This window comes from Rhipicephalus sanguineus, unplaced genomic scaffold (assembly GCF_013339695.2).
Source record: "Rhipicephalus sanguineus isolate Rsan-2018 unplaced genomic scaffold, BIME_Rsan_1.4 Seq440, whole genome shotgun sequence".
Lineage (NCBI taxonomy): Eukaryota > Metazoa > Arthropoda > Arachnida > Ixodida > Ixodidae > Rhipicephalus > Rhipicephalus sanguineus.
Window position 1 is genome coordinate 3,709 of NW_023615260.1, and position 72,089 is coordinate 75,797.

The following is a 72,089-nucleotide window of genomic DNA, read 5'->3' on the forward strand; positions in this document are numbered from 1 at the left end:
AGGGTGGTTCGTCGTAGGTGGGGCCCATCTTCAAAGCCACAACCGGCCCAGGGTTGCCAGTTAGCTTCCCAGTAGTCATTCAAATAGTTGTGCCTCCCCACAAACTACCTCTAATTTGTGTGCATATAATGGACGACAATGAAGGCACGGCTAAGCTTGTTTTAAACATACGAGGGCTATGTTTGTTTTCAAGTTCTAATTCGTTCAAGGTCAAAAGCACAGTGAAAGACGCTTATGTTTGGAACAGTGTATATACACTTTCCAGCTGCCCCTCTACATAGTCGCAACTGCCTGAGGCATTTATTGTGGCATATTGTGCCAGCGTTCTTTATGGCCCCCACATTGAAGCAAATTCTGTATGCCGCTCACTGTTGGCTCACATCTGCTTCAATGTTCCTGCACTGTTGCTACACTTTGCTGTCACTCATGAAAGCTTTACCATACACAATACTCATTCAACGTAAATTTCGGCTGTATTGCGGCATGCAGAGAAATTCAAATGACACCACGCACTTCACACACAGTGGGAGACTTAATTGTTCGAGGCATGTTTATGTGCCCAGTGGTGCTCGGAATTCACAACTGCTACCTCGCAAGATCGGAGACATACGAGAGGTGCTGTGCACACATCTGCACACAACGTCAGACTTTCACTATGGCTTTAATTGATTAGATACGTGATAGGACCTCAAAAAAAGAAAGCAAAAGAAAAAAAAGAGCGCCGCTTTCACATGCAAGGCCAGTGGGTCACTGCAGAGTTGGTGAGCGTTTTATTCTCTAAGATCCTCTTTCAACCCTTTCGTTGTTTCTCTTTTATATCTTTTTTCTTTGGACTGTACGCTTGCTCTCTCTGTTTATTTCTTCTTTGTATTCTATCGTTTTCTCTCTTTTTGCTCGCTCTCTGTAGTCATCCTCTCACCTCTACCTTTTTTTAATCGTACCTTTCGCTACAATCTCTTTCTCTTCTTTTTATAGTTCTTCTATTTCCATCACTCTCTGTCCTCGTTCTCCCCACCTCCTTTCCTTTCTCCTTACACTCACATCTCTGCACCTCATCCTCAGTTCCCTTTCCACCCCCTTGCTATACTATATACTATACAAGGCTATGTTATGCTCTGCTAACGTGACTGGATAGCCGAGTGGTGACAACGCTTGCCTTCTATTCGTTGGTCCGCGGGTTTGAGTCTCGCCTCGCCAAGAAATATTTTTGCCGAGAATTTCTCTCTTTTTCTTTCTTTCTCTCTGTTTGTCTCTTTTTTCTCTCTATACTCGTTCTCTCGCCCATCCAAGTTATGGCACCCTGTGCTGGAGAAATCAGCGCCCCTGTTCTGGGAGCGAAGCAGAAGAGGGAGAAGACGACGAAGAGAGCGTGTGCTGGTTCATGATGATAATTTTCTATCTACGACATGTGGTAAACCTCAAGCATAACAGCTCTATTGTAACTCTACTCTGCTGTAAAAGAAAAATAGCTTTCAAGCAGATACTTTACTGCGCCCTAGCCAAAGGCGAGCGCATAGTAAAGTATTTGCTTGACCTATTTGCATAGTAACGTACCTAAAGTAACATGGCTATCTGCGTAGTAAAGTATCTGCACAGCGTGGCATAAACTTTACTGTGAGCAAAGTTTATGCCACGCTGTGATAAATGTCTCAGTTGGAGTGAGGACAGTTTAGAGGTACCTGGAAAATATGTCTAAGTGTTCCAAATAAAACAGTATTGAATTTCATTTTGGTTGAAATTTTGCGACCAAGTGGGCTTTGAAAAAAAAAGGTCGCCCTCATACTTAAAAAGCACATATAGTTGTGATGAATTAGCAGTGCAGTCTACACTGAGCCATAGGGGTATGTTATATGTTGTGCTTACTGGTTTGCGTGTACCGCTAGCTATCTCCTTAATACTGGCATAAAGGGAAAGTAAAAATATGCACGTTCACCTGCTTTTTTAAGGTGCAAGCCTTTATGTCTCATGCGGAGGCTGCACCGACAAAATGGTGGCGGAAAACACGGTACAAAAATATGGCACAGATACAGAAAATAATGGTACTAAAAAAAACAAAAACTGGCAAACGCAAAATGTCCTGAAGTAGCACTGCTGCAACCAAAGCCATGTCTGAGAACACAAGGTACCCAACCAAATGGGGAGAGTCGGGGTGGCTGGCGACGTGGCGTATGATGCGCCGTCACTCCTAACTCATTTCTTGTTCACTTGGTATGAACAAAAATTGGCATAGAAAGGTAAGAATGTATGACTGATTGAATGTTAACTTTTACAGCCTATGCCAAATTACATTCGCTATGATTTTGGAATCCCTAGGTAAAACACATGCACACGAATTCTTTGCTTATTACACAGTAAAAGGGATTGATGCTGAGAAGTGGTGCATGCACCACGTTTAAAAGGCATTTCGCACATGCACTCTGTCATGGCAGAACTTGGCGCAAATAACACCTAAAAGCTGTCAGCCACTGTTTGCAACATGTGTTGTGTATAAGACTCCATCGGCAACAAATATGATAAAAATATTTCATCGCCTTTTCCCTGTTGCCATTGCATGATTAGACACTCTGAATTGTAAGCTGAGTTGTAAGCTTTCCATTGCAATAAAAAAATAAGTACGTTACAATTTGGTGCCTGTCCATTTAAGGTATTGATAAGAACTCCTAGAAATTTTAAAAGCAGAAATACAGCATCTCTAGGAAATAATCAGGCCCTTCGAATCCACAGAAATTTTAAGAAAGGGTAAGTGGCCATTGTATAGCTGGTAAAATCACTTTCCTAGAGCGAAGTAGCCAGCGGCACTACATAAGCTCTCATGTTGAGTGCTTATAATCTACCAGCAGGGATGAAATTTGTCATACTTTTACACAAGTTTTCTGTTTATTTTGGTGTATTTAACATTTTGAAGCATTCGTAAGCTATTAACAAAATATTCAGTTTACACATAATGCTTATTGAACCGAATACGACAGTATTCAATTTGATGTGTTATCATAGAATATTTGCACACCCATAAAATATTTGCAGTGTCGGAATTTTCCTGGTGCGTATAATTCTCCATGTTGGCTTTACGTGTTTCCTAGAGAAAGCTTTTGTTCCATGTTTTGGAATAGAAGAGCGAAAACTCGTCGATGTGCTACATCGACAAGTTTTCACTCTTTTATTTCAAAACATGTTTCACCAACTAGCCCAACAGTTCACGCTTCTGTGCCATGATCGTAAACTATTTAACCAAGCCTTCATAGAGAGTGTTGTACTTGTACTACATTTGCTTATTGCAAAGCAACTGTATGGTTCACATATATTCATGTTCGACAAGCACAGTTGTGTAGCTAGGTGAATAATATAATGACCCATCTGGACTATGACCACTGGGAGGGTGGAGGGTGGAGGAGGGGGGGGGGGAGTTCTTAGGAGTGTACTTACAGGCTGTTAAGAGTGGACAGGCAAATCTGTCTTATTGTTGCATGAGTGGCAGAGCATGTCAGTTGAGAATAAATATGAGGAAGGATTCGAGGCAGGGGTGGTGATAGAATGGCATGTGAACTGTTGGAAGCATTTCATTATGGGGAAGGAGTGATGTGTGTATTAGTGACCCATCTGTTGAAACTCGGAAAGGCAGAAAAGTTTCTTGAGCATTCTCTTGTGATGGTTGTTAATGTTAAATGGCAGTGACGTTGCACCTTGCCCTACTGCGCTTGTGTTTGTTCCCTTACATATTTGCTGGCAAAGCCACAAATAAAGATAGATGGAAGTTAACACATATCCTGTGTTCTTGTCGTGAGTGTCACTTCTGCATTTTATTACCTCCCTGAAGATATGCACGTACATCTTGTCGAGTTATAAGCTTTGTTGAACTATTTATTGTATGTGGCATCGTTGACACAAGATGACAACAGGGCATATGCTAAAGCTCCTGTAAGATCACAGGCCGAAGGTAACAAGCAGCTTACCTTTGTTAGGACAAAAAGCGCTGACATTTAGGATATCACTGTTCGCATATGTTGTAAGTGCTTCAGTGCAGTCTTGTGAGATTAAAATGTGGTGCCCACAAAGATTTTTTCTTTTTGTACTGTCACCAACCTGGAAAACTATGTAGACAATAAGTAAAAGAGATCAGGGTTAGGCAGAATGATGTGATGCCTGACACTGCAAATGAATGCAAGAGTACTTAATTACCATTGTATTGCAAGTGGAATATTGTATTCAATATGAACCTCAGTTTGCTTTGATATGGTGTTCCTGTGGTTGTACACCTTCTTACCACCGTGGCAGGATTGCGAGAACTAAAGTCTCTGTCAAAATCTTGTGCAGGTGTGTGACACAAGCAGTCACTCTTTACAACTTCAAGGTACCTTTACCACCTGTGGCAGTATTCCCAGAACTAACATCTTTGTCAAAATCTTGTGCAAGAGTGCAAGGGACAAAACAGTGGTCACTGTTTACATCTTTAATGTCCTAAACATGCACACCAGACCATGATTGTACAGTGTCTGACAGCTCCTGTGGAGTACACATCACGATGGCTGGAGCCACGTGGCATCAGCTAGACTGTGACAAGCTGCATACTTTTGCTTGCGACAACTGTGTGGGAACAAAAAAGGGACACCGCACGAGGAAAGGCTTTTAGGCAAACTTAACGTCTTGCGGTGAGGGAATTCTAAAAAGGTCTGATGTGCCATCTTGCAATAAAGAAGCAACTTTTATACCTACTCTGTCTTGTGTTAGTAGGAGTCTGATAAATGTAGACAGTACAAGTTCGTGGCCAGGGAAGGATGATGGTGAGGAGATGCCCTCTTGAAACGTTAACCTGCACCCTCCTCCCATGCCCTTCTTGGTGCACTGGAAGTTTTGCCCTATAGGTATTAGTTCCTTCAGTGGGTGCTCCTGAACGGCTTGTGATTGAGCTTGCTTACTACTGCTTTATCCAAACACTAATCCTGATGTTGGATTTTTCTTGCTTCGTAGCGATTTTGAATAGAAAAAGAGGCTTCAAACATTACGCAAACAAACATAGAGCGTTAAATGATTACCATGGATATTCTGTACACAGGCCTCCCCTATACAATTCACTAAAGAGTCCCAAATTATATGCCTGAATACACTGTAAGAAAGCATGTAGTTTTTGATGTTATTTTTTTTAAACAGTACAATAACCTTGCGAAAACCAGATTGTCATCAGTGGTGCTTGATATACAGTGCATGAAGCCAGTGAATATAAACTGCAATAATGCCACCAGAAGCATTAGCAAAAGTAAATTCACCCTGATAGAAACCTCATTCTGCATTAAGACTGTCCAGGCATTATTAACAAAGTATATTCAGCAATTTCATTACTTCTAATTGCCCCATTTGCATAATCCTATCTCATCCATAGCATGCCGTGAATCCAATAATTATTGACCTACGAGGGGTATTACTAAAGTGGCCAGCTCATTTAAGATACCTGCTAGCCCCAGTGCTAACCTCATTAAATTGGAGGCTTTAATAAGTACTGCGTTGTGTTAATTCCTTCCAGAAATTTTTAGCATCCCCTTCATAGCTATTTTTTAAAGATTTGATGATGCATCCCCATCTCATGACAGGCACTTGCCTAATTACCACCCCATCTTTCCAATAAGCAGCCCCTGTAAGATGCTTCAACGCATGCTTTCATCGCGAGTCACCATAAGTTTCCTGAAACCACCTTCCTGTTAGTTCTGGCACCGCATGGTTTTCATAAATCATTTTCTTGCAAAGCTCAACTTGCTTCCTTGAAAACTGCACCTATAATGTTTGACCATTCTTCAAAAGCTATTTTTCTTGATTACTCGAAAGAACTCAATAATGTGAACCATAAGCTACTACTTTTCAGAGAATTAATGAAATAGGGATGATCATCTCCATCTAGCCTGAGTATATATTCCTTAATAATCATTTACATTTTGGAGCATATATATGTGATGGTGCGAAATCTGGAGTACCACTGGAGTCTGTCATAGGCATTTCGCACTTTGTTAAAGGTGCCATGCAACAATTTTGAATTAATCCTGAAATAAATTAGAATTACTGCCTTGCCAATCGCTAATTGTCACATTTTTTTAGAGAGTAAATTGATAAGGGCTCATTACAGAGGCTGGAGTTGGTGGTGATGCTGTCCGCCGCATCACCACTAATGAGACAGAGGACGGCGCGTGTATAATTAAGGCACACATGCGCGCGCGCGCGTACTATGTGTGCTTCACCGCAATATACTCTGTGCACTTCACCGCATGACACAACTGTGTTGCGGCAATGTTGACTTTTAGAAAGACGTTTAGGTGTCGGGAATGTAAGCTAGACAATGCTCCTAACAATTTCTATTTTATTTCCCTTTTCATTTGTACACAACTACCTAAAGAGACACTGCTTAGAAAACCGATTTTCATCATCGGCGACAGCATATATGTTAAGCCACTCGACAATAACGTCGGGTGAACGCCTGTTCATATCCCGTCGCTTCCAGCTTGCGAATTCCATATCTGTCACGCGCAGTTACGCAAGACGAAGCTTAAATAAACGTGTTGGTTCAAGTAATTCGCCCAAATGACAGTCCAACTGATAGCGATCGATCCTCGATCACGCAACACACGCACTTCTACCACACATCCACGCACGCCGCAGCACTAGTTGTGCATCAAACAGACATTCACAAATCGCATAACACATGGCCTTATTTCATGCTCGTACAGCTCGTTATCATTGCTTATAGATTTGGCGGCCAACATTTCGGGAGATTGGCGTTACCTGCTAAGCACCGCGGAGAAGCTCCCTCCGCTCATATGCGTCCACTGAACACGGTGATATCGTAGAACTGGCAGAACTAACAAAACGGCAACGACATGCAGATGAATCGCTTTCTACAACACTATTACACAATGCGACCACGTAGTACGTCCCACGGGCAGAGGCGGTTCTCGCTAATGCACACAGCTCACTGTCAAAACCTACACCAACACCCAGCACGGAGAACAAACCACCATAGAGTTTCTCACAGTTAGTGGGAAACTCTATGGTTACCGTACCAACCGTACCCCCTAAACCGCCTAAAAAATATTTCTGCCCAGCGATTTAGCGATTCTACCGCCACCTACTTATACACTTCAAGCCAAGTCAAGCCGATTTTAAGCGGCTATATGGGTGCGCCGAACGCTTTACCCCACCTTTCGTTTCCTGCAACCCGGGCGCAGCAACGCCGGCCAAAATATATATTCACCGAAATCTGATGTATGGCATTTTCACATTTATTCGTGCCTAGAGCACTGTTACCGATATGTTTTTTCACCTGTTTTTTTTTACTTTCTTTGTGTACATTTGTTTGTGAAAAACATCTTTTGTCAGTTTGCATTTTCTGCGGCGCTGTTGCTGTTTAATTAGTTTTATATTATCTTTTTCATAGTTCCTTAATACACCATAACTTGCTTTTTTCCTATTTTACGTTTTACTATATTTTACGTGAGTTCAGTTGCGTCTTTTGTACTAATCGGTTTTTTATCGATGTATACACTTATGTCTATTATGTATTCCCTGTGTTGGCCCCACGAGGGCCCTGTAAGGTGCTGCTGAATAAATAAAAATAAAAAAACTGTACCCGCCCTGTTGTAATGCATTCTGACGAAGCAGGTACTCAATGAATAAACAACGAATAAATAAATGTGTTTTTGTTTCTGCCAAGTGCTCAGTTATTCACTCGATTACCCATCATATATGCCAATTTACAAGCTACTACACTATTCCATTAGTCTCACAAGGTGCAGGAAAAGTGCAGGCCTGATCCCAATTATTTGCATCCTGACTACAGAGGACGCTGGCTTCGTGTAAACGTGTGGTTGCGAAGCAGCGGTGCAGCTAACGATGCAGCGCAGAGGCATAGGCACATTTAAAACTCAGGTCACACGGTTGACATAATGTGGGATGGGGTTTACATTCAGACATTCGCTACACCTCCACTTCACGTCCGTTAAAGTTTACGTGGACAATGCGCATTAAGCGCACTTCACCATCAGCCTGATTGAGGTTAAACAGTTGTTAAGGACACCTTAACCGGAATCGAGACGAAGAAAGGAACATGGGCAGGGCATGTAGCGCGTAGGCAAGATAACTGCTGGTCATTAAGAGTAACAGACTGGATTCCAAGAGAAGGCAAACGCGGATGGGGGAGACAGAAAGTTAGGTGGGAAGATGAGATAAGAAGTTTACGAGGATAACGTGGCAGCAGCAAGCGCAGGACTGGGTTGATTGGAGAAACATGGGGGAGACCTTTTCCGTGCAGAGGGCGCAGTCAGCATGATGATGATAATGATAGAAACATCATTGTCTCATTCTGTCACTTATGATCGCGATTGGTCCTTGCTTCCGTTTCAAGATGACTTGTGCAATCAATACTGAGTGGAAATTGTATGGATGAGCGTTACCGAACCTATCTATAATGTCATTACGCCCACTGTGCGACCTAAGTTTACTTAGATGCAAGTTTTTGCCTGCTGTTGGGGCTCTTGTTTCCGATCATGCAAGGTTGTAGACAAGAGGAAACATACTGTTAGTTGCGATTATCAGCCAACAAGTTAATCAGCAGTCAAGTGATAGTTGATTTATATATAGAGAGCAGGGGTCTCAAACTCACCTCGTCTAGTGGGCCAAAGTCACGAAATTTAGTCCCGCAAGGGCCGGGACAGTGAAGGCAGAAGCGGGGAGATACTCTTTCTCGGTCTTTCTATCTATATTTCTTTTTCTTCCCTTCTATATCTCTCTCTCTTTGTTTCATTTATTTTTCGTGTCTGTTTCTTTCTCTCTCTTTCTATCTCTTTCTCTCTCTTGCTTTGTTTCTCTTTATTTTTCTCTTTCTCTGTCGTTCTACCTTTTTCTGACTTTGTTCTTATTTCTCTATTTTTCAATTTCGCTTTCTCTCTCTTTCTTTCTTTCTGTCTCTCTCTTTCACGTGTTCCACGTGCTCCACTTCGCAGAGCAGACAGACAGACAGACAGACAGACAGACAGACAACGAACTTTATTGGATCCTGATTCCTGAGGAGTTACTGACCCCCTAATGGGAAGTCGTTGTAACCGCTGGCCACGTGGACAGAACGCCGTAACGCTCCGCCCTTTCCTGGGCCCTCTGGGTAGCCTGGGTTTGTAGACCAGACTTTTTCGTTCAACACTCGCACTTGCTGTACTCGGTAGCGGGGCTTGCGCAATTCATGTGGCGCATACCCACGTGTGGTTTTCTGCGGACACCAAAGTCTCTACGGCCGGCTTAAACAGTTCCACTGTTAAGATACGCCGCAGTTACCCCTTCAGGAAAGGGGCTTGGTTAAAGCTGTAGTATGCGGTAAAGGCCTGTGTTTGCATTTAGGAACGGTGCACACGTGCGACGGGCACGTGCCCTGGTTGGGCATGTATGTTCTTTCCGACACATTAAAGCTTTAATTGATCGTGATTTGATTGTGAGCGTTACTGCTGTTCCCTTTCTGGTCAGTGTGTTAGTCTGAGCTAAAATTTTCGGTGATGCATATCCACCAACCCACTTCCTCGTGCGCCTGGTCTAGCGGTTATGCTGCTCGACTGCTCACCCGAAGGCCTCGGGATCGAATCTTGGCCATGGCGGCCGCATTTCGATGGAGGCGAAATGCTAGACCCGTATGCTTAGACTCAGGTGCACGTTAAGGAACACCAGATGGTCAAAATTTCCGGAGCCCTCGACTATGGCGTACCTCTAATCTTATCGTGGTTTTGGAACGTAACCCCCCCCCCGCCCACAAAAAAAAGCAAAATAAAGAAGCTCGTGCTTGCTTAACAGCTGCGAATGAGCCGTAGTTTGCCGAACATCGATCCTTGAGGAATCACTTGTTCATGGCAGTGCTGGGCAATATCGAAGATACATATATCTCAGATACTATCTAGATACTCTTTGGGTATCTTGTATCTGTATCGCGATACGTCTCGCAAGACGTGTATCAGTATCTGTATTTCCGATACATTGAAGAATGTACCGTGTATATTAAGGTACAAGATACAGCGATCGCACAACCACCGTGTGAAACAATAAACGTTGGCTGAGCTCCGCTTCTCTAGCTGCCACTGCTGCCACTAAGTCACCAGAATAAAACTAAACGCAGTGACATTATTTTATCTTTCCGCCAAAGTTTTCCAGCGAGGATAGCCGATGAGTTCTGAGCGTCCCTATTGGTTCAGTAGAGTTACGTTTTTGCGCTCGCGTCTTCTCGACTCTCGACAGACAAGCGCGCAGACGTCTACACCCAGCCTATCTTTTGTTTTATCGTTTTTTTTTTTTTAGGTGTGTCAGTGCTATGACACTTGGCATTTAGCCACTGTCCTGTGTCACGTATTTCAGTGCGTGCAGCGTCTTTCGCCCACATTCTCATGCCGCTGTAGTGTCATTATTGAAGTTTCTCTTGCTTGGTGAAGCCTGAAGAATGCAATAATTGTGGGTTGCTTTGCGCCTCGTGGCTTTCACACATCGGTGATTTGAAGGATCTCATCTATGTAAGTTTGACTGACATGCAATGACATTGACTTATATGCAAATAAGATTCTAAGGCGCTATAGCACCACCGGTACCCATGGATCTAACAGAACAAACGCTAACCTAACAGTCGTTATCTTGGTGTACGTCTCTTTTTATCTTATTCAAAGAATTTTTAAAATCATAATTTGAGTGTTAGCACGAATTCCTTCTTAGCTGTTCTTCTTTCCATCCCCATACATTACTTATGTCTATTTTGTTTTGGTCTACTTACTGCGATATGTCTTTCACGTGTGCCAAGGTAAGCTCTCTGCTTTATTCTTACTTGCAACTGTCTGCGTCATTTCTGCTACTGTTATTTACTGTTATGTACAGGTGATGTTGAGAACAAATATGCAATGTAATCTGAGCGCACCTGGAGCATACAATAATGACTTTTCTGCTTACTACTAAGTAACGTAGCGAAATTGAGTCTGCATTATAACAACGTAAATTATTAGCAGCCATCCTAAATATGTTAGTAAAAGTATTCGAGAAACATTGTTGTACCAAATGCTTCGTTTTTCTTATGAGGAAAACGGAGCATTATTTCTCACGAGGAAACGTTTTCCTCATGAGGAGCCGCTTTTATATTTTACGGATATATATCTGTTTTCCTTGTTCAGGCTTCCCTAATTTCCTTTACTGTTACTAATCACCAGGTAATCAGAGTTATAAGTGGCAATAGTGTGAATAGCGGCGCTTTGTGCAACTGTACAATACGTCTGAAACATTTCTGGCCTGTACATGTTCTTGCTGACGTACACATATCCGGTGATCCATTATTCCGAAAACAGTAATACGTTTGCAGGCAAGGTACCGCCATCGTACCCAGGCTTTTTATTGACGTTCTTATGATTAGATGGTAACCCGCTTGCTGGTAGGCAGGCAAGCAGCGATTCACATCAGTTACAAAAGCAATAAGCAAAAACCGCTCTCAGCGAAGTGTATAAAGAGCTGCCATGTTAAGCAGCTAAAGCAACGCCAATAAGTTGTTTTGGAATGAAACTAATATACCTTCAGCAAGAAGTACAAACCTATTGAGATACTAACACATTTTTGATTCAAATTAAAGAAAATTAGTCGCAGTGAATAAATTTTCAAGCGATATTTTCGTGCATAAGCGTTTAGTGCTACATTATGGGGATATATAACAAACTTGAGAATGTATCGAAGTATTTTAAGATATAATTGAAATGTATCGTATCGGATACAATCGATGTTGTAGTATCTTGTATCTGCATCTCAAATATTTCTTGCCTTAGTATCTTGTATCGTATCGCGATACAATTTCAATGTATCTTTGCCCAGACATGGTTCATGGTTAGTGAAGGTGGCAGACTCATTGAGCTAAAGAAATGTACATTTCGTGCTTTACAATAATGTTTTCCGACTTCAATGTAACACTGTTTCCTCGTTTCACATCTGAATTTAATTTGTTTGCGCTGTGAAAAATTGGCATTAGACAAGCATCCCCATTGTGGTGACCGTGCAGATGAATTTCATCACAAGTGTGTAATTTTAGGCAGGCATGCCGCGCATTTGCGAGCTTGAATTGACTACGTCGCGTAAACAAGAGCGTAAATCCATATACCCTATAGCTTTATTTTACATAAATCATTTTATGGGCCTGGAAATTGTCTCCAGCAGATAACGTTACACACAAAAAGTGTGGTCGCTGGAAATGGTCTATATTCAACCCATAGCTCACCTGATAGCAATTTCACACTCCGACACGATGTCGTAGACAAATTCTCCAATTCAAAGTTGCACTGGCTGCACCTGTATGATGTACCACGTCTATGACAAAAGTCAAATATGTACGACATTTAGGAATTTTAAATAAGAACAACACTGCCTGTCAGTACACAAGCTAAATTTAACTGCAAATGGTCAAGTACACTTGAACTGGCCAAAAAAAAAGGATGCCTTATTCAAACCAAAATTAAAGCATGAAACGCTTACAAAATGTTGAAAAATCCTGAACAATTTATTTCATCAATGCATTGTAACTTTTGCAATTGATTAGGAATAGGAACTTAAATGTACATTAAAAATTTATTAAAGTTACTTTTTCACTTGAAAAACATGTAGAATGAGACCACCACAAGTAAAATTCGTGTACTGCGTGCTTGTGTTTGTGCCATCTCATTGTTGGAAACACCACAGCAACTGGCAGATACCGCAGCTTCTTGAGATCCTGCACCAGTACAAACAGGATTAAATGCATAAACTCAGTATGCTAATCGCATCACCACGAGAAGCAAAAGATACAGCTAATGCTTCTTTAGAAGGACATTGCCTTATCCGAAGGGTAACTTCAAAAGCATGTGCTGAACAGTAAGAGGAAAGACATGGTTTAACGCAAAAGTTTGTCGGAATATTCATTTGTACAAAATGAGCACACCACATTTAACTACCAGCTGTTGAACGGCATTGTCCGGCCGCTCTTGTTCAACATCTTTTCTCCGCTTGAAGCCGAACTTCTACATTGTTTTAAGATTACACACTACCTATAACTGAGAAAGTGCGTTACCGCAGGGTTTAACACCTTGTGTATTTTGCTGTTACTATAGTATGTGAAGAAAGCTTTCTCAAGAATAGTAAAATCTTGTTAATTCTAACTCGGTTAATTCGAACTTACAATTAATTCGAACTGACGCTCTGATCCCGGCACAGCGCTGTGGGAAAACTCCCGATTATTCGAACGCGTCGGTATCCACAGCGGTTAATTCGAACTAGGAGCCCCCTGGCTTTCATCGCTCCTCGCAGAAGTCAGCCCAGAATGATCTCAATGTGTTGCAAAACCAAACCAAACCAAATTTACTCGAGATGCAAAGCAACAAAACAGCAGCATTTCTCCGCAGATGAGAATTCGGACGCTAGGTAAGCTGCGAATGCTCATGGAGTCGCGACAAAATAAGCGCAAGCAAATGCAAATTACTGATTACATTTAATTTTGATTGCGTTAACTCTGTCATGTAAGTGAACGTGCTTTGGAGCATAATTAGCGCCATATATTCGACATTAAGGGTCACTTCTCACATGAATGCATGTGTCGCTGCTTGTTCGGGCGTATCACTGACTGGTAAATTAAGTCTGCTTGCTGTTAGAGCTCCATAAACTTAATTTACGAAATCACCTGCCACACAACTGTAGTATCGCCTAATTAGCGATAATGAGTCCGAAGGTGGCTTCTTCGCGTTCTGCCCGCGCAGTGTGGCGCAATGTCCGTTCATTCTAGCGTCCGCCCGCTAATTCCAACTCCGCTTAATTCGAACAATTATAGTGCCGCCTTCGAGTTCGAATTAACGAGCTTTTACTTATTTGTTTTGCAATCCGAAAACGAGAAGACTGTTCGTACTACCAGGGTTTTTCATTTGCAAGTTGCATTTAAAATTATGAAGGTAAATACAAACCCGCTGTACTTGTTAGGAAAATGCAAAGACAATGAAGGAATCTTCTGAAAATGATCTTAGAGACGGTGTTACGTGTCCTAAATGCCTTGAAAATAAATTAACTTACCACTGGAATCGAAACACGCCTCTTTAATCATTATTATTCTGCAAAATGTTACTTTCCTACCGTCATCTTTGCACAGATGAACGGCAAGAATCAGAAATTAAATCAACTAATATGGACTTCATTTAGCACTGTCAAATATGTTAAAATGTGAACAGTGGGCACAGTTATACATCTCTTTTAGCTTTCTTTAGCTGCCACACTCTTTCAACTGCCTGGACGTTAAATATGCCAATACAACCAGGGAGTACATCACTAAAACCACATAAATCACTGAGAACAGCGAGAAATGTGTGAGGAAGAAAAAAAATTGCAATTGCATGTTCTCCTTGGAGTACTCAGTAGAAGCTGATGCATAGTATGCAGGTACTTGGGCCGAGACTTAAAATGTAAAGGTGCGACGCAGTGAATTGACCCAACGCAAGGCTCTAAGATAAAATCGAGCATTTGGGGAGTATTTCTGCCACAGAACAACAATCGTCATCTGGCTTGCTCGCGTTTCCCGTCTTGAAAACCGGCTCTCGTCACTTTTCTTTGAAGAATGCTATGTCACGCTGACAACGCGCGCGGCGTTCGTGGCCGGGAAGTGCCGGGACCGCGGTGATAACGCGAGGAAAGTACGCGAGGTGGATGACGATTATAGTTGTGTGGCAGAAATACTCCCAAATACTCGATTTTATAAAATGTATAGTTTCTCAGGCTATTTTTTTATTAACAGCAAAGCTTTAATGAAGCAGTGCTGTACACGGACGCCATCAGACCGTCAGAGGACACGTCATAGTAGCCATTCGCAACACGAAACGCAATAAAAGTGACACACGGCTCGTACCACAAAACCAAATGCACAGCCACTGCCGAAGCCTCAGCAATCGCGATGGCGATCAAACATTGCGACAGCGCTGGGCAGTCGGCACTGGTTATCTCCGAATCTCAAGCAGCGTGCCGACTGTACAGTGCTCGTCAAATGAAACCGGAACAGCGGCAAGCCTTCGCATGGTATAGTGCGCGCTGTCCAGTTATCACCATAGACAGGCGCGCGCATCTGGTTTGACCGCACTGCGCATATGCGCGCCTGTCCGTGGTGATAACTGGACGACGCGCACTATACCGTTGCGAAGGCTAGCCGGTGTTCGGGTTTCATTTGACGAGCACTGTACGTACAAGGAAGATTGCCACGAATCGGGCGAAGAATATTAGGCGACTCACTCCAAGAAGACCATGCGATCGTACGGTGTCCAGGTCATGAGGGCACCCCAGGCAACGAGAGGGCACACTCCTTAGTTCGAGAACTTACAAACCGAGCTGGGAGCCACAACCCGTACCAAGATAGTCCGCTTACGGCCCAGACATCCTCGAACACCAACGTCGCATGAGAGAACGTCTCGCCCCGCCCCATCGGCAGCTGGGAGTAGCAGAAGCTCGCGCATATAGAAGAATTCAAACGCACACCTATCCACACTTGGAAAGGGCCCATCACATAAATCTCACATTACATGGCGGCGCTTGTCCATGGTGTGTGTGTGGTGCACGGCCTCACATGTGACGTGGGAATCCGCAGCAAGACTACAGGAGGCAAACTCGCCTATGTTACGTATTGACTGTAGGGAGCCGTGGGAGATCCTCCTCGCTCGGCCAGGGCTGGAGGTCCAGAGAGGCCTCTTGGACCAGGCGGAGCATGTAGCCAGGATCACTGGAGTCCTGGAACCCACCTACTAGTTCTTTCCCATTCTATCTCTTCCCCTGAACAATTAATAAAGTTTTTAGATGCGAAGAATGATAACACAATCACTAAATGCAAACCTCACACAATAACAGGAACGCCGAGTGAACGTAATGGAAACTTGGTGTGCGCACCCAATGCTGCTTCGCATCCCCTCATAGCTCCCTTGAGTGGGAGATGTAATTTTTTCCAACACCAAGCCGGGCGTAAACTGGAAAAAACCTCGCGGAGCGATGACGTCAGTGCACGCTGCCTGGCAACCAGGCGCAGCTGGTGCGACGTCTCCGCCGCCACGTCATGCTCTACTCTGCCATAAAACCCCTCTACTTGCGGAAAAGTACGCACGAGACTAAAAAAGCCACCTAAAAATCGCCCAATGTTAGGTGCAAGCATGTTTCATGTTGGCTACCTTGTGCTGCCGAGCAAACTACGAGTGTGAGTCCAGTTGATGAGAGCAACGAGAGCCCGAGTTGAAACTTGAAGTTGGGGGCGCTTGACGGCGTGTCTTTTTTGAAGATCTTGTTTATCTGTGTCCTGCTTTGTTGTGTTACCTCGCGAGTGTTCGCTTAGAAGTGACCGCGATTGCTAAGACTACCAGCAGCCTCAATTACGACGTCGTTGTGAACTCTGCGGTCAGTTTGGATGAATCGTGTGGCGTGTCAGTGCTAGCTTATCTGAAGGGAGCAGCGCGAAAGACAGGGACAGAAAAGGCACACAACCACACGTAGAGTGCTACGTGTGGTTGTATGTGTGCCTTTTCTGTCCCTGTCTTTCGCGCTGCTCCCTTAAGATATTTTCAACCAACTAGCCAACAAATTCACTCTTCAAGGTATCAGTGGTGTTCTGATGTAAGCGCCTTGTATAACTCAGTGCGCTCCAGACATGGGCGTCCGGAGGGTGTGCAAGGGGGGCAGCTGCCCCCCCCCCCTTGGAATTTTGGATAATAATTTTCTATGCAGTAGCAGTAAGCTACACAGCTTGATTAGCACACTCCAGTCGCGCATATCCGCGTGAATTTTGGATAATAATTTTCTATGCAGTAGCAGTAAGCTACACAGCTTGATTAGCACACTCCAGTCGCGCGTGAAACATCATTCAGGATTACCAGCCAACTTTGCACGTTACATTCTGCTATGCGAATCTTGCCGGTCATGTCACGGCAACGAAACAAAAGCTACCTATGCTGTTTGCCCCTCTTCCTCCCCCACCCTCTGCTGATGCACCCCCCTGGAAAAAGTTCTGCGGACGCCCTTGGCTCCAGAATGAGGGTTTTGCCCTGTTAAGCTTCACCGCTACACAGTGGCGTTATGCGAAGAACACTAAACGTCATGCTGTGAGGCTGTAGCCCTTCGTGGCCGGGAAGGGTCCGCTGACGCAATGGGGTAGATAGAACGTTTACGGCTTCGAAGCAACTTAGAAGGAATCAGTCGTCTCATGAGACTGTCCGAAACGTGTGCATACTAAAGCTTACAGGCGTATTTTCCATTTGTAATAATTAGGGGTGTGCGAATATCAAATTTTTCGAATACGAATCGAATACGAATATCCACCTTCGAATATCGAATCGAATATCGAATATCAAAGGAAAAATGCTTCCACAGTAACAATATTTTATTTAACATGTAGCTATTTGAAAAAAAAAACATTAACAGCCTGACTGGCAACACAACATACACTGCTATCTCCAGAACACAATGTCCAGGCTAGCACAATGCACGTCACAACACAAGCAAATATCACGGCACAATGAAAGTAATGACTAGATGTTATCATGAAGAAATATGAGTTGCTCCACATTGCTGATACTTCGCAGCGAGCAGGCGCTCCCTTCTAACAGAGACAGCACCCCCCCCCCCCTGCTACTGAAAAGGCACGCTCGCTTGGAACAGAGGTGGCTGGTATAGGGAGGTACATGGGGCAAAGCTTTGCCAGACTGCGGTACCTGAAGGTGCCCACAGTCCGCCACCAGTCACATGGGCCACTGTCTTTCTTCAGAAGTGGTCCCGCATAGTGAACGAGTGGTAGTGTGGCACGTTACGGCCGCATAATATTGAAAATGTATGGTTACATGATCGCCAACAGCGCTGCACGTCGGAGATGCACCAGCAATAAATCATACGTATTGGGGCGCTCGTCGCAGGCAGATATCGTGCCTCCGTGTACTTACGATATTTATCGCTCCTCTCAGCTACGTTTTTAGCTATACGAACGCAGCAGAAATGTGGAAGACGAGTTATTTTATGCATGATAATCGAATCGCATATTCGAATTTATCGAATATTCGAAACTTTTCGAATACACGATTTTCGAACCGAATACGAATATTTCGAATGTAATATTCGGCGAATATTCGAAACTTTCGAATATTCGCACACCCCTAGTAATAATGGATACGTTGAACTATTTCGCAATCCCCTTCGAATCGGATGTATCCGACGATGTGCGATACTTCACCTGGGGAAGTGCATAGATTTCCTTGGCGTAAACAAACACTTAATTGTCTTCGTATATTACCGGAAAAGCTATTCACAATAGTCTTCCATATCTCCTTGATACTGTAATGAGAGCCACGCATGCATATGCGACCATCCGGTTGAGGGCTGCCTATAGATATGATAGTACGTACGGTCACCGCAGAAAAAGGCCGTTGGCCGGAACGGTCGCTTGTGCTAATCTTTCTCTGCGGTGGCTATACATCACCTAGGAGTACTTAGACCATGAACTCTACTTAGACTGATCTGATGAGGAAATATACAGTCTGCTTTGCACCGCCGCGCCTTTTCACGTATACCGTGTTTCACGTAGGTCGTCAGAGGCCGATTTCGCCGCGGCGCTCAACCACGATTTGACAGTTTCGCCCCTCACTTACCGAACTGGACGTACGCCGCTCAAGAGGAAGTGGTCCCCTTTCTTCCCAAAGACAACGGCAAGTGCGCCATGAACGCAAGCCGCCAACATTTCCGTGCGTCTCACACGCGCATGGAGGCAGAGAACATCTGGTAGAGCCACGTGACTCGGCTAGGTACAGTCTGAACTGAAAAAGATTAGCACAAGTGACCGGCGACCGGAATCGCAAAATCGCGACACGCGGCGCTGTTGCTCACGAGCACGCCGATAGCCAGATTGCCAAGCACATTCCATTTTCGAAAGCACGGGTGGCCGGCGGTCCAGCGGAAAGCAGCCCAATCATGCTGTTGGCCCATCCCAAAGCCCATATCTTAAAGAAGCGCTTGTTCATTGCTTATCGGCAGATGTGGCTATGCACATGATTTCATTTTTTTTTTCTTTTTTCGATGGAGTTGTGAGCAACCGTATCTTTATCGCTGTTGCCTCGAAAAAGCTGTTTGTTGGAGTGCTTTCGCCGGCCACCTCGCTTTGAAAAATGAAATGTGCTTTGTACTCTCAAAATCGGCATGCTCAGGAAAAACAGCGCCGCCTGTCGCAATCTCGCCGCTCCGACCACCGGTCAGTTCTGCCAATATTTTAAGTACGAAGGATTACTTAGCGGACCTCAGGCACTTTTGCCATCTATCTATCTATCTATCTACTCTATCTATCTATCTATCTATCTATCTATCTATCTATCTATCATCTATCTATCTATCTATCTATCTATCTAGCCGCCTATGTCTGGGCGCTCTCCTGGTCGCCTCCGTAGCTTGTAATATACCAAAATTGGCATAGCAGGGGACTAGTGTATGGCGAATACGATTCACTGGTCATGACATAATAACGCAAAATAAATGTCGCGTACGTCATGATACCCTTTCTCTCAGTCACGTGTGCCACATACCCACATACCAGGAAGGAAGGAAAACGGGAGAGAGGAGAGACAGGGATGTTAACCAGTTTGGCATAACCGGTATGCTACCCTGCACAGGGGGAAGGGATGGGGAGATTGAAGGAAGAGTAAAGAAAGAGCGAAAGAGAGGGGAACACACACGCACACACATAACTTCACAGCGCAGAGCGGCAGTCTTGTGTGGTATGCGGCATCATTAAAGTCTACAGCCGCTCGTGTAAGTGTTGTCCTTAGGAGTTTGAGCAATGCCTTGGTTGCTTGAATTCTCGATGACTTTTCAGGATGACATTGGAGAATTGTTTCTAGTGTCATCGTTCTCTTGTGAAGACGAGCGAGAGCGAATATGAGGGATCGTCTCTGCGCAGCGTAGCGAGGACAGTCGCACTCCCATACCAGAGTTCATGCTATGCAGGTATGTGCCACAGGTTATACAGAGTCTCAATCAACACAGTAACGGCGAACACACTCATGACACGCAAGGAAAGTGATAGTAATAATAATTGTTGGGGTTGTATGTCCCAAAACCCCGGTATGATTATGAGAGACGCCATAGCGAAGGGCTCCGCAAATTTTGACGATCTGGCATTCTTTAACCTGCACCGAGATCGCACAGTACACGGGCATCTAGCATTTTGCCTCCATCGAAATGCTACCGCCGCGGCCGGGATCGAACCCGCGACTTTCACTTAAGCAGACGAGCACCGTAACTACTATACCACCGCGCGGAAGCGTGAGAGGTTAGGTTAACACAACTTTGCACGTTGTATTCACGAATATACGCAGCTGAGACATCCGCTTTTATTCGACAAGTATCGCAGGCAGTGTAAATATGTTATAGTTTGAAAATTATGTTACTGCGCCGGTACGCGCCAGCCACCGCGGCGGACGCAAGGAAAGGACGCGGAGCACCACGGCGGACGCAAGGGAAGAGACGTAGCTGAAGACAGGACACCCCTGGAAGATGCTCAACTACCATCCACTCGTCCACGTCGTCCGCAACGTGGACCACGTGGATTACAAAAAAAAAACCGGGTCAATGCTTCCCTACAATAAATGTGCCGATAAACCCGGCCTCTCATCATTGCCGGTGACTTCAACATTGACTTATCAATTCCCGACAACGCCTGGTCCTTATACAACGTGAAAAACGGCTTGGATGTGGACAGGGCATCAAAAGACCTCGCTGCCACGTCGAGGACAGGACGCATCATAGATAATTTCATCGAAAGAGGCATCCAGGATTTCTACCAGCTGCATTGTGCCTCGCACTTCACCACACTTAGACACCTCGTAGCCGCAATCACGAACGGATCCGATAACAAGTCCGGTCCAACTGCTGGTGCTCACCGATAACGGTGATGATGACCTTGTTCAAGAACTGTTCACATGCACACAGGTTCGTGAAACGGGCGTGCGTTCTCCGTCATAACGGACAAGAATAAGCACAGCCTGTACCAACTGCAACTGTGACTGTAACGTACGTGCAGTGCGCCTGCGCGTGCCACTCGGCTGCGTACCATATATCTAGGGAAACTTTCCTGAATGAAGCTTAGTTGCGAGTAACGCTTGTCCTGTGCATCTGTGTTCCTTCTTTGTCCTGTTCGGATTCGCGCTATCCAGTATTTATCCTTGAATACTAGATATCAGCTACATATCATCACTACATATCAGCTTACCACGTCTGGTGTTGGTAACACCCATGTTGCTGTTGGCATCGTTACGCAATCGTAAACGACTGGTTATATAATACATTCGATTCTTCAAGATATGAGTGTGCGTATACCGCTTCCACATTTCCCTAGCGTCATTCCGTAACGTTTCACTCATTGTGAAAAGTTACGCCACAGTCACCATCCCGCGCAAGCTTCGCATAACATCATTTCCCAAGGTACATTGGATCTGCCGAATTTTTTTTCCGTTGAGGCTGTACATCTCGTTCGCAATTTTATAGGGACAGCATCAAAAGTGGTCAGCCAATGTGGGCATGTTTTTGGTGGCTTTTTAGTCTCTTAGGCAAAGCCCTGCCTTCTCTTCTACGCCGGTTCTCCTCGCCGCGCCTCCGATATTGCAGCTGCTATCACGTAATAGCGCGCGCCTTCGTTTTTGCATTTTGTTCCCTCCACCCCTCAGCGCCATGTTGAGAGTACCAAAGCGCCACTGTGCTCGCCGCATGCTGCAAAGTGCACGTGTGCGCCTCAGAGCCCGTTGTATCGCGATGCCGGTTGCTGGGCGTTTGGCTGCCATGACCGTGACACCAAGGGAGAAAGCTTTTTAACACGAAAGTGTTTTATGCCGGGTCCACCAAGTACATCCGTCACGGATATGACGTTGATAAAATGGACACCAACGGGTGAGAAAGAAAAAAACCAAGAAAAGACACCCCGCTGGGAATCGAACCCACGACGCTGCGGCCGCGACGGCAAGCGCCCGACTCGCTACCCACTAAGCCATCTCGGAGGATGCTAGGCACGGCGCGAACGCGCCTTATATCTTTCACACATTCTCTTTCGCGGCGGGCGGAGCGGGCGGTGCCGCCGTCTGTGAGAGGTGAAAAGAAGTAATACTTCACGATCGACACTAGCGCATACTCCGAGATTGCACGCGATATCTCAGGTCATGGTTAAAGCGTCTCGATACCACAGAGGTAGAGTCGCCGCGCTGGCGTCGCCGAGGCACCCGTGATGCAGTTACGTTCTTTGCCTTGGCTTCGTGTTAGCGTGCGTCGGCTCATCGGAGTAGTGCATCTTCCACGTGCACCAACCGGATTTCTCCGCCGCCGACTGCTTCAATTGCGAGAGCACCGACTAACAAAACTGCTGCAGTATGCGTTGCAGAAAGGACGCGATTTCGACGGGCGAATGTCGTGCCTTGGTGGAGCGGAGCAGCGCCTGCGAGACAGAGGCCAGCGGGACGCACGCGTTTGCGGCTCAGGCTACGAACCTCTACCTCCCGTGTTGCTGAAGCGCAGTGCGTGTTATGCATGCATGAGCACAGGCGTCGGCTACCCATTATTAGAAGCGCACACCGTGCTGTTTCTCTCCTTAATTGACGACACTTTGAAGAAGTGCATACCCGGTACCAGTGTTGATTATGAGCTTGTTGATATCATCCTTACGCGGGATTCACGATTCGCTGTGTCCAAATATATGTTCACACCGTCAGCTACCACAACAGTTTAATCATGATCATGGGCGTTAGTCGTCGCGATAGAGACATGCTGTCAACATGGGTGCATCCACGTCAAACGGTGCTATAGCTGCCAAACACGAATAGACATTGTACAAGCTCTGATTATCATTACACAATAAGCACAACTTCTGTGAAGACACGTTTCACTTTCGTGTTATACCGATTCCTATGACGGAGGGATCAGCCATGTTTTTGCCCTTCCGCGCGGGAAAGAAATCTTGCGCAAAGTTTTGCTCCTCAGAATAGATCGAGCCAACCATCGAGACGGATCGGCGTGGCTTTCTGACGCCAAACATATTGGCACGGGCGAAGAGGCAGAGAATGACGACGATGAAGTGCTGAGCGGAATGCGCTTGAACTTCGGCAGCGCTGTAGGCTTTTGTTGTTAAATATACCCTGTGTATATAGTTTCTTCCCCATAACGTCTTTGGTGGAGGTGCGCGGTACGACTCGCTATACAGCACCAGGAACTGTATTTTCGCAGCGGACGTACGGCGCGTTGCAGCTGCCACGATGAAAGACCAAGAGACCCAATGTAAACAAGATCCGTCAGGCCACAGCCGATCGTTGTGGTGCACCCCCGTGATCCTGGCACATTCAACGGCGCAAGTGGCGCGGACGGCGACGAATGGCTGGCTCTGTATGAGCGCGTCAGCAGCAGCAACTACTGGGACCCAACGCTGATGCTGGCAAACTCCTCTTCTACTTTCGTGGCACTGCAAAACCTGGTACGAGACGCATGAAGAAGTTGACAAGTTGGGATATTGCAAGCAGAAATTGCGCGATTTATTCGGGATACCTATCGGACGACAAAGGGCCGCAAGAAAGAGCTCGTAACTCATGCCCAGACGGCCACAGAGTCGTACATCGCTTACGTACAAGACGTGTTGGCTTTGTGTCGCATGGTAGACAAGGACATGCCTGAAGAGGACAAAATCAGGCATATACTGAAAGGATTTCCGATGACGCCTTCAATTTCCTGTTGTGCAAGGATTGCTCGACGGTGGATTCAGTCATAGCAGAATGTCGTCGCTTCGAACAGGCAAAAAGTAGGTGCATCATTCACCGGCTTGACCGCCTTCCCAACGCGGCAGCTGCGTCCCCTGTAAAGATCTACCCACGCTACGTCAGGCACCAGCTCTGGAAAACGTCACCAGGATTGTCCTCGGGAACTCGAGGCTATGGCACCCATTATGTCTGGCGACAGCACTTCAGAAACTTCGCTCACGTTTCATTAATCCAGGCCGTGCTGCGCCAAGAGATCGCGAATATGGGCATTTCACCGACTTTCCAAAATGCTAGTTCTACTCCCATCTCGGCCACTCCAGTCGTTGCTGCTGTTACTCCGAACCACCTTCGCGCCCCGTCAAACTTAGCCGAATGGCGTACACCTGGCAAATTGATCGGCCCATATGTTTCACGCGCCATCGAACAGGACACATGGCCCACCATTGCCGCAGCCGTTGGACCTCATCACCTCGGCCAAGCTTCAACAATTGGGGCTCCCGCTCCGAACGTGTGCCATATGCTCCGTCCTTCCGCGCTGAGATAAGTGCGGAACGTTTTTCGGAACATCGGACCAGCCGCTCACCATTTCCCCAGCGCCGTCAGTCCGCTCGCCCCAACCTCCCCGTTCTCGTCTCCCTTTGACCGCCACTCGGGAAATTAGCCGGTGCAGCCCCCGGAGGTGACGGTGCATGCACGACTTGGACTGCAAATCATCTCGTTACTCCTGACAAGCGATGCAACCTTCTTGGCATTCTCGTTGATGGTACACTGTCACTGCCCTCATTTATACGGCGCACAAATATCTGTCATGAGCTCAAACCTCCGCCGCCGCCTACAAAAAGTTCTAACGCCCGCGACTACATCTACCGTCCGTATAGTCGATGGGAGACTTCTGCTGTGCTTGGAATGTGCACTGCACGCATCACCATTTTTGATCGTCCACTTCAGTTCTGTTTGCTGTACTCGAAAATTGCCCTCATGATCTGATCCTTAGCATCGACTTTCTGTCCACGCAGGCTGTCTTTATTGACTGCTACGCAGGACTTCTTCGGTTGGAACTGCCTTCGTTGTCATACTACCCCTGCCGGCCCCCCGTCTCCGCTCCCTCGAGTTTCTTCGGCTTCCGCCGCAAGCCATAGTTCAAGTCCAACTCTCGCCATTCCCACCATTACCTGATGGCGATTATGTCGCTGCCCCGTGCCATGACGTCGCCATGACGCGCAATGTCGCGCTCCCCAACACGGTGGTGACAGTTACAGATAATCGAACTTCCTTTCCCATCCTCAATTTTGGCATCTCGGCGCAAGTTTTTTTCCTCGCGGGATGTCACTTGCGCATCTCCCACACCACTTGCCGACCATACAGTTTCCGCCTTAACCACAGACTCGCCACCCGGTTTTTCATCGACGTCATTCTCGTCATCTTCCTTCTGCGACTACTTCACGCCAATGATATCCACAGGCTCACCACTGAACAGTCTGTGCTCTCTGCCGCGTCCTCATTTCCTACCAGGACATCTTTGACTTCGGCGACCGTAATTTGGGCCAGACGTCCGAGGCACCCATCGCATCGATACCGGTGATGCTCGACCCATTCACAGACGGCCCTACCGTGTGTCAGCCCTAGAGCGTGCTATTATATGACAGGAGGTAGATCAAATGCCTCGTAAGGCATAATCGAACCCTCTTCGAGTCCCTGGTCCTCCCCCGTTGTGCCTGTTCAAAAAGAAAGACAATAGCTGCCGATTCTCCGTTGACTACCGCCATCTCAACCATATTACCAAGAAGGATGGTGTCCCCTCCCGCGATAGACGACGCAATCGACTGCTTGCACGCGCCAGATATTTCTTCTATAGACCTGCGTTCAGAGCAGATCGCTGTGGACGACCAAGACAGAGAAGACTGCCTTCGTGAGCCCTGATGGTCTTTATCAGTTTAAGGTGATGCCTTTTGACTTATGTAATGCTCCCGCGACTTTCGAGCGCATGATGGACTCTCTCCTTCGAGGCATGAAGTGGTCCATCTGTCTTTGCTATCTAGACGATGTTATCGTTTTTCCACTACTTTGTAAAACCATCTCACTCGCCTGTTCAACCATGCTTGATGTTTTCCGACGCGCTCACTACCGTCGTTAGCGTTGATTCCTTGTTGTATTAGATCCTGTTTTGCTTTGCATTTCTAAATCAACTGTTCTTTTGTTCTTTTACCGTGCGCTGTTTATTGTTGGTTTCCTTCATTGTATCTATGTAACCCCGAAGTTTTCGCTTTTTTAACTATGTTGTATTAAAAAAAATCACAGCATATCCACGGAGTGAATGATGATGATGGGCGAAGCTGCGGACGTTCATCGGTAACCGTGAATCTTCCGTGAATTCTGCCCAGTACATCATCACCGACGTGACATCGGGCGCGTTTATACTAAAGGTTCGATGAGTTATGACGACTTGCAGCTCACTTTAATTTTACATGTACGCTGTGAATTTTCATTGTTTAGAAAACCGTTGCTTTAGAAAACATCTGGCGTCTTTCGTTAAGCAGCTGGCGTCTTTTCGTTTTGCTTTAGAAACATCTGGCGTTCTTTCGTTTTGCTTTTAGAAAACATCTGGCGTCTTTCGTTGGTTTATTTCATCAATCAACGGCGTTTTAAAGAAAATTTTTATTGTTTAATCACGCACAGGAGAAATCTCACCAGGCACTACCTTGGAGGTAAACAATGGCTGCTAATGGGAATGAGAGACAGAAGAAGTCGGCTTTTAGACACTTCTACTTCTACTAACGTTTCCTACTGGAACATGCCAATGGCTGCTAATGGGGAATGAGATACAGAAGAATTCGGCTTTTAGTTAACGCGCACGCTGCGAATTTTTTATTGTTCAACAACGCACAGGAAAAATCTCCCACCGGCACCACCTTGGGGTCAAGATCTGGTACTAGCGTTACGACTGGTTACGCACTACGACCAGGGGGTGGTTACTCCGTACACCTCCTATAGGACGCGTTAATTCATGACGTCAGCGCTGGCAGCGCCAAACGTTCCTTCAGTTAATATCCTGGCGGCTGGGATTCAGAGACTTGAACGGCAGAATGGCGGCCAGGGTCGCCACTGACTTGCGACTAAATGTCGCCAAACGACGAGCAAAAAGTCGCCAAAAGTCGCCATTTTTTCACAAATTTCGCCCAAAAAGTCGCCATTCTATAGATATGTGCGGCATACCTATAGTAATAAAAATTTCCACTCATGTATAGCCCCGCAGAATACAGTACCATCATAGACCCTTAAATTATATCGACGTTTCTCAATGCCAGTCGTATCGCCCGCTTCACCATGGCAGTGCATGGTGCTGCTTCTCCGACTAGCCGCAAGATGTGCGTGGTGGCGCAAAGGTGAATGAATGAAACGCTCATGATATACTTCCATCTCTATCCGGCCGTTTCAAAGGTAAAAGTGTGGTAAACCTTGGGCGAAAACTGTGAAATCATTGTTTGAAGACAGCTTTACGTACCCTTCTATGAATTAAAAGGATTAAAAGGTTTATTGAAGATAACGCGACAGAATTCTTACAGGAACTGATCATTAGTGAGTCTTACACATTTCAGTGTGAACTAATATGATACCGGACGCCACCGACCCTTTCTTATAGTCACTTATATCTACACGCCTCAATCCGATGCGTTATTAATGAACAGGTAGATAAGGTAAAATGTTATATAACAATTGTTTTCATTGCACACGCTCACCGAGAACAGTGGAAAATGCCTCAATAAATATTTTTTTATTGCACAAATAGCCGCGTATCCGCCTCTCTTCGCTATTCCAAAACAGTCTTTACGAGCTGAATTGGGGGAACTGAAACAGTGAATAAGTCGCCAACCTATTCGGAACAGTTGGAGCTCTGGCCGAACAAATGTTCGGAAGACGCGGCCAACCCGTCGTCTAGCCCCTTCAGAAGCGAAACTTTAGAGAAGCTTAAGGCACCTAAAGCCTTTAAACTTATAGTAAACACTGCCGCCTCGCGGTATGCAAGGTAGTCCGCTGACTTACATGTTGCTAGAATGTCGCTAGGGGCCGCTGCAGTACCTGCCTGTATCTAGATGAATTGAGGAGATACACATGCGTTACAGGACGGACATACCGAATGACGCGTAATGTGCACATTCTACTCGTGGGTCTAAAACCAAGAAAAATACAGAGAATGTTGCCGCTCATTCGTTGGGAAGACACTGAGCTTAGGATGCATAACGTAGTGGAGACCTAAGCCGAAAATCGCCAAAATTCGCCGTGTCGCCATTCACAATTTTAGGTCGCCACGAGCCTCTCAAATTCGCCAATTTGGCGAAAAGTAGCCACCATTGGCAACCCTGATGGCGGCACACACGGTATGCGTCGTCATGGCAACACTAACACCAGCCGCGCCTCCTCTCCTAGCTCCCTCGCGCGCGCCGGGCTTTTTTCTTTTTGTTTTGTTTGCGTGTGCGGGCTCCCTCTCCCTTTCTTTATGACCCCCGTCCGCGTGCTGCGCTGTGCAGCGCGCCGGGCGCTTTTTTTTTTTTTTTGCATCCGCTGCGCGTACTGCGCCGCGCGTTCGTTGCGCGTTTGAATGTGCGCAATTTTCAGTCAGGCATTCTGCAAACACTGCAGTCGTGCAGCATGTGCCAGAACGCAAAAGAATGAATTGCACTCACAACACAAAATATCTTTGGTCTCGTTTTATTGTCCTCGTTTCCGAAAATCAACATTTTCATCAAATGTTGTGCGATATAGGCTCAAGAGATTAACAGAAGTTATAAACAGGAGATTAACATACACGTGTTCATGATCACTAAACAACACGAAAGTTCTCGGCAAAGTTAAGAACTTAAAGAACAGTGGAATAAAAAACAGAACATAACACTAGGGCACATATTGAAAAACACAATTTTTATACTGACAAAAGTGTAGAACAGCTTCTGATATATGCGCACGATATTGCACAAAATTATCATAACAAAATTGAACATTCCTTGAATGCAAAAACTATGAAAGCAGTTTGAAATACCTAAAAATAGAATAATAATGTAAAGATCATTTTAAAGATGTCAAAATGAACTCCACATATACACAACTAATATTGGCCGCACTTTATTGACTACATTTCCAAAACGTTGATTTTCATATAACTAGTGATGATAAACGCGGATAAAATGAACGGCTGATATCGGATGATTCATGGCATCTCTTCTTGAAGTGCGCCGATTCTGCAATTCTTCAGCTTTTCTCTGGGCGCACCGATCAGCTGTGTTGCGTTCCGAAATACACCCTGAAGAAAAGGGCAAGTTTCAATCAGATAAAGAGCGCCGTCGACTCGTGCAAAAGTGAACTCGTTTGTTCGTCTCAGAGCAGCACAAGTCCTCATACATCTACCTAATGTCTCACAAACGTGTTTATAGGCGATGGCGAGTAATTAACCGGAGACAAATGCAAAGCACACACTCAAGCGCGCGGTTCTGTGAGAGTAGTAAACCTGTAACTATATATATATTATATATATATATATATATATATTATATATATATATATATATATATATATATATATATATATATATATATATATAGTTACGTCGCATGGGCTTCATGTCCGCTGCTTGTTCGTATACGATTTAAACGCAGCATCGTGCCTTTTCAAATCAGTCATTTTTGAAAACATTAACTGAAGCTCCACTGCAGAGACAGCTACTCGGTATGAACGTGAATTCAAATTGACACAATGAAAACCGCGACTCAAAGGGCACGCTCACCTGTCGTTCTTTTGGGGGCCGGCACATATATTCCGGGACTTGTTCTGGAAGTATTCGAGCATCAAAGCACTATGCCCGAACAGCGCGAGTCGAAAAACATCGCGTCAGACAAGCACACAGCGAGCGCACCATGAACGGACGAGACGACGGCTAACACATGCCTTACCAACGCCAGACACGAACTTTCTAGCGGATTTCAAAGTCGGCGGCGCCAGCAAGGCGGCGGAAAGCGCGCCTCCCGCAGGAAAGGGAGTTGATCCCCAGAGAGGGGGTTGAAGAGAGTTGGGAGCAAAGAGACGGAACGCAGATTTTAACTCTGATCCCAGTCAATAGATGGCACCTCAATTTGCCAAACCGGTCACGTTTTTTCTTTCACTAGCCTGCTACGACTACGACAACTACGAGGGACGAACGGGTGCCGCCTTAAGGAGCTTCGCCCCTAAAATGTAACCGACTCCCCTCTGTAATGCACTCAGGCCCTGTGGGTATTGAAATAAATAAATAAATAAAAATAAACTTAACTTGTCGAAATATTGCATTGGACAAGGCCAATCGGTGTACTCGGCCATTTTGTAGACTCTGCGGGCGTACAACGAGACCCTGGTAAAATCCGTGCAGTTCGAAATTTCCCCAACTCGGCTCTGCTAAGGACGCCCGTAGTTTTCTTGGACTGCACTCCTACTTCCGTCGTTTTGTCCAGAACTTCGCTGAAGTAGTCTGTCCTCTGACCTGCCTACTCAAAAAGGACTGACATTCACCTGGGGCCAACAATTAGCGAACGCCTTCTCATCACTCGTTGCCATCCTTACCAATCCGCCAGTTCTGGCACACTTCGACCCCTCTGCCACTACGGAGGTCCGTACCGATGCCAATGGCCACGGCATAGGCGCAGAGCTTGCAGAACTGCAACAGGGTATGCACTGCGTCGTCGCGTACGCAAGGCGCCTCTTGTCGCCGTCGGAACAAAATTACTCCATCACAGAACGCGAGTGATTAGCTCTCGTCTGGGCCATCGCGAAATTCCGACCTTACCTGTATGGCACACTTCTTGGTTATGACAGACCATCATGCGCTTTGCTGGCTCTCCTCGCTCAAGGACCCCAGGACGCCTCGGTCGCTGGGCGCTGCGCTTACAAGAGTGCACATTTTCTGTATGTTATAAATCTGGGAAACTTCACAGGGTTGCCGATTGGTTGTCTCGGCACCCAATCGATCCACCTGAATTACGGAAGATGAAGAAACACCACTTGTTCTCTCTATTACAGGCTTCGTCAACATAGCTGCTGAACAACGCCGAACTGATCTTTGCGGCCTATTATAGATGGTCTGCAATATCCACAGCCTGATCGTTCCCTTCAGATGTTCGTCCTTCGCACGACATCTTGCACCGCTACAACGCCCGCCTTGATAGTAGTGAGCTCTTGCTCGTTGTTCCTGCGCATCTCTGCTCAGACGTTTTGGCCCAGCTTCATGATGCACCCACCGCCGGACACCTAGGGTGTCACGCACGTAGACCGCATTCGCCAGCGATTCTTTTGGCCTGGCCTCTACCCGTGCCTCTACCGCTCTGTGCGACAGTACACGGCGGCCTGCGACCTCTGTCAGAGGCGCAAGAGACCCTACGCTGTCACCTGCTGGCAGCCTCAGCCAATTGAAATACCAGATGAACCTTTTTTTCGAGTCGGCCTCGATCTTCTAGGACCTTTTCCCGCGTCGGTCACCGGTAGTAGATGGGTTGCCGTCGCTACCGACTACGCAACGCGGTATGCCGTCACACAAGCACTTCCCACCACTGCGCTACTGATGTAGCCGATTTCATTCTTATGACATCATTCTGCGCCATGGTGCTCCTCGTCATTGATCACAGACCGCAGCCGTTGTTTTCTATCTAAAGTAGTCGACGACCTCCTGCGATCCTGCTCGATCCATCACAAGTTCACTACAGCGTACCACCCACAAACGAACGGCCTCACCGAACGCATGAACCGTACCCTCACAGATATGCTTACAATGTACGTCTCTGAGACGGGGACATCAACCTATCGCGTTACGACACAGCTAGATTTTCCCCTTTTGTAGCGTTAGCGGCACTGGACGAGCCGGAGCGGCTTCGCGTGCGCGTACAAGAGCCGTGCGCATGCGCGAGGTGCAGTGATATCACATATCTGGCGCACCAGAACGCTGGAACACTCTAACGCTATGAGCCCGTGGCTACCGTGGCTGCGGGCGGGCTGATCGCGTCCCTGTCGCGTGTGCAGCTTCGACTGACCGAGTGCGTCCACGCTGCCACTGCATGAACGCGCAAACTGCGCTACGGGCGATAGCGTCCCTCTCCGTCGGACGAGGTCTGCGACGTCACAAAGGGTGTGCGCAGGCCTTCTCTTGTCTAGGTGGTGTTGACCGGGCACGAGACGGCAGTGTGTTTACAATCTGACAGAGGTCGGTAGCATGCGCAACGAACGCCAACGGAACGCGATCGTGCAAGTACTCCGGCTGCGCATCGCCTCATGGTCCCCTTTAGCGGGAGTTGGTGTAATTTTTAGATGCGAAGCAGCTTTTGCGCTAGGCTTTGTCCGTAGTTCCATTGGCGACCGTCCGCTTTCTAAATCCTACCATAGCCATCTGTAACGTATTGAGCGCGCGCTCGCGCCAAGGACGTCTTCTTCGTCTTGTTCTTAGACCGCCTTGAAATGATACGTGCAGAGCACTTTAGGGGCCCGGGCTGCAGTGTGCTGTCCTAGCTTGGCGTAACGGAGACAAAACCACGTGTGCTGGCACGCGCTAGCGCGTTCGGGCCTGTGTAAGGGGCTGGGTAAGACGCTGTGGCCTCTCCCCCTTACACTCTCTCAGCAATTATGTCATGGCGTCGGCGAACGAGACTCTGCAGACGCACGATGAACCAACGCGCTGTCTCCTAGACGTGACGACTGATGACGATGAAGAATTCTGGCTCAGCCCTTGTAATGGGTTGGAAGCTTTAACGGCTCACCACTTACGTAATTCGCATTATGTGACGCCCCGGTCGCTCTTTCACTCTCCCACCATGCAATAAACATACGTTGACGTGAGAAAGAGAGACAGAGAGGGGAAGAACTTTATTGAGACCCTGAGGAATGGATGATGGGCTTATGGGCTTCCTTGGCAACCAATGCAAGTGCACTTGCGAAGACCCATACGCTGTAACCAGAGTCTTTCAATTATAACTCATCATAATTTCTGTGTGGTAGGGAAACAGCCACTATGCCATTTTTCGTCATTCAACGGAGACCGGGTCCCGCTAAAAACATGTAAGGCATTATGCGCACTTTGTTGGCGTTGTGCCTGATGACGATGAAGAATTATTGCAGAGCCCCTTGTAATGGGTTGGAAGCATCCAACAGCCCACTCGTTACGCAATTCACATTGTGTGACGCCTGGTTACAGAATTCGCGTTGTGTGACGCCTGGTTGTTTTAGATGCGAAGCATCTTATGGCGGAGTTAGATCCGGTGGTGGTGTGCGGCGTGACCACCCCTACTGCGCATGCGCGAACCCTCTCCACACCCTCATCTCCCACTTTCCCCTCTCCCCTTTCCATCCCCTCTCCCACTTTCTCCCTCTCCACTTCCCCTCCCCCTCTCTCTTTCCCTCTCCTCCCCTCTCTCCTCCCCCTCTCCACTTCACCTCTGAAACGCGGGCTCGACATGCCCGTAACGCTGCTTCGCATCTCCTCATGGTCTCCTTTAGCGGAGATGGTGTGATTTTATCTTCTACCACACTAAATTGCATATTTAATGTGGTTCCTTCTGGACATGAAGCCTGTATAGCGTCTTCTTGCAAGGCAGTTACAAGCACCGGCATGGCTCTGAGGTACAACACTGGGCTCCACGCAGACGGCGCAGGTTCGAACCCCGTTCCATCCTGGAATTTTTTTCTTATTTCGTTTTTTATTATTTCGAGCGATAGTGGTTACGGACACCGGCGGCGGCGGCGGACACTACGGCGCCAAAAACGGCAGTTGAAATGGTCTGGTAACAGCTTTTGCTGTAACAAGGCGTGGGGCAAAGAATTCCGTGCCGGGTGATGTCCCTTTACCTCGAACCATATGTATGCATCCAATGAGTAAGCGTCGAGAAGGTTATTCGCGCCGTTATTACCACACTGGTATAACGAACCCCGAAAATTGACCGAAATCGCTTCATCCACCTCATGCCAGTTTTACCCGCGTAGTCCAATGGCCACCATCTACCAGTACAGCATCGTTAGGAAGGCATACAGCATTATAATATGAAAAAAAAGAGCACGGTGCAAACCGTGCACAACATACACTGCTGAAAACTGCAAGGAGAAGCCCTCACAGAGGAGTTTTATAGAATATATTGAAGAGTGTCACGACGTTCGAGAACGAGAGAAATGAAGGGATGAGCTGGACAGCTATGTTCATTCTTCGGAGGTCCACAAAGATATTCGAAATTTGCTCCAGTGGTGGAAGTTAAGAACAACGACTGCCGACGCCTTCACGATTCGCAAGGCAGATGCGCGCCGCTGCGGCTAGCACAAGCAGTGCGAGAAACTTTAGTGCGGCAGGATATGTGATCCAACAGCGCATTGTGTACTTAAAGTCGAAATCTCTTGACAATTTGGTATTTTTGCACAATACACGTGAAGAAGCAAACTATAAATTATGCCACAAACACTTATAGCTAGCAGTGGCGGATATTTGCAAATAATGCTATGAAAAATAGTTTTTTTTTCTTCCTTTTGGCTGCTTATGCGTATTTCTAAAAGTACACGTGGTGCACGCGGTTCATAACATTTTTTGTCTATTGGTTTGTGTATTTACAACACGGTAATAAGTTTGGCCTTCTTCCTCTATTTCTCTTCCTGTGGCAAGGTGCTACTATGCTGAAGACAGGTGCTACATATCCAGAGGGTGCTCGATCGGCTTCGTCGTTAGAGCATGTTTTACATTTCAACAAAGAGTGCAATCAAAACAAAGTGAAGAGGGCGCTCTGTTCTCTGTCTCCTGTTTTTAATGCGCTCCCTATTGAAACGAAACTCGTGCTGCAAATCACTTTCACTGCTACAAAATTATCTGCTACAAAACGCCCTTGATCGCCATTGTATTTGCAGAAAAAAGATAGAGCATACCACTGCTGAACAAACATCCAATGTGCCTAGTATGTCCGCTCAACTGTTTCCCCCGTGAGCCCCTTTTTACGAGAAATTACCGTAGGTTAAAAGTATAACTGTTAGCGAAACATGCCCCAAGAAAGCGCAAATATTTGCCACTTAAAACACATTGCTGTCGATTGCATGCTCGAGCAACACCACCTAATTAGTGGTTCGGGCCCCTGTCGGGCCCGATTTGCTGTAGGGCCGGGCCGGGCCGGGCCGGCCCTCCTGCGAACGCCGTTGCTCTTCGTCTTACAGGGCGTGGTCGCCTTCGTGCGCTTATCTCGCGGAAAGAAGCGGGAGGCCGGGGGGGGGGGGATAGAGCGGGGGGTTGTATGTCTTGTGCTTTCCCGCGATGTCCGCGCTGAAGTCACAGAGCGTACGAAGGTCACTTCGCTCGCTGCAGCGGCCGCGTTCGCGAAAGGAGCGCGCTGTTCAAACAGAAATAAGTAACAACTGTGACAGTTCGTGCTCGTCCTGTGTACCTGTTCGTTCGTTTCGTGCGTCCTGCTTTATGTTTGAGCAGTGCGCTTCGAGTGTCGAGCTGTGACGCATGATAGTTCGCGCTCGCCCTGTGTGCGTGTTTTTCGTGCGTCCTTCCGGCTCGCGCCACGCGCTGGCAATTTCGAGCTGCTTTCCGTTCTTCGCTTTACATTACAATTTATTGCTATCGCATTCATTGCTATCGCATTCATTGCTTCGCCGTTGAGGCGAAACTGTGACTTTCATTATTAGTATTCTCTCGTTGCACGTACTCGGCGTCTCCGGCCCTGCCATCTGGTTGGCTAACTGCTGCCGCCTTCATTTTTAGTGAACAAGTGGTGAGTAGTGGGATTTACCCAATTTCTGTGGCGCATTTGTTGTGATAACTCTTGCCTTCTTCATTTTCAGTGGACCAGTGGTGAGTATCGGGATTAACCTAATTTCTGTGGCACATATTTGTTTGTGATGATGATATTTTTTTGGTTCTTCGGACAAGGAACGATTTGCTAAACAGCTTCGCTGTTATAAGGAATATCGAAGAGCGTCGGGTTCAGCACAGTCGACACTTTCAGCGCGCTGGTCTAGCACAAAGACGTAACAACTGTGACAGTTGTTAGTTCGCTATTGTCTTGTGTATACCTGCATGTTCTTTTCGAGCGTCCTTCTCTGTGCTTCAGCGGCGCGCTGCAACTTTTGTGCTGCTTGTCGTTCTTCGTGTGACATTCCAATTTCTTGCTATCGCATTCATTGCTTCGCCCTTGCGGCGAAACCGTGACTTTTTTCTTTATCTTTCTGTCTTTCTTTCTCTCTTTGTCTTGCTTTGCGTTCGTTCTCTACATTTCTCTCTATGTTATGCTTTACTCTTTCCCCTCCTCCTTTCACTCCTTCTTACCTTCACATCTCTACTCTTCACCCTCAATTTCTTTTCTCATTCCCTTGCTATCATATGCTCTGCTAGCCTGCCTGGATAGCGAAGCGGTTAGAATGCTCGCCTTAGGATTGTGGGTATGCGGGTTCGAGTCTCGTCTCGCCAATAAAAAAGTAATGTGCAAGAAATTTCTCTCTTTCCTTCTTTCTTCTCTTCGTCCCCCTCTCTCTGTAGTTGTTCCCTCACCCATTACAGCTATTGCATCCCGCACCGGACAAATCTGCGCGTGTGTTCTTGGAACGAAGCAGAAGAAGACGAAGGGAGCGCGTGCCGGTTCATGGTGATGGCAATTTGCCACCTACGATACTCGGCAAATCTCGACCATAACAGTTCGGCTGTAAATTAAATGTGTGTGTGTGTGGTGCGTGTGTGTGTTGTGTGTGTGTGTGTGTGTGGTGTACACGTTTCGTCACGATGGCCACCATTCAAGACAATAAATGAGCTGGTACCTTTGATCAGCTCAACGCTGGTGTGTCGCCTGTGTGTCGAGTGCTAAACGGCTTCGCTGGTCATTCGACTATCAGAGTGGAATTTGTTTTCTTTTTTTAATACGACAGTGTTTTATGCCGAGGTCCACTCCTGCTCCAATGACGTATTTCCGTCACGGAGATGACGTTGTAAAATATACAGACTAACATATGAAAAAGAAAAAGAACTAGAAAAAATTTCCGTCACCGGGAGTCGAACTTACGACCCCTCGATCCCCAGCGCACAGCGACTCGGCCGCAGACGGCACGTTCTTCGTCATACCAACGGCGTGCTATTTGTATAAGCCATTTGCCGGTGGCGGTACTCAGAGATTGGTGGTACATCAGCGTGCTTTCGTTATCATTAGCGAGATGGCTCGAAGGGCGCGCTTTAAAGGTCGTCGCCCCACGCGTTGAGATGAGCGCGCGCTTCTACAAGGCGTGGTCTCTCGTGCGCGCGCGCTTATGTCGTGATGGCGGTGGTTAGTACGTCTTGCGCTCTCACCACAAGTTTGCGTTGAAGTTACAGAGAGCACGAACGTCACTTCGCTCACTGCAGCGGCCGCTTTTGCGAAAGGAGCGCGCTGCTCACAAACATTACAACTGTGACAGTTCGCGCTCATCCTGTGTATATACTTGTCCGTTCGTTTCGTGCGTCCTAACCAGTGTGCTTTAACTGTCGAGCTGTGACAATTGGTAGTTCGCGCCCTTCCTGTTTATGTTCGTTCCGCGCGTCTTTTCTGCTTGAGCAGAGCGTTGCAAGTTTCGAGCTGCTTGCCGTTCTTTGCGTGACATTACAATTTGTTGCTATAGCATCCATTCCTTCGCCCTTGGGGCGAAACAACGCACAAAAAACGCTAAACTACGTCTGTGAAGACACGCTTTACTTTCGTGTTTTGCCGTTTCCTATGACAGGAGGATCAGCCATGTTTTTTTCTTGGAGGGGGGGAGCTGTGGAATAATTTGTGTTCAGAAAGAGTGTGCTAAAGTGCTTCAATGGAGCAAGCGGTTTTCTTTAGGAAAGCCACGTGAAGGTGAACAGGAAGTGCACATTTAGGAATTTGACATAAAGGCAGCAAGCCATTTCAAATACGGAGCATTTCTTAGCCGCACCTGCGGCGTCGGCGGCGCCGTCCACACCCCCACTGCGCATGCTCGGCTTGTCTCTTGCCACCAGCAAGCCTCTCCTCTCTCTCTCTCTCCCTCCCTCCCTCCCTCCTCTCCGTCCATCCTCGTCTCCCTCGAACGCGGGCGGTGTGTATATAAGCGGCGGAGCGCGCGTTCGGAATTCAGTCAAGGGCGTCTTTACTTGGCTTTCGCTTGACTTGACGCTTTGCTTGACTCGAGTAGATGCGATGGAAGCAACAGTACCTTCAATCAGCGTCCCACCACTCGTTGAAGGCAACGTTACCCCACCCTCACTGTCGTCGGCGTCAACAACAGCAAGCAACGCAGAAGACAAGGCTGCGAAGAGACGAGCATACGACGCTGAACGCAAGCGTTTGAAGCGAGCTGCGGACCCGGAACTTCGTACACGCTGGAGCCGTTCAAGTCGTACTTGGTGGCGCATCGTGTAACAATTAAGCATTCCCAAACCATGCCCAATTACGCAACATTCACGCAACACCCCCCCACTCTGCGACGCATTTACTCGAGTTCCCCCTGTGGGAAGATGCGGGCAATTTTTTTCAAATTTCGTTCGTGTAGCAGGCATATAAAATGTTTGATGTAGGGACTTTTTTTGGAAAGCTAGCTGGTTAATTTCGTACTTCTAAATATAGTGTGCTACGCAATCACCATGAGATGCGGAGAAAAAAAAGGACAGGCTATCAAAGATTGTAGACTCATGAAGAATGAAACATCTTCACTGCTTGTGAATCAGGGAACAAACTGGTGAATACGAGGAACTTTATCCTCAAGACAACTTCTGCATATACACTAATAACTTTCTACAAATTCACAAAGTGTAGCTTAAATAGATACTAAGACAAACAATTAATCAGTTTAGAGTGATAATTCAACTATGACAACTTTGATGTCACCTATTTTAGGGTCGTTGGTTTATTATTGCATGAGAAAATTAAAGGCAATGTTTTATCTTAAAATTTCGTGGTGAAATCTCCGCTTTTGTATGCGAGCGGGGTGTCACTAATTTCAAGGTGCCTCTTTGCATTCTGGTCACATTGGCTCAGCTACATTTCCTGAAACTTGGAACGCTAATCTGTGGCCCCCTCAGAGGACAATGTCATTCTTTACCGGTCAGGAGCTACATCGGCCTTAGGAGGCACCTTCAAATGTATGACGTCATGGCGATTGTTGCGGAAAAGAAAGAGAGAAACAAATGTATTTATCTCATCTAGAGAGAAAGGGCTACACGAAGAAAACGAGGGAGGTTATTCTATTCGCGTTAAGCTTTCTCTCTCACCTCAGCCACCTTATGATATTGCCACGCCCTTCTTGTCTTGTTTTAATGTATTCGGGTTTGACCGGCAGGGACGGTTATCAACGCTCGACGCTGTCCGCGAAGCATTGTTCGAGAAGCTTCACGTCTATAGTAGATCGTTCTGTTAAGATTGCGCCCCGCACGCGAATGTTCCAGCTTTGTCTAGAGATAACGCCGCCACCAGCGATATTGCTGGAAAGTTCGATACCGCCTGTATAAAAGCCGACGCGATTGACCGCTTGTGAGTTGATCGACGGACGACGCCCTGTTCGCCGCTATCATTGTACAGCGTGTATTGCTGTAGCTCTAGTTCTCATTTTCCGGCCACAAGTTCGGCCAAATAAACAGTTTCATCCTGCAAACGCCGACTGCTGTCTTCGTCGACGTCACGACCACGTGACATCTGGTGGAGGTGCTGCTTCTTCCATGATCCGGACGCCCCCGCGAAGCGCTGACCCAAGTCCAAGCCGCGAGGAGGACGACAGCAAAGAATACCCGGATCGTCGAACAAGCCGCAGGCAGAAGGGACTGCAGCCAGAGCACGGGCTCCTTCCCGAACAAACCAGGCAGCCCAAGGTCCCAACACCCACCGCAGCGACGATGACCGACCCCGTGCAGCCTGCGCCGATCCTACTCCGGCAGCCCAAGGAGCCGCCAACCTTCCGCGGGTCGTCATTCGAAGACCCGGACACCTGGCTCGAGACTTTCGAAAGGGTCTCAACATTCAACAACTGGGACTCCGAGGACAAGCTGCGTCACGTTTACTTTTACCTCGAAGACGCAGCAAGGACCTGGTTCGAGAATCGGGAGTCCACTCTTCGAACTTGGGACGCCTTTCGCAGCGCTTTTCTGCAGACGTTTGCAAGCGTCGTCAGAAAAGAAAGGGCCGCAGCCTTGCTAGAGACGCGGGTCCAACTTCCAAATGAAAGTGTTGCCATCTTTGGGAGGAAATGACCAGACTGTTCCGCCACGCTGACCCAGCCATGCCCGAGGACAAGAAAGTCAGGTTGCTCATGCGAGGGGTAAAGCAAGAGCTCTTCGCTGGGCTGATGCGGAACCCACCCTCGACAGTCCAAGAATTCATCTCAGAGGCGACGACGATTGAGAAGACCCTGGAAATGCGCAACCGCCAGTACAATCGCCGATCGATTCAAGACAGCCCAGCTGTTCACGCCGTCGGCTCCGACGACCTGCGTGAAACGATCCGAGCGATCGTGCGGGAAGAACTGCGCAAGCTTTTACCCTTACCACAGCCTGAAGTTGCCTCGATCGCTGATATCGTCCGAGAGGAAATACAGCAGTCTCTGGGCACCCCCGAGTCAGCGCAGCCACAGCCGCAAGCAGTGAGCTATGCCGCTGCAGCCCGACGCAACGCCCCCCTCCTCGCCCACGTCAAGACGCCGCGCCACCCCAGCAGTTCCGCCGCCAGGCGCCACCGCCGCCGCCACCGACGTCATACCGCCCGCCAGCCGGCCAGCTATACACGCCGAGAAAGACCGACGTTTGGCGCACCCCCGACCACCGCCCACTCTGCTACCATTGCGGGGAAGCTGGCCACACTTACCGCCGCTGCCAGTACCGACAGATGGGACTGCGTGGGTTCGCCATCGACGCGCCGCGTCCACAGCGAGGGGAAAGACCACACGACATCGCCGACTACCTCGCGGGAACGCAATGGACGCCCCGACAACCTTCCCGTTCGCCGTCGCCAGGCCGCTACGTCTCCCCCCAACGCCGACCATACACTGGCCCAACGCGAGGCCGGTCACCCAGCCCGTATCCGGAAAACTAAGGGCAGCAACCGATGGAGGTGCGGTTGCTGTACGACGAAATACCGAAGATCCTCCGCCGCCGACGACAACGCCGCAACGACATCTAAAGAACACGCCGCAAGCCGAACGAAGCCCTGACGTCGAAACTTCACGGCCCGAAGAAGACCTGACGACACAACGACGAAGCAGCGGGACAAACCGACGTAGCCGTGATCCGACGCCGCGACCAAATCGAAACGGTAGGCGACGAACGAGTGACCTCGACGTTCTCATCGACGGCCACAACGTCACCGCTCTCGTCGATACTGGAGCCGACTATTCTGTCATCAGTGGACCGTTCGCGACGAAGCTGAAGAAAGTCAAGACCGCCTGGGAAGGCCCCGAAATCCGCACAGCGGGGTCACCTAGTAACGCCGGCAGGAATCTGCACAGCGAGGGTCTCCATCAACAACCGGATTTATCCCGCAAGCTTCGTAGTCCTTCAGCATTGCTCCCGAGATGTCATCCTTGGTATGGACTTCTTAGGCCTTCATGGTGCAGTCATCGACCTCAGATCGAAGTCGATAACACTATCTACAGAAAAAGCATTACCGCGGTACACGCCGCCAGGGAAGCATGCCTTGAATGTGCTGGAAGACCAAGTCACCATTCCCCCTCGCTCCAGCGTCATCATTTCCGTCGGCTCTCAGAAAGTAGCAGACCTGGAAGGCGTCATTGAAGGCGACCAGCACCAGTTGATTAACCGCGAGATTTGCGTCGCAAGAGGAATAGCAGAGTTGCGGGAGGCAAAGCAACAGTGATGCTCACAAATTTTAGCAACGAGTATAAGCACGTAAACAAAGGCACGACAGTCGCCTACATCGAAGAAATCACGGCTACGTCGATGGCTTTCGCCATCGCCGATTCTTCCGAGCCAACACCGACGAACCAAGCTTCTCAACCAGTTTTCGACGTTAATCCTAGCCTTCCGAAGCATAAACAAGAACAGCTCAAAACCCTGCTCTTGAAATACAGGGACTGCTTTTCGTCATCGTCAAGAATCCGCCAGACCCCAGTCGCAAAACATCGCATCATAACAGAGGAAAATGCCAGGCCACTCCGGCAGAGCCCGTACAGAGTTTCAACGCGAGAACGCGAATCCATAAAGAAACAAGTCGACGAAATGCTACGCGACGACATCATCCAGCCGTCGAAGAGTCCATGGGCGTCACCCGTGGTGTTAGTGAAGAAGAAAGACGGAACCCTACGCTTCTGCGTCGATTATCGCCGCCTGAACAAAATCACGAAGAAGGACGTCTACCCTCTCCCACGGATAGACGACACCCTGGATCGACTCTACAACGCGAGGTACTTTTCGTCGATGGACCTCAAGACCGGCTATTGGCAAATCGAAGTCGACGAGAGAGACCGAGAGAACTGCCTTTATAACACCAGACGGCCTCTTCGAGTTCAAGGTTATGCCCTTTGGTCTTTGCTCGGCACCTGCGACGTTCCAGCGCGTTATGGACACCGTGCTGGCTGGATTGAAGTGGCAGACTTGCCTTGTGTACTTGGACGACGTCATTGTGTTTGCCTCAAGCTTCGACGAACACCTCCGGCGCCTTGACACTGTACTACAAGCAATCAAGACTTCTGGCCTCACCTTGAAGCCTGAAAAGTGCCGCTTTGCATACGAGGAGCTGCTGTTTTTGGGTCACGTGATCAGCAAGGGTGGTGTTCGCCCAGACCCGCGGAAAACAGCTGCCATCGCTGCCTTCCCGCCCCCCACCGACACGAAAGCCGTGCGCCGTTTTCTCGGCTTGTGCGCCTACTACAGGCGCTTTGTCAAGGAATTTTCACGAATCGCCGAACCGCTAACTCACCTCACGAAGACCGACGTGCCATTCAAGTGGGAAACGGCGCAAATCGAAGCATTTGAAGAACTGAAACGACGCCTTCAGATGCCTCCGATACTAGCACATTTCGACGAATACGCCGATACGGAAATCCACACCGACGCAAGCAGCGTAGGACTCGGCGCCGTCCTTGTGCAGAAGACTGACGGGCAGGAAAGGGTCATCAGTTATGCTAGCCGGTCGCTATCAAAGGCAGAAACGAACTATTCCACAACAGAAAAGGAGTGCCTAGCGATCATCTGGGCTGCATCCAAGTTTCGCCCCTACCTCTACGGCAGGCCCTTCAAAGTTGTGAGCGACCACCACATTGTGTTGGCTAGCTAACTTGAAGGACCCTTCAGGTCGCCTCGCACGGTGGAGCCTACGACTTCAAGAATTCGACATTACCGTCGTTTACAAGTCCGGAAGGAAACACTCCGACGCTGACTGCCTGTCTCGCGCCCCCGTCGACCCACCGCCGCAGGACGACAAGGAGGACGACTCCTTCTTGGGAATCATAAGTGCCGACGACTTCGCCGAACGACAGCGAACGGATCCAGAACTCAGGGGCCTTGTGGAATACCTCGAGGGCAGGACCACCGTTGTTCCGAAGGTATTCACGCGGGGACTGGCGTCATTTTTCTTGCGCAACGGTGTTCTCCTAAGGAACTTCTCACCGCTTCGAGCCGATTGCCTTCTCGTGGTACCCTCGACATTGCGGCCAGAGGTCCTCCAGGCTCTGCACGACGACCCGACGGCTGGACACCTGGGTGTTTCTCGCACGCTAGCAAGAATACAGGAGAAGTACTACTGGCCGCGCCTTTCCGCCGACGTCACTCGTTACGTGAAGACCTGCCGGGACTGTCAGCGACGCAAGACACCGCCCACTAGGCCAGCCGGCTTCTGCAGCCTATCGAGCCACCTCGACGGCCGTTCCAGCAAATCGGGATGGACTTACTGGGGCCGTTCCCGACGTCCAATACCGGAAACAAATGGATCGTCGTAGCTACAGACTACCTCACCCGCTACGCCGAGACGAGGGCCCTGCCTAGAGGCAGTGCCGCCGAGGTAGCGAAGTTCTTCGTTGAGAACATCGTCCTGCGTCATGGCGCCCCAGAAGTTCTCATCACCGACAGAGGTACGGCGTTTACTGCTGACCTAACTCAGGCAATACTGAGATACAGCCAAACAAGCCACCGCCGGACCACAGCGTACCACCCACAGACAAATGGCCTGACCGAGCGGCTAAACACCATCGCCGACATGTTGGCCATGTATGTCGACGTCGAACACAAGACGTGGGATGCCATCCTTCCGTATGTGACCTTCGCATACAACACGGCCGTCCAAGAAACGACGCAGATGACGCCGTACAAGTTGTCTACGGAAGGACGCTCGACGCCATGCTACCCAACGTCACCGACGAAGAAAACCTCGATGCCGCCGCTTACTTACAACGTGCCGAAGAAGCTCGACAGCTCGCCCGCCTGCGCATCAAGACCCAGCAGCACACCGACAGCCGTCGCTACAATCTTCGACGACGCTTCGCGGAATACCAGCCCGGCGACCGTGTTTGGGTCTGGACGCCGATACGCCGACGTGGGCTTAGCGAAAAACTCCTTCGGCGATACTTCGGGCCATACAAGGTTCTTCGACGCCTCGGCGCTCTTGACTACGAGGTGATCCCGGACGGCATTACGAACTCCCAGCGACGCCGCGCACGACCTGAAGTCGTCCATGTCGTGCGCCTTAAGCCGTTTTTTGCGCGTTAGCGAACCTGGGGACTCTATTTTTCTTCCTTTGTTATTGTAATTTATTTTTGCATGCACTTGTTTTTTTCTCTCTTCTATGTTCTTTCACAAGCATCGGGATGATGCTTTTTTCAGAGGGGGGCAATGCCACGCCCACTTCTTGTCTTGTTTTGATGTATTCGGGTTTGACCGGCAGGGACGGTTATCAACGCTCGACGCTGTCCGCGAAGCATTGTTCGAGAAGCTTCACGTCTATAGTAGATCGTTCTGTTAAGATTGCGCCCCGCACGCGAATGTTCCAGCTTTGTCTAGAGATAACGCCGCCACCAGCGATATTGCTGGAAAGTTCGATACCGCCTGTATAAAAGCCGACGCGATTGACCGCTTGTGAGTTGATCGACGGACGACGCCCTGTTCGCCGCTATCATTGTACAGCGTGTATTGCTGTAGCTCTAGTTCTCGTTTTCCGGCCACAAGTTCGGCCAAATAAACAGTTTCATCCTGCAAACGCCGACTGCTGTCTTCGTCGACGTCACGACCACGTGACAATATCCTCCTAAATTTCATGACGGTAGCTTGGCGTGGCAACTTCCTACAGCTCCGGACTAGTTAAATTTCTACAAAGCTTTTTTTTTTGGGGGGGGGGGGGGAGGGGCGAGTGGTTGTTGCATTGCAGGCGGTGGTTCTTGCAATCACAACAATATTTTAGTCATATTCGCAACTTCCTTCTATAAGGCACAGCGTAACACCTCCCAATTTTTGGCATACGACACGTAGTGGATTTGCATCATAAATCGACGGAATCACCAGCATCATCAGAATCGCGTGGCTGGTGCGTGGTCAGCTCACGACCACCACGTAGCACCCACAGACTGTGGTGGCTAGGCCGGTGAGTTGACTTTCACGTCCACCAAAACGACCTTGTTTCTGCGTACCGTAGCCCCATTCATGCCTTATGTCGGGGTCTCAGGTAACCAAAGCTACTGAAAGAGGCTGCGTGAAGCTAGAATGAGGCTAAATTGATTCTTTTATGACGAATAGAGTCAGTGGTGTAAAGATATACTGCCTCTCGTCGATGCACGGTTAAACACAACTCTTCTACGGTCTCTGTATAGTGGCATTCCATCTTTGACGCTGCCGCACTCTACTGGCCTTGTTAATATCTTCGCATTTTTAGCGCATTGTTCAGTATGACGCAAGAAGCTCCTAAGTAGTTTTATAACTAAGCTACCAATTCATTCCGCGTTTGTCGACTTCTTCAAGGCCGCCACACAGCGCTGGAAGTACACTCCCGTCAACGAAGCCCTCGTGCGGCCAACCTGAGCGCACCTGTGGGTCGTGATCGGGTGTCACTCGGGGCTGCGCTTTAGTGGTAAATATTTTTTTACAAGTAATTTCACGTTGCAATTGAAGTCGTTCCGCGCGCATCATCAGCAGGAATAATGTCTCAGTTACATTACAGGCCGACGAGGGACTACATACTCGTGCCTCAATATAATACCGCGGTTTTGACATGTATAAAACCCCCGAAATTATTGTTTTCTATGAACAAATACCTATTCACCAATGCCAAGCGCCGGTATACTTTCATAACTGCTCGTATTGTCGATTCATGTTAATGATAACTATGCAGAATGCATTACCGGTGGTACCATGAGTCACGTAGCCGCCAGTCCCGAAGTCTTATTTTAATGCTGCGGTTAGGTCTGCGCCCGGTCAGATAGCGGGTTCTACGCAGTTTCACGGGTTGAAAAGCAACAAATCTAGGGCTAAGGAATGCATATACTTTCTTTTCCATAGTCTTTAGTCTTTGTTATATCGACGTAATTTTAACTCAAACATTAAAGCAGAGCCAACATTACTAATAACGGCCAGATTCGCAGCGATATGACGCCGTTATCTCGCGTAATTGCGCATACAAGTCCTTATGCTAAATGTGTTAATGTAGCGTTTCAGTGTGTAACCATTAGGTGTCTGGGTAACTTCGTAGGATTCATACGCGTGTCTACCAGGACACCTTATTTTAACTATGTGACAGCGAATAGTTTTATTCTGGCGCCCGCAGCGGCTTTGCCGACGCAGGCTCTCATTGGAAATGTCTGGCAGGCTGCGTCCACAGAGTTGCTGCAGACACCCAACGAAGATATAACATCTGCGCGTTCAGAGCGGGTGGCTGAAAAAAAAACGACTGAAGATCCACTACTTTCTTGGGTGTCTGAAGCTTCAAGTCAGATGAGTGACGTGGTGCTTACATTTGCACTTCTGACAGGATATCGCATGTTTGGATTTCAGTGGGATCGTGCAGCTTGATCCGGCCGTCATTTCAACATCGACGCCACGAAAGACGCGAGAAATGCAGGAAGCCGAGGTTGCGACGAACGTCACAGTAGAAAATGTCGTGGATTCAACTGCTGCCGCTGAAAAATTGCAAAGGTAGCGTCCGCTGAATGAATTTGCGACGAGGACGGTGAATGAATACTTTGGCCAGACGTTTTTAGTTGTGAAGAGGACGAGATATCGCATACAGTCAACACTATAAGCTATGCATCACTGAATAAGAAACTACATCTCCCGTTGCCATACATGTCATCATTCATTGACACGATTGGCCTGTTCGTCTTTGCTGAGCGATGTGTGCGTGAATATCATGTATGGTACTGCACAAACTTCATACTGTCAGACGCTGTGTAAAAACAGTAGACGCCAACTTTTCTTGATGCTCGCATGAACAGAAGGCTTTAAAACTGGGTAGTTTTCAATTTATAATTGAGCACTTGAAGCGTCGAACCTTGTTGCGCTGTCTGTGCCACAAATTAATCTCGACAGGGGAGCAGTTAAAAGTAGTTCTTTCATTTAGCGTGAAACAAACGCTGCTTGCCAGCTTTTGTCTTTGGCATTGACGTTGAAAGCTTAGAAAAAGTTTCTTTTTTAGTTATCGTGACAGTTTCTTTCCTTTTTCAGGGAACTGGAACTCAACTACTACTTGTTCTTCTTTTCGTTTCGTAAGCTATGACTTGTTTTATACCTACTCTTTCACAATTGGCTAAGTTATTTAGTGTTCAAAGAAGTTTACAAAGAAAATATCTGCTTTATCTTTGTAAAATCTCGGTTTACAGACAGTGACCAACGCTTGGAACACATTTGCGCTCCAAGCGCACCGACTTAGGTGAGAGGTTGCTAAGCTAAACTGTAGTGCGCGAGGCCAACCACTGGAGACGCGGGCGCTGCAATCGCTGTGACGTGCCGGGCTGGATCACGTGATCTCACCTCGCTCTGGCTTAGGGAAGCGGACGGTTGAATGCGTTGTTTTTAACCGCGATTTTGTGGCGTTTTCTCTTTTGAACAGCATTGTTTTGCTCTCACATTATGTCTACGGAACCCTAGAGGCTACACAATCCGGAAAAGTGCAGTAAAAGTTACCGTGGCCTGGTACTTTTCTGCTCAGTGCCACAGTGCGCTATTCGTACGCGAAGGAACCAGGCCTGAGCTTTCATTTATACCCTGCTTTGCAAGAGCATGACGCCGCTGTCACCTGTCTTTTTTATTGTTACTTCTAGCCTACGGGGTTAAAAACCTAAAATGGACACCGATCACGAATGTTCACATAAAAGCAAGACGTTTCTGCTCCCGCACGGGAGTTTTGTTCACAACGATAAATGAATGCGCAAACAGTCCGGTTATGTATGTTTAAAGCATGACGTAGCAACATGCGCACACGTGTGGAAAAATGCTGTCATTACGGTTAAGCGTGTGCGCTGTTGTCCAGATTGTCAGAGATTCAAGATTAAGCCGAGAGGTCCAGTTATTTTCTCTCTCCGTTATTCTTGCCCTATTCCAGTTTTTTTCTTGCCAGTAGCTTCTGCGTGCTCGGCCACTGCTGTTCGATGAAACCTTCTTTCTTACATCATACATGTGCTGCTTGAATCTTAGCTGAAAGTTACCTGTCTCGCCGATGAAACTTCTACCCCAGTCTGCGTGCCCCCCGCCCTCCCCTCGGTGTCCATTTTAATTGTCCACAGCAGCAGCGAAGTGTCATACTGCTTATCAATGAAGCTGTAAAGGCTGGACGCTGGTATTTTAGTTGCAACATAACGTTGCCATTTAGACCACGATAAAATCCACACCTTGCAGCATGCTCATTCAAGTGCGCAAATACGGCCGGCTGGCACACGGTGCATTTTCTATCGCAATCGAGCCCTATCGGGACCGTATTTTTCGATCGCGATTGACCCCTTTGTAGAAGCTGGAGAACTGAGTCAATCATCGAAAATTTGCATCCCTATGTGGCTCGATGGCGACCGAAAGTGCACCATGGGAGAACCGTAGAAAATTTGCGCAAAGAGGAGCAACAGGTAAATGTTAAGGTCTTGCCGCACAGAAACTTATGCCCATGCAAAGTGTTATCTAGCTACAACTCCGAATGAGGCACGCACGTGCGTATGGCTCTCGCGTTTGCTTCCAATCATATCAGAAAGGTTGCGGCTGCATGCAGCTCTAAGCAGGCTTGGTTGCTTTCCACAAAACGGAGAGTCCGCTTGCGTCGTGCTTCATAGAGATATGTGTGCTAAACAGTAAAGTAAATGTGCGCATGCTTGTCGTGTCAGCCGTGGCCCGTTTTAGATGCTAACATTCAATGAATGAAGTTGCACGCTTGCACACATTTCTTTGAGCAAAAATATGTGTATTAGACGCAAGCACGCGTTAAAGCCCATTTGATGCTGCAATTCGACACAAGATGGTTCGTAACCTCCTACAAACGCAGCGCGCTCGGCCCCCGTGGCTTCCATGTAGGTGGCCATAGCAGACGACGTCGGCAGTCGGGGCGTTGTCTAAGGCATTATGAGGAGCGTAACACTTTTTTCAGAGCAGGTATTTAGCATTCCGTATGGTCAGTGACGAAGCCGCCGTAGTATTTTACTGATTTCATCGAAGGGAAATGCAACGAGAATAATAATAAGGGAGACGCGAAGGCGGCTGCGGGCTGTGCGGGAGAGGGCTGGCGGAGCAATCCAACCTTGAACGTCACAGGGATGCCTCCGCATGGTGGCGCCACGGTATGTCCTCGCGCCCAATAACTAGAAAGCTTCACGTTAACAAAGAATGTAAACATCACTTATTGTGCAACAGCTAACATTGTATAAACAGTACGTGATTTGTAGTTTCTTTTTTTCATTTGTTTTACACTTTGTATTTCTATTTTGCCAATTTGCATTTTCCATGTAACCACATCCCTCTGCAATTCCCTCGGGCCTTCAGGGTGTGAATAAATGAAATGAAATTACCCATATAGAAGCTACAAAAAATGGAAGTCGTAGTTTCATCATTGAATTTCGCACCGTTATTTTAGCACTTTAATGTTGGCGTGATGCCACAAATTTCGGGGACATTTTGTATTTTAGATAAAGTACTTTTCTCAATTTTCCTAAACCTTCCTACGCTAAGTCATTTGCCTAGAACACATCTTAATGCATTTTTACCGCTAAACGATTATGAAGGCCTGATCAGACACCGTAAATATCTATAACACCTTGGCAAGTTGGCGCAGGTGTTTAAGGGGAAACCGACACCGCCTTTTTTTTTTCACGTCTTCTCGCCTATCAGTTGTCTTAAACGCCGCGCTCGACAGGAGTGACCACCGTCCCTTTACGAAAGCTTGAATTCTTGAGCCCTGGTGACAGCAATTTTTGGCCCGAACTTCTCTGAAAACGCTAGTGTGCTTATCGAAGGCTAGAGATCTGGTCGAAATACCGCAGCACGTGCAGATTTTTTTTTCTAATCTCTTTTGCACTTTACTCCTCCCCCAAACGCAAAGTAATAATAGAGAGTTTTAGTGCTACGGAATGGTGTTACGTGCGCATCACGCAAGCGCCTTGCGTTACGTGGCGTCGCTTGCCACGATAGTCTTTTAGTGCACGGTAATACGCGCGTACGTAACGAACGTGAACCGTGTTACATTAGAGCTAGTTCAAGTGTGATAGCCGGATTATAGCCACATATACAGCCTACATTGAGGCTGTAGTACGGTACCGTAGCTGTAGCCACTCCAAACGTACGGTGAACGCACGTGCGAGTACGATTGCCAAACGTTCGCGCTTTCTCACCTGTCGTGCGGTAGGTGCGGCGCTCTCTTCGACAATGCTGGAGTCAAGTATTCTTTGGGAACCTTACTCTCTGGCGTACCTCAGTTCGGAGGACATAGAGGCACTCATGCTGCGTCCCGAACAAACGTGGTCTACGAGAGCGGCACGACCAGCTTATACGTACGCACACACGGATCGCATGCGTCCGTACAGCGACCGCGTACGTATCGCGATACGTGCGCGTTGCGGTCTGCGCATCTGCACTATGCAATACGTCGCCCCCTTACGTGCGCAAAGCCGCCACGTACGCAACGTACGCAGCAATAAAACTCTCCAATAATAATATCCGGGGTTTCACGTGCTAAAACCACGATATTGTGATGAGGCACGCCGCAGTGGAGGACTCCAGAAGTTCCTTATACATCTGGTGTTCTGTAAAGTGCACTGAGATCGCACAGTACACGAGCTTCTAACATTTCTGCTCCATCGGAATGCGGCCACCGCGGCCGCGGTATCGAACCCGCGATCTTCGAATCAGCAGCCGAACACCGTAACCGCTGTACCGCCTAGGCGGGCGCGAAAATCACAGTAGCCAACAAAGCAGTTATAGTGGTCAACCTCTCTGCCTTACTACGGCTTTGTACCTTCCCTATCTCACATTGCCATTACGAGAAAATTCGTTTGTCCTTTAAGCGTCGCTTTAATGTTGCTGCGTCTGCCAGGAAACCAGTGAGAATGAATCTACTCGTGCCAGACAGGTTTCTAATCTAAGCCTCATCGGTATTGGTTTGATTGTTGAGCTGATCAACTCCACATTAACGATCAGCTGTTGTGATTTGTGATTGCCGAGCTTTCGTACATGGTGTTTTTTCCATCGTGACCTGCAGTGGTGTTCTTCGCTGTCGACTCCTTCTCGCAAGCCATGCTTGACAAGGTGGGCTTCGGCAAGGATGGAGTCAGGGCCAACAGTGTGGCAGCTGCGTGGCAAGCTTCAAAGAACGGCTACGTTCAAAGTGGAAGCGTCTTCGCCGTTCTGCAGACCTGGGGAATGAAGGGAATCCCCGAGCTAGTTAAATTCGGCGTCAGCTTCGTCATTTCCCTGTGGATCTTCTTCTCTTCTAGCCTAGAGAGCACGTGCACTAGTCATTCGAAATTCCTGCCACAGTGAGCGCTAGTCCTGCTTTACGCTCCCTGGTATTAGCCAAAAGGAAATAGCTTAAAAGCTCTTGAAAGCGCCGTTTGTCTCTTTTCTTTTCTTTTTTTGCTACAGCTGCTGCAAAACGCGTATGAGTTCGCACGTTTCAGATTTGTGAACAATACATGTGCAGCGGGTAAACCCAGGGGGATATTTTCGAAACTGATACAGCGTAGCGCGCAGTGTCCCTGAAAATTCTAAGCGCAGGTATTCTAGAAAAACCTGTATAACTAGAAAAACCAGTATCAATAAGTGTTTTTTTGCGCCCACGTGCTTCTTTATCTGCTAGTCGCGCAAAAGAAGGTTGCGTAAAAGACAATCCGGTTGCACGAAAATGTATCCGTCTCGTACGTTCGCTTCGGCATTTCCTTACCGAACAGCTATAAATATTTTATGAGTCATAATAGACTACGGAGGAAGCTTTCCGTTAAATGCTTCGCAAAGTTTCATTTGCAGTGCGCCAAACACGGTGCTGGTAGAGAGATGGTTTTGCTACATAAAGATGCAGAAAACGCCGTTGTGCGGAATGCTCCCCCAAACCTACAATACCTCCAGACGGCGTGCTACAAATAATGATCCGATAGTTCTACTGAAGCTTTGTTTTGATTCGGCAGAAAGCGGCAGCAGTTCAATGGTTCAACGCTTATAGCGTTTGCGATGCTTCGCGCATTCGAAGTACATCTTATCAGCCTAAATTCATGCACAAGTTTCCGTTTGTAAGTTGAAATTATGAAGTTTTTTTGTTGAGAAACACGTTCTGCCCAGTGGCCTGGCCTACTGAAACTTGCGTACGTGTGGCTAGATACCCTTCAATTTTTATCTAACAAAAAGTGCTTCCGTTATAATAGCACGCTCTTTCTGCCAATAACTTGGAGCACGAATGACTGACCACGAAGACTCTACAGTTCAGATTGGCCCAATAAGGCACGCTGTGGTCCTACTGTAAGTGCATCACAAACAAATTGAGTACTCTGAATATGACACAAAACCTGTTACAGCACTCGAAAGGAGTTTTGTCATCTGTGATTACGCTGAAAACTTGGAGTTTCTCTTGGATGATCACTAAAACAAAAACGCGTACATTACGACAACGCAATTGAATTGATTATAGCAAGCTTGTTCGATTCTAAAGACAAAATTGTAATAGCTATATTACTCGGCTTATGTCACGCATTTTAATAGTGAAACAGCTATACCCCCAGCAGCTTCAGAGGCTCCATTAATTTCTTCAGAGAGTGTCCGAATTCCACCGCGATACAGGTTTCTAATCGAATGTCCTTGCAGTAACCCTGCCACCTGCATTTCTTGGGCATTACTGCGATGTGCTGATAGTGAAGTTACGTACTACGCGGTGTTAGCTTTCCGTCGGTGTCACAGATGGCGCCAGTCAGGAAGTTTCATTTGTAACATTGATATTCCCCATTTCGCTGTTGTAGACGACTAGTTATCTCACAGATGTTCTTCATGGACGTCTATAGTGAAGTTCAGATGTGTTCTAATTGCATCGACATGATATCTGTCTTTTTAATTAAATCTCGGGCAGCGCACATAATAAACATTCAAATTTTGATGCAATCAAGGACTAAAGCTGTTGATTAGCTGCATTACATGCATTCGTTCCAACATATTGTTATTGCACTTAATCTTTTACACAGCCCCTAAAGATGCTCTTGCTATAAGAAGGAATGGTAAGTACAAATATCAGCCTACCTGAACACGATAGTTTACCTGGAGTGAGCTGTGTTCAGTTGGTAGTTATCGGTTTCTGAATTAAGTAGCGCAGGAAAGACGGACAAAAAAAAACTCGAAGCGCTTTTGCGGATTTCTCTCTTCGATTATCAACAAATAAAACTACATGCTGTATATTCTACGATGCCCTGCAGTAAGAGATTCTAGAACTGTGAAAGCGTACAGGTAAGCTAAAATTGATTTAGTCGTACATGAATAGTATCAGAATAAAAGGACCCTCCAGCCACGTTTTGTCTTCAGTTTTTGTTTAATAAAAAAAGCTGACCCTAAGTTTCGGGACACGTTCGGTCTCTACTCCAGGCGGTGACTACCCGGGCCGGGCCGGCTCCGAAGCTAGCGCTTTTTAGTGTCTCCCGCTCCCTCTCCACCGCCGTTCTCCCCGCCGCTCTTGATAGTGGGTTGTCTTCTCCACTGGTTCCGGAGACCGTGTACATACAGGCTCGGCAGTATCCCTGTTGAACGGTTGATGTTTCCAGGTGTCGTTTGAATATGCCAAGATTCCAAGAATTTTCTTTTGGCGCGGCTACCTTCAGTTTCGATGACCTGGGCAGCGTCGAAGTTGACGCCATGGTCCAGCTTCTCGCTGTGTTGTGCGAGATAATTCTGATAATTTCACCCAGCCAAACAGATTCCTGTCGAATATGTTTGCCTTTAAATGAATAGTACTCTCTTGCAAAGCTTTTTTAAAACTTTCCAGTCGAAAATACTTGCTCCTCAAATGCATCGTACTGTATTGAGAATCGATTATACAAGCAGTTTTTCTTCAAGCCGTTGTCACTGAGAAACAACGAACATGTGGTTAATGTGAATTGGAATGCAGCGTCGGAGATGTCTAGGAACCCTAGCTTAAGTCGAAGCTGCAGTTGGCCGCGGAGGTGCGCGCTAGAAGTTCGGATGTCTGATCCCAAATCACCATTACGCACAGCGCGGCACTGAAAATTAAGAATGCAGCGCGTACGACTGAGCGCTTCCAAAAATTGTACTTTCTCCCCGTGTACAGTCGCAGCACCTTATATTGCTGCCACCCAGTGGGGGGCGTCATTAAAAAATATTTACAACATGGCTAGCGCTAGAGGTTAAGAATCTCGCACAAACATCGAAAAATATTGTTTTGCGACTAAATCAGAGTTGTACACTAGTAATCAGCGTTTCAATAACGAAACATGCGTGAACGCATGCTACCTAATTATGCTGTTATCAGATCTGACGGAATCGTCATCAAGTTCTCGCTTCATGCAAATATTTAACAGAAACAATTTCACAAGTAACTTTCTATATAAAAAACATGGTTTATCCCTCCGTCATAGGAATTGGTTCAACATGAAAGTGGAGCGTGTCTTCGCAGGAGTAGTTGATTGTTTTTGTTCATTAAAGTATGAGAGCTTGCACAATGTATATTGGTGTTTGGCAGCTATATCACCACTGGACGTGGATGCACCGTCGTTGAAGCCTAGTGGCACACCTTCATCTCGACGACAAACGCCCGTGATCTTACCTTAACCGTTGTGGTAGCTGAAGTTAACATATACCTGGACGCGACAGGCGTATCACGTGACTGCGTCGTCACCGAATCAAATTACCGTGGGCGCCGCATTTCACGGACAATAGTTTCGTACAATATTTTACCGAGAGCCTACACCGCACTGAGACTAGAGAAACGCTCGCGGTCGGCGCTCGTTAGTGTCATGATGCATTACTCGTGGCGTCCGAGATCGGCTCCGGCAACACCGTTGCGAGTGCTGCTCAAGCCGTTCCATTCGGCTTAGAGTGTAATGAGAGAAAGCGGTGTGACAGCCAGAAGAGCGGCGGTGATTGGACGCTGAGCTTGGGCTAAGGTCGCCATCCCGTGGAATGTTAGAGTTAAAAGAAAGATCACACCGCGGCCGGCCGGGCTAGGAACGCGACGGGAAATGCGACGCTCATCGTGTCTCCCCTCTAATCCAACGTTTTTAGAACCAGGCGAGTGCTGCTGAGCTATTTTAAAGCGGAAGCTTTACTGGCCTAGCCGAGCGAGTTTCGCCGTGTATCTCCGCTTGGACTTGAAGCCGCCTTGAAGCGAAGAACGCGCCGCCGCTGCTCCGATCACTGCTAGGATGACAAACGCTGCCTCGCCAGTCGTGTCCACGTGATGAACCACGTGACTCGCCGCTCTCTCTGCTACGTCAGGTCTGCAGGCGAGTGCTTCAGTTCAGTTGTTTGCCATGGTTACGCGATGGAAGGAAGGAGCGTAGGGAGCCTACATGAACGACCGTTTTAGGGTGATGTCAGTCTTTGACACATTACATGCCGCCAACGCACCGCCGCCCACCAAAACACAATGTTGCCAGAGAGTGACGCCGCACTATCGCACCATCTTAGTCCCGCGCACTGTGCCTTCGCCCATCGCAGTTAATCCTGGACAATACGGCGCCGAAGATAGTGCTAGCACGATAAACGCTGCCAGCGAAGCCTGAGGAGCAGAAATGCCTGAATGCTGCGTACAGCTGTGTAGTAACGAAACACTTGCACGGGCGTGCAAGTGTTCCGCTTTCCAACCAGCCAGAGTCGACGAAACTTTGGCTTTGCTCAAGTGAAGCGAGATTCTCGGAGCCCACCACTGCGTCTCACCTTTGATCACGTGAGTACTGCGTATTTTGTTCACCGTTTTTTGCTGCAGGACACGTTATATCTGTTTACCAGTGTTTGCTGCGTTGATGCATTCCGAGATGGAAGCCACATACGGGACCCGTCCATGCGTCCGTACGAAGACGCACTCGCGCTTCGTGAGCTGTAGCCTCCTTCGCGTGAACTCGCGGGCGCGTTGCTCAGCGTTATGTCGCAGGAGTTTGTGTGCGGGCTACAACTTTGAACATCCGGCAATCCACTGCTAACCATGCAGATTACGAGCAAATCTAGTCATGGTAGCCCTTGTGGACAGCAAGAGCGCTTCGCGTAGCTCAGGGGTGCGGTGGTAGGGACCCTAATGGCGACGCACAAAAACGCATAAAGTTTCCTACATTTGCCTAGAGGGAACTCTGGAGCTGCGATCGTTCAGCCACCATGAGAATGATGGGTAATACACGAATTTGTCTAATCTTCGTGTCTAATCACTTGTGGCTTTGTTTATTGCTGTGTTTGGCGTTCGTTTCGGATAAAAGAATAGACCGTTGTGAACTTCGTGACGAGATTTTAATTGGTTAACCTAAAGGTTAAAAGTGGTGAAGTGGAACTGCTGACTTTGCTGAACTTCGTTTTGCGACAAAGCGGATGCAGACGACGTGGATCCAAACGGAGCCGAAAGAGCTAAGTTTAGACAATCCGTCTACTACCCATCATTCCCATGCCGGTTGAAGCGTCATGCTTTGCAGCTCTCACAGACACTAGAGGCAGAGTTCCCCTACTAAATATTGTAGGAAGCTCTATGCAAAAACCGCGTCAATTTGGTTGAAGCTGGCAACAGCGTGCCCATTACCGACTGATTTTGGCGGCGTTTTTCGAAGGCACTTTTTAAAGGGGCCCTACGACACAAATTAAGCATGTTTTGAACACTTGTTTAGGTACTGTGGAATGCGCCAACATCGTTGCGCTAGTGGCAACGCCGAAAACGAAGCCGTTTTAATTTTATTTCATCGGATACATTACCTTGATTACGGACTACAGCGACACACATCGGCCATTTTTCTTATGGGAAGTGATGTTTCGTCATGTGACAGTGACGACAAAGGCCGTGCGTTTTGATTGGTTCGACGCGACAAGTACCATGTAATATTCATACAGTGGTAGCTAGGCCATATTACGGAGCCCTAAAAGGAACAAAACCCTTTTTATGCTTTCTCTCGAAACAAATCATTCCTGTTTGTAACTGATGTATTTTTAAAACAATGAACACGATGATAGGTGCCCTGTGGAACTGGTGGGAATGGTAATCAAACGATACTCTTCCGCGTTTTGCCTTTTGCGGCATCGAGCGACACCGGCGCCTGCGGAACACGCAACGCTCAGTTCGGCACGATGCTTTCAACGAAAAAAAATTCTAAACGCTTACCAGCCGACGCCTTCCGCGTCATCGGGCGTTAGCTTTTCGTCCGGGCCCTCGGAGCCATCCTGGCGTCGCGCAGGGCTCAGTGACGCACTTCCAGTTTGCAATGGTGTGCACGACATGCAAGCCATCGCTGCGTCGCAATAGCTCGCACTCGAGGTCTGTTAGGTCTTCCAGACTCATTGTGTGCACTGCACGACAAAGCGTCTGCTAGCTGACGCACGTGGGTTGTCGTAACCATGGTAACAACGCCGTCAAAAAGAGCGGTAGCAAGGTACTGTGTGAAGGCCACCATGGAGTGGCATTTCCGGTATGTCATTATCCGCCTCGTGCGCTGCTGCTTTCAGTTGTACTGGTGGCGCCACCAACGGCGAATGGTGGCGAAAGGTGGTACGCGCGGCTCATAGAAGCCGTGGGCAAAGCGCCCGTTACTCGCCCTTTTTCTATTCATTTTTCATTCTGGTTTGATATTTGTACTGCCGACGCTGCTCCACTAGACAACCATGCCGGCTGTTACGTCGATTGTTCTATATTATTAGATGCGAAGTTTTCAAGGCGGAGCTCAATCCGGTGGTGGTGGTGGTGTGTGCGGCGTGACCACCCTTACTGCGCATGCGTATACCCTCTCCACACACCTCCTCTCCACTCACCCTCTCCCCTTCCCCTCTCCACTTTCCCTCTTCCCTTCCCCTCTCCCCTCCCCCTTTCCACTCTTCCTCTGAAACGGGCTAGACATGCCGAAATTCTCTCCTGCGCAACGCCGCGATGAGCTCGAGCGCATGCGCGCCCTCCCTTCTCTCTCCTCTCCTACGCTGCCCCCCTCCTCCCCGCCTGTCGACCGCGTTCCCCGCTCGCCCTGTGAGAATTAACGGCCAGGCTAGATGGAAGATACGACGCGCGTAGCGTCCCTCTTCGCGTTCCATGACGCGAGGTCGGTAGCATGCCCAACGAACGCCAACGGAACGCGATCGTGCAAGTGCTCCGGCTTCGCATCACCTCATCGTCCCTTTAGCGGGAGATGGTGTAATTATTTGTTTTAAAATGACAGGCCCGCTTTTTATGCGTGCGCGCGATGCACTGCGTACGTTTCTTACGTGCATGTGCCAAGTTGTTTGCGTGATGTTAACCCAGATGAATAAAAAACTGTTGCAGTACAAAACAGCATTCTTGTTTTATTGAACACCCCAAACAGTACAACAACAATGACTATTACGGCTGTATGCCTGCTTAAGAAACGCCACATAAGACACGCGTTTTTATCTTCGCCCAACACTCGTAGCACTCAACTAGGCCAAGAAAACCAAAATCTAACTTGCTCACGTTTTAACAGCCATCACACAGCTGCATAATAATGCGGGAAAGTACTTTAGCAAATGACCAACAAACATTCACACAGCGTTTTGTTTTTTGTTCACAGACCGCGTTAACATATGAGAAAGTTCTAACTGCGTTGCAATCACATATTTCGGAATATCTAATCACTTTCACCATTGAAGCCACAATCCTCTAACACATGCGCTTTAAATTGAGCATGGCATTACTCAGACGTATAGGAAATGCGCACGCGTGGCATTACTCAGACTTATACAGGAAATGCGCACGCGTGTAATGTATCTCGTATGCTAGATTCTCCTTTGGTACGTGCAGCTCAACATAAAATGCGATTCTGGAAGTAATGCTCGTGGAGTAGCGAGCATATAGAAGGGCAACTACTTACAGCTTCACTTACCTTTGCAAAGACGATATTCCAATTGCAATTCAATATTAACTGACGCAACAACGATAACCACAACTTGTTGCACACAAGCGTACCACGTTGACGCGCGAGGCCAAGCGCGGTATTTCAAGTGTAGCACAATCGTGCGCGTGCAGTACGCTAGAATATTCTGGCACAATGTCGTCAAGCTTGCAGTCGCTTCAGCGGTTCCCACGATGTAGCACCAGTTGACGTCCTCGCGTCATCAAACTGCTACGACGCCGAGAACTACACACACAGCTGACTTGGAAACACGCGGTCTTGCAGGAGGCCATCTTGTCCAGCAACCAACGGACAAAAGTACACAGCTGAGGCGTCTGAAACATTGCTGTGATGAGATGGCAGCTGAACGAAATCAGGGCTCATCGTCCGAAGTGTGGCCACCGCCTTAACACAATATTAACGTTGCAACGTTCAAGGAAGACGCGACGAAAGCGACGAGCCCAGCCGGTCTTGTCGGGTGCGCTACTGCACAGTGCAGAGCGCGCGCTCTCACGGCCACCGAAAGAAATAAAAGAAAGTGGAGAGAGGAGTTAGCTTGGAGCATGGCCAGTCGGTGGAAGCAAGAGGGACGTGTTGCGTCGTCGGTGTGGCGTATTGTCGAGAGATGGCGCTAGTTTGTTTTTGCGCAACGGAATCGCAAACTTCATTGAAAATGCATGGGATCCTATGGGGGTTTGTGAGAGGGTACAACCGCCTGAGCCGAGCGGTGGCGCCACCATACCGATGCACGAGGCGGATAAGACGCGCGCAGTGATTGGAACCGGCCTTTGACGTCAGCGAGAGAGTGAAATGCGAAAGGGAACGTTTTCGCTATCGTCTGCTTGAGTTTTGAATTTTGAGGACTAATAACTTCAGTTTTCGTGCACCAATTTGCATTATTATTTTTGTGTTCGTCTTGGCATTGATTGCTACACGCATTTGCGGTGCTAAATAAGAAAGTCGCAAAAGTGTCACAGGGCCCTTTTAAGATGTCGCCACCCTAAAGGGTGGTCATGTAGGCTTCCTAAGGAAGCGAGGACGCTGGTCCACCTGTGCCGATGTGTGCGCGTCCCAGCGGCGAAAGCGGCAAGCTGCGTCGGGCCATCCTGCGGAAGATCACTCGGCTTGCTAATGAGGTAAAGCGGAAGCATGAGTAACCAGCGTGCGAAGTGGCAGACTGAAACGAGTGATGAACGGGAACTTCAGCGAGCTAAACGTCCGGAGAAGGATGCAGAAAGACGACAGCGATGAGCGGCGAGGGGCGGCGAAACACCTTGCGTTCGACTTCGGCGACGGTTTCGGATACTGACGAAATGTCGGCACTGAGTGTTTGCAGTATGGCACGTTCGACTAGCCACATCGTTCGGTTGGCAAATTGTGCTTCGGCTACGAGGGTAAACAAGCATAACCAAGTGTAACAAGCTTTCGCTTGCATAACCGGGCCTAGCCGAGGTAAGCCGTATTCAATTTTTTAATATTGATCGATGCTATGAGCGATGCTTGGGCTAAGGCCGCCACCTCGCCGTGTCTTAAGGCGTTGACAAAATTACATTTCGTTTGGGAACGCGCCGAATGGAACGGCCGTAGCAAAGGTGCAACGGCGCGTGGCCGGAGCTAATCGCGGAGGCCATTTCACTCATTAGTTCACTATACCGCTCCCAGACGGAGACGTCATCTCGCGAACCAAAAGCACTGTGAAAGGAAAGTGTGGGAGATAACAAGCGCGTTCGTAAAGATTCCTGCGTGTATGACCTTGGGTAGTGGGTACAGCGCCCGTCTATCATCGTGGACCGACTGGTCGTGAGTTTCGGCTCCTGTTCATTTTCTTCTTGCCATGTGATCGTGTTCAATTTGCTGATGTATTTCCGGACGCAAATGCGTCATGAAAGTCTTGGTGGACTCGGCATAAAACACTTTGGTGTTAAAAGTCACAGTTCGCCGCAAGGGCGAAGCAATGAATGCGATTGAAAGAAATTTCAATGTAACACGAAGGACGCAAGCAGCTCGAAACTTTCAGCGCACCGCTGAAGCACAAAGATGGACGCTCGAAAAGAACGTAATGTATACACAGGACGAGAGCGACTAACAACTGTCATAGTTGTTACGTCTTTGTGTTTGATCAGAGCGCTGCAAGTGGCGACTACGCAGGAACCGGCGCTCTTAGATATGTCCTTTTAAGTGCGAATGCATTTATAAGCGAAGCCCTGAATCCGCCGTCCCATAGACACGGCGCGAGGAGCGGGAGAGGAGCGTCTGTAGACAACGGCGCAGCGACGTCACACCCCACGTGACTGCGCGCGCTCCGCCTCCTCACCGCGGTTTGCGCGGGAGCGCGCCGGCTCCGCACCGCTCTTCTAGGTGGTGCTTTGCCGCTCCTTCTCTCGCCGTTCGCTCTCTCTCCTCCCTGCGCCCCACTCTCCCGTCCGCTGCTGGGCGTCTCTCAAGAAGAAATGTGTGCTCGAGACGCCGCTGTGAAAAGCCAACGGCGACCACAAGGCTGAGATTATGGCCGTCAGGTACAATGACAACACAAACAGGTGCTGATGAATGTGTAAATAAATGGTTACGGTACAAATCCTCGTGTCGTCATTAATTTACGCCATTAAAATTACTGCGCCGTGTACTCTCGGCGCAAGAAATGCATTCGCATTTCGTCACGATTCCCTTCTGGGAGGTGGGGGCATTTTTCTTTTAAAATGTGGCTCGTGGAGTGACCCGTCTGCGTCTCCTTCCACGCGGTGGCGTCAGACGCAAGGTGTGGCCAGCGTTCTTTTTAAAGATGATAGTCTTTCTTGGGATACTTAAACGGAGAAATTTTGGTCTGTCTTTCTGTTTGTCGGCACGTCACTCGATTCAGCCACTCGGCCAAAGTTGAACCACTTGCCCAAGGGCCAGCCATCTTGAACGGCTGACTAGGTTCATACTTGTGTACATTGTCGATCAAAAAGCAAACATTACGCACATCTGAGGCGCAACATCACTAGGTAAGTATTAGGTGGTGTGTTCCTTAAATAGAAAATGCACACATACGTAATTCTAAAGACCCTAGTTTCTTAAGCTGCGCTGAAAATGCGACTGCGCTGAAACTTGCCTTCCTCCGTGCCCTCTGCACGAGCTCATTGTTGTGTTTCGGTTTCGGTTCTGTATTGCACTGTACAAATGCTATGGGGCGCCGCTCTGGCATTCCTGTTTTACCCAGGCGACGTGTAAATAAAAGAGTGTGTGGAGAGTACTCGTTGAATGTGGACATTTCTTCTGCTTCAGCGCTTCGCGCCAAACCGCGTGTTCGGGCTGGATGGCGTTCCCGCCGGTCGCGTTGGTCACCGCCGGTCTTCGCCTGCTGCTGCGCCGGGACTACCAGCCCGCAACACAGCACTCATGTTTCCCGACGTATTGCCAGATGGCGTCCATATCTCACGCAGCGCCTCTTCTACCGTCTTTAGACGACATTTGCAGCGAAGCACGCAGATACGCGGCCAATTTTTTTGTTCCACATCGCTAGTGGGTACAGAAAGGGGCAACTTTTTCGTGCGCGTCTCAAGGGCAGTTTTCAAATTGATAGAAAATGTAGAAGCGTGGCGTGATAGAGAACACGCTCAACCTCCTCCAAGATCTGCGCACCGCCAGCGGTAAATGGTGTACATAAGTAGCTCGCCGTTATTATGCCGGTGGATGCATGGCGCGTGGTAGCATTGTCTAACGTCCGAGAATGTGCATTCTGTGCATCCGAGAATGTGCAACGTCCAGAATGTGCAGAAATCCTCCGAGAATGTGCATATAATTGTTATCGCAATAAAAGCGGACATAAAACTCCAAGAGAAGACTTGTCGAATAAATGCTCTTAAGCCGCCGGACGAATTGATTTGCCCCATGAAGCTTCGCTAATAGCGGAAAAGAGGATGCATAGGATGGTAAATGGCGACAGGATAAAGTACTGTTAACACACGACAACCGACAAAATTAAACTAACGATGCGATCGAAGATCCATTCCGTGGCGCGAAAAAAATATTTTCCAAGACTCGCAATACAATTTATCCCAATTTGCTTTTCGTCTTGTCTAGTTTATTTTCCGCGTAAAAATTAAGTGGCCCTAAAATACAGCAAACGCCTGGTCACAACATAGCACGAAACACGCCTAACCTTTATCAATTTGCCAAGACTGGAGAAAAAGATGCCGCTAACTTCATAAAATAGCGTGTGACAGCCGCTCCAGTGACGGCGCATAGCAGGGGCGTAGCCAGAAATTTTTTTCGGGGGGGGGGGGGGGGGGGGGGGTTCAACCATACTTTATGTATGTTCGTGCGTGCGTTTGTATGTGTGCGTGCCTATATACGCAAGCAAAATTGAAAAATTTCGGGGGGGGGGGTTTGAACCCCCCAACCCCCCCCCCCCTTGGCTACGCCCCTGGCGCATAGAGAGATGTGTGAGCTCGCATTGAGTCACATATGTGGCGTCCTCCAGGCACCGCTTTAACTTCATCGAACCAGGGACGGCGTCATCTTTCCTAGGCGTTGCACAGCTTGAGGTGTTGGTGCGGTTGTTGGAGTCGCACTTGTGCTTCATCGATTTAACGAGTTGTTACGCTCCGCGCTTTGGTGACGTGCGTGGTCTAATAGTGTTTTGTAGGTGAATGGCGTGTAACTGGTCAAAGAGTAAACAAGGACACTCGTAAAGATGGGCGATCCGCCGCAAATGAGTCATGAGGCAATGCAACAGGGACGTTCAGTGCGCTTTGCGACCGTCGCAACGAGCTGCAGTGCCGATTCTTCGCTTGTCAGAGACTGGCAATTGTGGAGCGTTTTGCATCCGTTGTTACGTTGGCGGAAGACAGTAGTAAATGTGATATACAGGTAAGCAATATTCTTTCTTCAGTGCGTTGTTTCCTGATGTATATGTGGTTATGTTGCGTGTTTACCTGAATTAATGCTCATGCTTGAAGCGGCGCGTGAAAGAGGACAATGCAGAGAAAACACGAGCTAACAAGCAGCGCGAGCGAGCGTACACTGTAAAAAAAATTACTCCCGGGTGGGAGTAAAATGCTTGTCCTCTAGCGACCCCCCCCCCCATTGGGAGTTTTTTTATACTCCGGACTTCGGGATTAACGTTTTTACTCCGGTTGGCCGGAGTTATTGCGTGGCGCCTCCGGAGTATTTCTTGCTGCTCTTTCACTACGGCTGGCCGGAGTTATTGCGTGGCTTCTTCGGGTTATTTTTCATTGTTCTTTCACCCCGGCTGGCCGGAGTTTTTGCATGGCAGCCTATGGGGTATTTTTTGCTGCTCTTTCACTCCGGCTGGCCAGAGTGACTGCGTGGCACCTTCGGAGTAATTTTCGCTGTTTTTCACTCCGGCTATCCGGAGTTTTTTCGTGTCACCTCCGGAGTATTTTACGAATTTCCTTACTCCGTCCGGACGGAATTTCAGTGAGATGCATCGGGAGTATTTTAAAGACGATAGTCTTTCTTGGGGAACTTAAACACAGAAATTTTGGTCTGTCTGTCTGTCTGTCTGTCTGTCTGTCTTCTGTCTGTCTGTCTATCTTTCTGTTTGTCTGTCTGTCACCCGATTCAGCCACCCGGCCAAAGTTGAACCACTTGCACAAGGGCCAGCCATCTTGAACTGGTGTGTAGGTTCATACTTGTGTACTTTGTCAATCAAAAAGCAAACATTACGCATATCTGAGGCGCAACATCACTACTTAAGTATAGGTGGTGTGTTCCTTTGCCAGAAAATACATAGATACGTAATTCTAAAGACCCTAGCTTCTTAAGCTGCGCTGAAAATGCCGCATTTTCCTGGAAATGCCACGCTATGACGGCGACGAATGCCCTCTGCCACGGAGGAAGGAAACCCTGCAATAAGGTACGCATTTGGGCTAGAGTCACTCTATTTGGGCTGGTTGGCTCATGATTAACTGTAGAAACAGCGCTAAAAGACGTGACGAAGAAAGGACACAAACCACGGCGCTGACTAACAACCAAATGTGTTTTATTCTTCCAGTCCGCATATTATACTCCGACAAAATCTCAAGGACACAAAAAAGCAAAAAAGATGCAGCAAGTAGCATCGCCAGAAGTACGTTGAATGTTGTTATAGGGTTGTGTATAAGATACCTCTTTCTTGCGGCCGTTACCATGTTGGTCAAACGGGGCGGTGCGCTAATGACCGCATGAGCGAGCATGCGAACAGCGTCCGTAAACAAGCCAGAGATAGTCAATTGTCGCTTCACTGTAATGAATGTGGTTGCCAGCCATCTTTTAAAAATTCCATTTTCCTGTCGAAGTACCATGATGAACGGACGCGTGCCATTTCTGAAGCGTACCATATCTATAACGGCGGAGAGGCATGTGTCAGCCTCCCCTCGATCTCCCTCCTTCCGAAGGAGTTAACATTTCTGTCCGATTGAGGATTTTTTGGCCTCTGCGCAGGCTAATCACCTTTTTCTTTGTTTCTTTGCTTTTTGTTTCCTTGAGATTGTGGCGGAGTATATATGCGGACTGGAAAAATAAAACACATTTTAAAGACGCTTTTATGACGCTTGGGCTGAGATCGCCACCTCGCGGTGGGTTAAGGCATTGACAAAATTGAAATTCTATTGAAAACGCACCGAATGGGACGGACGTGTAACGCGTTGCAGGTGTTTCGCGGAGGCCACAGTAATGACGAATTACTTTATTTACCGCTCGCAGAGAGAAACACCACCCCGTAGACCGGTAGAGTGGTAGACATAAAAGGCGCGTTTGTAAAGCCTCTAGAGTCTGTGACCGTGGCGCAGTGGATAGCGTGCCCGGCATCTGTTGTTGTGGACCGAGTGGTCGTGGGTTCGATGCCCGTTGACAGAACTTTTTTCTTTGCCATCTGATCATGTAAATTTTTCGATGTCATTTCCGTGACGAAAATACGTCACTGAAGTCTTGGTGGACCCCGGAATAAAGCACTTTCGTGTTAAAAACAATTTAAAAGCCCGATTTAGGCCCGTAACGGGTGTTCCTGTGTGCAGCGCGTCAGTGCCGAGCGTTTCTCGTGCAGCGTGTCCAGAGTCCCAGTACCCACCGCCGCACCGGTTCAATAATCATGTATGGCACTGGGGGACAGCGCCACTGGGTTTTCCAATAGGGAAGTGCGGTATCCCTGGGGCATTCGTTCGCATGATAAGTGCAATTCTTGCTAAGTGCCCCAGGGTACCGCACTTCGCTCGCATGATATGGTGACTCTTGCTGGGCAGATTCCAGAGAGCGTTATAGGATGGCCTCCAGTGGTCCGGATTTCGGGGCCTTCCCAAGCAGTCCCAACTTTCTTCAACTTCGCCGTGACCGGCCCACTGATGTCGGAATAGTCGGCTCCAGTATCAACGAGAGAGGTGACGTTGTGGTCGTCGATGAGAACGTCGAGGTCAATAGTTCGTCGCCTAGCGTAGCGGTTAGGTCGCGGCGTCGGATCACTGCTACGTCGGCTTGTCCCGCTGCTTCGACGTTGCGTCGTCAAGCCTTCGGGCCAAGATTCTTCTACATCAGGACTCCGTTCGGCTTGTGGCGTGTTCTTTAGATTTCGTCGTGGCGTCATCGTCCGCGGCGGAGGATCTTCAGTATATCGTCGTACAGCAACCGCACCTCCATCGGTTGCTGACCTCGTTTTCAGGATACGGGCTAGGACTGACCCCGGGTAGGGCCAGTGTACGGTCGACGTTGGGAAAAGACGTAGCGGCCTGGCGACGGTGATCGGGAAGGTCCTCGGGGGGTCCACTGCGCTCCCCCGAGATAGTCGGGGATGTCGCGTGGTCGTTCACCTCGCTCTGGACACGGCGCTTAGACGGCGAAGCCGCGTAGTCCAATCTGGCGTTATTGGCAACGACGGTAGGTATGGCCGGCTTCCCCGCAGTGGCAGCAGAGCGGGCGGAGGTATGGGGCGCATCAAACGTCGTCTTCATTGGGGTGTAGCGCTGGCCGACAGGCGGACGATAGGGCGTCCGTTGTGGTGGCGGCGTCTGGCGACGGTACTGCGGTGGCTTGGCGTTTTGGCGTGGGCGTCGGGGAGGAGCATGACGGCGGGCTGCTGCAGCATAGCTCATAGCTTGCGGCTGCGGCTCTGATAGCTGTGGAGCGCACAGGGATTGCTGCATCTTCTGGCACACGACGTCAGCGATGGAATCCACCATAGGTTGCGATGAAGGTAGAATTTTTCGCAGCTCCTCTTGCACAATTGCTCTGGTTGTCTCAGGCAGGTCGGTGGTCCCTAGCGCTTGAAAGTCGGTATAGCTTATGGCCAAGGAGCTGCGGATGTATTGCCGGGTTCGCATCTCAAGCGCTTTCTCGATTGTCAAAGCTTCCGAAGCAAATTCAGCGACCGTCTTCGGTGGGTTTCTTGTCAATCCACCGAAGAATTCTTGACTTACACATCGCATGAGGAACCGGACTTTGTTCTCCTCGGGCATACTTGGGTCGGCGTGTCGGAACAGGCGATTCATATCTTCCGTGTAGATGAAACTGTTTTCATTGGGCAGCTGCACACGGGTTTCGAGTATAGCTGCGGCATATTCCCTGCGGACCACGCTCGTGAAAGTGCTACGGAACGTCGTCCGAAAGAGATTTCAGGTTTGTAGCACGGATTCTCAGTTCTCTAACCCGTCTTTATGGCGTATTCTAGGTAGAAGTTGAAGTGACGCTGTTTTTCTCCGGAATCTCAGTTGTTGAAGGTGGCCACTCGGTCGTACGTCTCCAGCCAGCTTTCTGGGTCTTCAGTCGATGATCCACGGAAAGTTGGCGGAGCATAATCAGTGCACGTGGCAGAGTGGCTGTCGTCGTCTCTGTGGTCGAGGTCAGGGTCTTGGTTTGCCGGGTATTTTCAGATAGAGGACCGTACTGGGGGGTAGACATTGTTGCCTGCGGCTTGCTCGGTGCTCGGCGTTCGTTTGGATGTCCTATTTGCAACTTGGTCTGGGTTCACGGCTTGACGACGGTGTCCGGCAGCACCTCCTCCAGATATTACGGGGTCGTTACTTCGACGAAGACAGCAGTCGGCGTGTCCAAGATGAAACTCTTTATATAGCTGAACTTGTGGCCGGGAAACGGAAAGTCAAACATCAGGAATGCACACTTTACAGTGATACCAGCGAGAAGAGCATCGGCCGTTGACAAAACTGAACAGCGGAAAGGGGTGCCGGAATTTATACATGCGGCAACTGACATTCGAGCCTTATCGCTGGTGACGCGTCAGTTCCAGAATGAACTCATCTGTTCGCGTTTGCGCGCTCAAGCATAACAGACGATCCTAAAATAATCTCGAATGTTTTCAGACATTCTTGTGCGGTTTGCGCAAGTCAGCAGGTAAAAGTGCAATGGGCCGGTAACATAAAACATACAAAGAAAGGAGCGCGTGCAAACATATATTGCCACGCGTGTTATTTTGATGTATTCGGGCTTCACCCGCAAAAACTGCTTGCAACGCTCCGCGCAGACCGCGCTGCGATGTATACAAGCTTCACGAATGTTTTAGCTCATTCCATTAGGATTGCGCGCGGGACGCGAATAGTCTAGTTTCTTCGAAAGATTAGGCTGTCACCAGCGATAACGCTGGAATGTTCGATAGCACACGTATAAAAGCCGACACGCTTCACCGCTTGTCTTGTTATTGACGGTCGACGCTCTGTGCGCAGTGTGCAGTGTGTATTACATGCAGTTTCACTTTCCACTTTACGGCCACAAGTCCGGCAAAGTAAAGAGTATCATCTTGGACACGCCGACGATTGCCTTTGTCAACGTCACGACCCCATGATGTCTTGTGGAGGTGCTGGTTCGTCCATGTTCCGGATGCCAACGCAAGACCGTGATCCAAGTTCACGTCGTCAACAAGAAGACCCGAAAGACATCCCGGATCGTCGAGCTAGCCGCAGGCAGCCAGGACTACGACCGGAGTTCGGATCTCTACCTGAAATTGCAATAGCCAAGGCGACAAAGCAAGCGGGTACGATGACAGCACTGGTGCAGCCCACACCACTCCTGCTTCAGCAGCCGCGGCAGCCGCCGAAATTTCGTGGGTCGTCGTGCCAAGAGCCTCACAGCTGGCTGGAAACATATGACCGGGTCGCCGTCTTCAACCATTGGAGCAATGAAGGCAAGCTGCGGCATGTATACTTCGCCCTGGAAGACGCGGCTAGGACATCGTTCGAGAATCAAGAGTCCACTCTAACATATTGGCACATTTTCCGAACCAAACTCTTGACTACATTCACTAGCGTCGTCTGCAAAGAGAGGGTGGAAGCTCTTCTTGAAACTCGCGTCCAGCTCCCCAAAGAAAAATTCGGCAGATCCCACGTACCGCGGGAATCGATGTTATGCGAAGCATGCGCGGGATAATGACTGTGGCGTCAGTTTTCATATTTTCATACTTCACCGTTACGGAATGACTCTAAAGAAATCTGGAAGTGGTATACACATACTCATATGCTGAAGAGTCGCATGTGTATTATATAACCAGTTGTTTACACTTGCGTAACGATGCCAACAGCAACATGGGTGTTACCAACACCAGACGCGGTAAACTGACATGTGGTGCTTATATTCTTCAATATTGGATAGTGCGAATCCAAACAGCACAAAGAAGAAACACAAATGCACAGGACAGGCGTTACTCGCAACTAAGTTTCATGCAGGATAGTTCCCCTGGATATACACAGCCGAGTGGCACGCGCAGGCGCATTGCACGTACGTTACAGTCACAGTTGCAGTTATTAGAGTTGCGCTACAGTTTTTATGCTGATACTTGTCCGTTAAAACGGAGAACGCACGCACGTTTCACGAACCCGTGTGTATGTGTAGAAGGGGTTCTTGACAGTACTTGAACAAGTTCATCATCACCGTGATCAGTGAGCACCAGCAGCTGGACCGGACTTGGTAATCGGATCCGTTCGTTATCGCGGCTACGAGGGGCCTAAGTGTAGTGAAGTGCGAGGTATAGCACAGCTGGTGGAAATCCTGGATGCCTCTTACGATGAAATGATCTATGACGCCTTCTGTCCTGGACGTGGCAGCGAGGTCTTTTGATGCGCTGTCCACATTCAAGCCGTCTTTCACGCAGTATAAAGACCAGACGTTGTTGGGTCTTGATAAATCAATATTGAAGACACCGGTAATGATGAGAGGGCTGGTCCTCTCGGCAGGTTTAGTGTTGGTAGCATTGACCCCGGTCTTTGCGTAATCGACGTGATCCACGTTGCGGACCACGTGAACGAGTGCATGGTAGTCGAGCGTCTTCCAGGACTGTTCTGTCTACAGCTTCCTCACTTTCGTTGCGTCCGCCGCGGTGGTGTAGCGGTTACGACGCTCGGCGGCTGTCCCGAAAGTCGCGGGTTCGATCCCGGCCGCGGCGGTAGCATTTCGACGGAGGCAAAATGCTAGATCCGCCTGTACTGTGCGATCTCGGTGCACGTTAAAGAATACCAGATGGCCAAAATTCCGGACCTCTTCGCTACGGCGTCTCTCATAATCACATCGTGATTTTGGGACATAAAACCCCAACAATTATTATTGTTATCACTTTCCTTGCGTGTCAATGTGTGTGTTCGCGGTTACTGTGTTGATTCTTTGTATCACCTATGACACATACCCGCATAACATGAACTCTGGTATGCGGGTATGTGCCACACGTGACTGAGAGAAAGGGTTCTTGACGTAGGCGACAGATATTTTGCGTTATTCATGTCATGACCAGTGAATCGTGTTCGCCGAACACTGGTCCCCTGATACGCCAATTTTGGTATATTACAAGTTATGGAGACGACCAGGAGAGCGCCCAGACGTAGGCGGCTAGATAGATAGATAGATACGTAGAAAGAAACGCCGAAAGTGTCTGAGGTTCGCTAAGAAATGCTTCGCATTTAAAATGTCACGCTCTTCAAGGAAGAAATGACCCGTATTTTCCGCCACGCAGACCCTGGCAAGTCCGAGGAGAAGAAATTTGAGTGCGCTTTCTCATGTGAGGAGTAAGGCAGGAGCTCTTTGCTGGGCTGATGAGAAACCACCACCGAAGACCGTTCAGGAATTCCTTTCGGAAGCGACGACGATTGAAAAGACGCTGGAAATGCGCACAGGGCAATTCAATCCCCGCTCGACGCCAGGCTACGTAGAAATTAATTCACTCTGCTCAGACGACCTGCTCGAGACCATAAGAACTGTAGTGCGCGAGGAGCTTCGTCGAATGTTTACGTCGTCCCAGCCTGAAGTTCCCTCGATTGCATTTCTTGTTTGAGAGGAAATCCAGCATCGTTCGGTACTCTTGAACCACCACAGCCGCAGCTGCAAGCCATGACCTATGCGGCTGCAGCCGGCGCAACGTCCCCCCTCCACGTCCACGTCAAGACGCCGCACCGCCGCAGACACCGCCGCTACCACCACCGAAGCCATAGCGCCCAAGTGTCGGCTAGCGCAACGCTCCGAGGAAGACCGATGTGTGGCGTGCCCCCGACCACCGTCCTCTGCTACCACTGCGGATAAGCCGGCCACACCTACCGCCGCTGCCACTGCCGCTACCGCGAGATGAGCCTGCGTGGATTGCCATCAACGCACCGTCCAGAACGAAGTCAACGGCCACGTGACATCGCCCTCTAGTTCGCAGGAGCGCAATGGACCCTCCCGAGGAACTTCCCGATCACCGTCGCCAAGCCGGTACGTCTCTTCCCAGCGCCGTCCATACTCGAGCCCCACCCGGGGCCAGTAACCTAGCCCGTATCCAGAAAACTAAGGGCAGTAACCGAAGGAGTGCCGTCGCTGTACGAAGAACTACCGAAGATCCTTCGCGCGCCGACGACAACGCCGCTACGATACCCTAAGAGCACGACGCAAACCAGAAGGAGCCCTCACGACGAAACCTCGCGGCCTAAACACCTGTCGACG